Source organism: Grampus griseus (genome assembly GCF_964374135.1).
Source record: "Grampus griseus genome assembly, chromosome: 2".
NCBI classification, from domain to species: Eukaryota; Metazoa; Chordata; class Mammalia; order Artiodactyla; family Delphinidae; genus Grampus; species Grampus griseus.
This window is the reverse complement of record NC_139018.1, coordinates 12,682,215-12,754,303: the sequence shown is the minus strand read 5'-3', so window position 1 is coordinate 12,754,303 and position 72,089 is coordinate 12,682,215. Positions and strand designations below refer to the sequence as shown.

The 72,089-nt window shown below is 38.1% G+C and overlaps 1 protein-coding gene across 2 annotated transcripts; it reads right to left on the bottom strand.

The window, feature by feature from the left end:
• Window positions 1-28,589: 28,589 nt before the first annotated feature.
• Window positions 28,590-66,539, bottom strand: PPP4R3A (protein phosphatase 4 regulatory subunit 3A). 2 transcript variants are annotated; one of them, XM_082648640.1, is made up of 15 exons: window positions 66,326-66,539; window positions 54,374-54,429; window positions 51,250-51,348; window positions 46,676-47,293; window positions 43,426-43,503; window positions 43,228-43,344; window positions 42,627-42,782; window positions 40,403-40,534; window positions 40,199-40,301; window positions 38,725-38,883; window positions 33,398-33,567; window positions 32,398-32,540; window positions 31,530-31,720; window positions 30,865-31,091; window positions 28,590-29,837 (listed from the first exon to the last, which is right to left on the bottom strand). In XM_082648640.1, the coding sequence occupies exons 1-15, from the start codon at window positions 66,465-66,467 to the stop codon at window positions 29,727-29,729; spliced, it is 2,502 nt and encodes an 833-aa protein (XP_082504766.1). In that variant the 5' UTR covers window positions 66,468-66,539; the 3' UTR covers window positions 28,590-29,726. The 2 variants fall into 2 exon arrangements, with proteins under 2 accessions (XP_082504766.1, XP_082504767.1); XM_082648641.1 differs by having other exon boundaries at window positions 42,666-42,782.
• Between the last annotated feature and the right edge of the window lie 5,550 nt (window positions 66,540-72,089).

The window sequence follows — 72,089 nt, the reverse complement described above, 5'->3', positions numbered from 1 at the left end:
TGTAGATTGCTTTCGATAATACAGTTGACCCTTGAACAACAGGAGGGTTAGGGATGCCACCCCCCCAACATAGTCGAAAATTCACATACAACTTTATAGTCAGCCCTCTGTAATCAAGGCTCCACATTTACAGTTTCAACCAACTTCATATCATGTAGTACTGTAATACATATTTATTGAAAAAAAAATCTGCATGTAAGCGGACCCATGCAATTCAAACCCATGTTGCTCAAGGGTCAGTTCTATTGACATTTTCCAAGTCTTGCCAATGCATGAACATGGGATGTGTTTCCATTCATTTATGTCTCCTTTAACTTTTTTCAGCAATGTTTTGTAGTTTCCATTATACAAGTCTTTCACTTCCTTGGTTAATTCCTAAGTATTTATTCTTTTTGAAGCTACTGAAAATGGAATTGTTTTCCTGATTTCTTTTTCTGATTATTCATTGTTAGTGCATAGAAACACAAGATTCTTGAGTTTTAATTTTATATTCTGTTATTTTGTTGAATTCATTTATTTTTTTTTTGCAGAATCTTTATGGTTTTCTACATTTAAGATAATATCGTCTGCAAACATAAATAATTGTATTTTATCCTTCTCAATTTGAATGTATTTTATTTCTTTTTCTTGCTGAATTGCTCTTGTTAGAACTTCCAGTACTATGTTGAATAGAAGTGGTGAAAGCAGACATCCTTGCCTTGTTACTGATCTTAGAGGAAAAGCTTAAAAATATTTTTAAAAAGTCAAACCTACATAAGAAAACTTGACCTTAAAAAATAAGTTGAGTGGATATTGATGCCTGCAGGGTTTGTCACAACTGTCCAGTAAGTGGTCAGTTCTCAGTTGAATTCATTTAACTTTGATATTTCATTTTTCATTTTAAAGGTTTGATTTAAATACAACTTTTTCAGAATAATTTCTGCATAAACCAGTGTAAAATAAATGAAATATAAGCATATAGAATAAAAAGTCATCTTCTATAATAGTTCTATATTCTGTCACAGATCTGACATTTTGGAAATTCTTGCAGTATTGAAATAAGTGGAATTATAGAGGAGAGCAGCTAAGATGGTGGAGTAGAGAGACCCTGAGCTCACCTCCTCTCATGAGCACACCAAAATCTGCAGAACAACCATTGATTTAAAAGAACCAAAACCTACCAGGAAAGATCTACAACTAAAGATATAAAGAAGGAACACAACAAGATGGATAGGAGGAGCAGACTCACAATATAATCAAATCCCATACTCCCCAGGTATGCAAATGACAAACTGGAGAATAATTATATTTCAGAGGTTCTCCCACAGGAGTGAGAGTTCTGAGCTCCACATCAGGCTTCCCATTCCAGGTGTCCAGCCCTGGGAAGACAAGTCTTCAGAGCATTTGACTTTAAAGGCCAGCCGGGCTTAACTGCGGGAGTCCTACACGACTGAGGGAAATAGAGACTTCAGTCTTGAAGTGCACACACAGAATTTCACACGTGCTGGGGCCCAGGGCAGAAGCAGATTTCATATTAGCTTCGGCCAGGCATACTTACTGGTCCCGGAGAGTCTCCTGGAGAAGAGAGGGGCAGCTGTGACTCATGCTGGGAACATAGACACTTGTGAATATTGGGGAAAATTTAGCTGTGTGAACACTCCTGGTAGCTGACATATTGGATTTTTAGGTTGCCTAAAGACTAAAGAGCCCATAGCCACCTTTAGACATGGCCTAGCGCACCAGAGGGCCAACACCGAACTCCACCCACCAGTGAACAGGCACAGGCCCCTCCTGCCAGGAGGCCTGCAGAAGCCTCTAGACCAGCCTCATCCGCCAGGGGGCGGACACCAGAAGCAAGAAAACTGTGACCCCACAAAGCAGACCCGACCTTACCCTGAGCCCATCTGGGCCTTGGCCCTGCTGACTAGCAGGCCAGTTGCAACCTTCAGGACACCCCAGACCCCACACCCAGTTGTGTCAGGAACCAGCCCCACTCCACCAGTGATTTAAAATGAGCTCTGGAATCCCTGGGCCCTGCAGCCAGATTCCAGGAACCAGCTCTGCCTGCCAGTAGTCTGGCATTAACCCCAGGATCTGACTTCACGTGCCAGGGAGTGGGCAGCAGCCCCAGAGTCTTCAGGACCAGGACCTTGACTCCACCCACCAGTGAGCCAACACTAGCCCTGGGGCCACCTAGGGTTCTGCAGCCAGCCACCTTGAGACCAGGCCCCACTCAACAGCAGCAGTTGCATCTATACAAGGCAGGGCCTGGCACCCTATTCAGACTAGGGGCCAACCAGGCCTACCAGACCACCCTCATAGTTAGCCTGCCACAACAGAAGGACGCATGCAGCTCTCTTAGGGGGAACCCCTAGAGCATATAGCTTGGGTGATGCAAGAGGAGTGCTCTGCTGGGATGCACAGGACGCCTCCTACAGAGGGCCAAGAAGAAGAACTAAGTGAAGTGGAGATAGGCAGTCTACCCAAGAAAGAGTTCAGAGTAATGGTCGTAAAGATGATCAAAGAATTCGGGAGGAGAATGGAGATACAGAGTGAGAAGTTAGAAGTTTTTAACAAAGAGTTAGAAAGTATAAAGAATGAAACAGAGATGAAGAATGCAATAACTGAAATGAAAAATACACTAGAAGGAATCAATAGTAGACTAAATGAGGCAGAAGAATGGATCAGTGAGCTGGAAGACAGAGTGGTGGAAATCATTGCTGCTAAACAGAAGAAAGAATGAAAAGAAATGAGGAGTGTTTAAGAGACCTCTGGGACAACATCAAATACACTGATACTCGCGTTAAAGGGGTCCCAGAAGGAGGAGAGAGAGAGAAAGGGCCCAAGAAAATATTTGAAGAGATAATAGCTGAAAACCTTCCTAACCTGGGAAAGGAAATAGTTACCCAAGTACCCAAGTCCAGTGAAGCACAGAGAGTCTTATACAGCATTAACCCAAAGAGGAACATGCCAAGACACTGTAATTAAAATGACAAAACTTAAAGAGAGAATATTAAAAACAGCAAAGGAAAAGCAACAAATAATATACAAGGGAACTCTTATAAGGCTATCAGCTGATTTTTCAGCAGAAACTCTGCAGACCAGAAGGGAATGGCATGATATATTTAAAGTGATGAAAGGGAAAAACCTACAACCAAGAATACTCTACCCAGCAAGGCCCTCATTCAGATTTGATGGAGAAATCAAAAGCTTTACAGACAAGCAAAAGCAAAATGAATTCAGCACCACCAAATCATCTTTACGTCAACTGTTAAAGGAACTTCTCTAGGTGAAAAAGAAAAGGCCACAACAAGAAACAAGAAACAAAAAAATTATGGAATTAAAAAGCTCACCAGTAAAGGCAGACATATAGTAAAGGCAGGAAATCATCCACACACAAAGTCAGTAGGGAGGTTAAAGACAAAAGCAGTAAAATCATCTGTATCCATAATAAGCAGTTAAGGGATACACAAAACAATTAGATGTGAAATATGATGTGAAAAACAGTAATCATGAGGGGAGGAGAGTACAAATGCAGGGTATTTAAAATGCATTTGAAATAAAGAGATCAGCAACTTAAAACAATCATGCATATAATATACATAGACTGCTATTCAAAAACCTCATGGTAACCACAAGCCAAAAATCTATAAGAGACATACACACAAAAAGATAAAGGAATCCAAATATACCACTGAAGATGGTCATCAAATCACAAGAGAAGAGAACAAAACTAGAAAGGGGAAAAAAGACCTACAAAAACAAATCCAGGGGCTTCCCTGGTGGTCCAGTGGCTAAGATTCCATCCTCGCAATGCAGGGGGCCTGTGTTCGATCCCTGGTCAGGGAACTAGATCCCACATGCCACAACTAAGAGTTTGCACACCACATCTAAAAGACCCCACGTGCCACAGCTAAAAAAATCCCTCATGCCACAATGAAGATCCTGCATGTGGCAACGAAGATCCTGCGTGCCACAACTAAGACCTGGCACAGCCAAATAAATAATTTTTAAAAATCCAAAACAATTAACAAAATGGCATACATATTGATAATTACCTTAAATGTAAATGGACTAAATACTCCAACTGAAAGACACAGAATGGATGAATGGATACAAACAAGATCAGTATATATGCCTCCTACAAAAGACTCACTTCAGATCTAGAGACACATATGTACTGAAAGTGAGGGGATGGAAACAGGTATCTACGCAAATGGAAATCCAGAGAAAGCCAGAGTAGCAATACTTATGTCAGACAAAACAGACTTTAAAATAAAGATTGTGGGCTTCTCTGGTGGTGCAGTGGTTAAGAATCTGCCTGCCAATGCAGGGGACATGGGTTCAAGCCCTGGTCCAGGAAGATCCCACATGCCGCAGAGCAACTAAGCCCGTGCACCACAACTACTGAGCCTGTGCTCTAGAGCCCGCAAGCCACAACTACTGAGACCATGTGCCATAACTACTGAAGCCCATGCACCTAGAGCACATGTTCTGCATCAAGAGAAGCCACCACAATGAGAAGCCTGCCCACCACAATGAAGAGCAGCCCCTGCTTGCCTCAACTAGAGAAAAGCCAGTGTGCAGCAACAAAGACCCAGTGCAGCCATAAATAAATAAATAAATAAATTTTTTTAAAAAAGTAAAATAAAGATTGTTACAAGAGACAAAGGACACTACATAATGATCAAGGGATCAATACAAGAAGAAAATATAACAATTGTAAATATATATACACCCAACATAGGAGCACCACAGTATATAAGGCAGATATTAACAGACATAAAAGGAGAAATCAACAGTAACACAACAATAGTAGGAAACTTTAACACCCCACTTACATCAATGGACAGATCATCCAGACAGAAAATCAATAAGGAAACACAGGCCTTAAATAACACATTAGACCACAAGGACTCAATTTATATTTATAGAGGATTCCATCCAAAAGCAAAATACATAATCTTTTCAAGTACACAAGGAACATTCTCCAGGATAGATCACATGCTGGGCCACAAAACAAGCCTCTGTAAATGTAAGAAAATTGAAATCATATCAAACATCTTTTCCAACCACAATGCTATAACACTAGAAGTCAACTACACGAAAAAAACTGCAAAAAACACAAAACACGTGGAGGCTTAAAAAAATGCTACTAAACAATCAATGGATCACTGAAGAAATCAAAGCAGAAATCAGAAAATACCTAGAGACAAATTAAAATGAAAACACAATGATCCAAAACCTATGGGAGGCAGCAAAAGCAGGTGTAAGAGGGAGGTTTATAGCAATACAGGCTTACCTCAGGAAACAAGAAAATCTCATATAAACAACCTAACACAACTAGAGCAACTACAGAAAGAAGAACAAGCAAAACCCAAAGAATGTAGAAGGAAAGAAATCATAAAGATCAGAAGGAAAGAAATAAATGAAATAGAATGAAGAAAACAATAACAAAGATCAATGAAACTTAAAGCTGGTTCTTTGAAAAGTTAAACAAAACTGATAAACCTTTAGCCAGACTAATCAAGAAAAAAAGGGAGAGGGCCCAAATCAATAAAATCAGAGATGAAAAAGGAGAAGCTACAACCAACACCACAGAAATACAAAGGATTATAAGAGACTACTGGAAGCAATGATATGTCAATAAAATGGGCAACCTAGAAGAAATGGACAAATTCTTAGATACAATCTCCCAAGACTGAACCAGGAAGACATAGAAAATATGAACAGACGGATTACCAGTACTGTAATTGAATTGGTAATTTAAAAACTCCCAACAAGCAAAAGTCCAGGACCAGATGGCTTCACAAGTGAATTCTACAAAACATTTAGAGACGAGTTAACACCTATCCTTCTGAAACTATTCCAAAAGACTGCAGAGGAAGGAATGCTTCCAAACCCATTCTGTGAGGCCACCATCACCCTGATACCAAAGCCAGGCAAAGATATCACAAAAAAAGAAAATTACAGGCCGATATCACTGATGAACATAGATACAAAAATCCTCAACAAAATACTAACAAACTGAAACCAACAATACATTAAAAGGATCATACACCATTATCAAGTGGGATTTATTCCAGGGATGCAAGGATTTTTCAATATTCGCAAATCAATCAGTGTGATACACCACATTAACACACTGAAGAATAAAAACCATAAGATCATCTCAATAGATGCAGAAAAAGCTTTTGATATGATTCAACATCCATTTATGATAAGAACTCTCCAGAAAGTGAGCATAGAGGGAACCTACCTCAACATAATAAAGGCCATATATGACAAATCCACAGCTAACATCATAGTCAACAGTGAAAACCTGAAAACATTCCCTTTAAGATCAGGAACAAGACAAGGGTACCCACTCTCCCCACTTTTATTTCACATGGTTTGGGAAGTCTTAGCCACAACAATCAGAGAAGAAAAACAAATAAAAGGAATCCAAATTGGAAAGGAAGAAGTAAAACTGTCACCGTTTGCAGATGACATGATACCATACATAGAAAATCCTAAAGATGCTACCAGAAAACTCCTGGAGCTCATCAATGAATTCGGTAAAGTTGCAGAATACAGAATTAATGTACAGAGATCTGTTGTGTTTCTATACATTAACAAAGAACTATCAGGGACTTCCCTGGTGGCGCAGTGGATAAGACTCCATGCTCCCAATGCAGGGGGCCTGGGTTTGATCCCTGGTCAGGGAACTAGATCCCACATGCATGCCTCAACTAAGAGTTCGTATGCCACAACTAAGGAGCTGGCGAGCCGCAACTATGGAGCCTGTGAGCCATAACTAAGGAGCCCACCTGCCACAACTAAGGAACCCATGTGCTGCAGTTAAGGAACCAGTGAGATGCAACTATGGAACCCACGAGCTGCAACTAAGGAGCCCATGAGCCGGCAACTAAGGAGACTGCCTGCCACAACTGAGACTCAGTGCAACCAAATAAATAAATAAATATTTTTTAAAAAATGAACTATCAGAAAAAGAAAAAGGAAACAATCACACTTACCATAGCATCAAAAAGAATAAAATACCTAGAAATAAACCTACCTAAGGAGGAAAAAGACCTGTACTTTGAAAACTATAAGACACTGATGAAAGAAATTGAAGATGACACAAACAGATGGAAAGATATACCATGTCCTTGGGTTGGAAGAATCAATATTGTTAAAATTACCATATTACCCAAGGCAATCTATAGATTCAGTGCAATTCTTGTCAAATTACCAATGGCATTTTTCACAGAACTAGAACAAAAAATATTTTAATTTATATGGAAACACAAAAGACCCCAAATAGCCAAAACAATTCTGAGAAAGAAGAACGGAGCTGGAGGTATCATGATCCCTGGCTTCAGATTATACTATTGAATATAAATCTACAGTAATCAAAACAACATGGTACAGGCACAAAAACAGACACGTACGTCAGTGGAACAGGATAGAAAGCCCAGAAATAAATGTACATACTCAACGGTCCACACTTATGGTCAATTAATCTATGACAAAGGAGGTAAGAATATACAATGGAGAAAAGACAGTCCCTTCAATAAGTGGTGCTGGGAAAACTGAACAGCTACATGTAAAGAATAAAATTAGAACATTCTCTAACATCATACACAAAAATAAACTCAAAATGGATTAAGACCTAAATATAAGACTGGACACTATAAAACTCCTGGAGGAAAGCAAAAAACAAAAGCAAAAGTAAACAAATGGTACCTAATTAAACTTAAAGGCTTTTGCACAGCAAAGGAAACCATGAATGAAATGAAAAGGTAACCTACAGAATGGGAAAAATATTTGCAAACGATGCAACTGATGAGTGGTTAACATCCAAAATATGTGAACAACTCAATATCTTTTTTTTTTTTTTTTTTTTTTTTTGCGGCACGCGGGCCTCTCACTGCTGTGGCCTCTCCCTTTGCGGAGCACAGGCTCCGGACACGAAGGCCCAGCGGCCATGGCTCACGGGCCTGGCCGCTCCGCAGCATGTGGGATCCTCCCGGTCCGGGGCACGAACCCGCGTCCCCTGCATCGGCAGGCGGACTCTCAACCACTGTGCCATCAGGGAAGCTCAACTCAATATCTTAAAGAAACAAACAAACCCAATCAAAAAATGGGCAGAAAGCCTAAATAGACACTTCTCCAAAGAAGACATACAGATGGCCAAAAAGCACATGAAAAGATGTCCAGCATCGATAATTATTAGAGAAATGCAAATCAAAACTACCATGAGGTATCACTTCACACTAGTCATGTGGGAAGCTACCGTCAAGATGTCTACAAATAATAAATGCTGGAGAGGGGGTGGAGAAAAGGCAACCCTCCTACACTGTTGGTGGGAATGTAAATCGGTGCAGCCACTATGGAAAACAGTATGGGGGTTCCTTAAAAAACTAAAAATAGAGTTATAATCCAGCAATCCCACTCTTGGGCACATATCTGGAAAAGACAAAAACTCTTAATTCAAAAAGCTACGTGCACCTCAGTGTTCATAGCAGCACTATTTACAATAGCCAAGATATGGAAACAACCTAAATGTCCATTGACAGATGAATGAATAAAGAATATGTGGTATATATAGATATAGATACAGACAGACAGACAGACAGACACACACACACACACACACACACACACACAGTGGAATATTAGTAAGCCATAAAAAAGAATGAAATAATGCCATTTGCAGCAACATGTATGGACCTAGAGATTGTCATACTAAGTGAAGTAAGAAAGAGAAAGACAAGTATATCACTCATGTGGAATCTAAAATATGACACAAATTAACTTATTTACAAAGCAGAAATCGACTCACAGACATAGAAAACAAACTTATGGTTACCAAAGGGGGAAGTGGGGGCAGGGATTAATTAGGAGTTTGGAATTAACCAAAACACACTACTGTGTATGTAATAGATAAACAACAAGGACCTACTGTATAGCACAGAGAACTATATTCAGTATCTTGTAATAACCTATAATGGAAAAGAATCTGAAAAGTGTATATATATATTGGGTGAGCCAAAAAGTGCCTTCGGTTTTTTAAGTAAAAATAAAAGACATTTTTCGTCTTCACCAAGAACTTTACTGAACAACGTACTCACTCTTTTATTCCACTACCTTCTGCCATTTTTCAGGCAACTTCATAATTGCATCTTCCCAAAACTTTTTATCTTTTTGAGCAAAGAACTGTTCCAGGTGCCTTTTACAGTCTTCCAGGGAATCGAAATTTTTTCCATTAAGAGAATTTTGTAAAGACTGAAATAAATGAAAATCCGAAGGTGCAATGTCTGGTGAATACGGCGGATGAATCAGAACTTCGCAGCCAAGGTGTAACAGTTTTTGCCTGGTCATCAAAGAAACTTATACGGCAGATGAATCAGAACTTTGCAGCCAAGGTGTAACAGTTGTTGCCTGGTCATCAAAGAAACTTGCGGTCTTGCGTTATCCTGATGGCAGATTATGCGTTTTCTGTTGACTAACTCTGGACGTTTTTTGTCGAGTGCCCCTTTCAGTTGGTCTCATCGGGAGCAGTACTTGTTGGAATTAATCATTTGGTTTTCTGGAAGGAGCTCATAATAGAGGACTCCCTTCCAATCCCAGCGTATACACAACATCACCTTCTTTGGATGAAGACTGGCCTTTGGTGTGGTTTGTGGTGGTTCATTTTGCTCGCCCCACGATCTCTTCCATTCCACATTATTGTACAGTATCCACTTCTCATCGCCCGTCACAATTTGTTTTAAAAACGGAACATTTTCATTACACTTCAGTGAAGAATCGTATGGGGAAATATGGTCAAGAAGGTTTTTTTCACTTATGTGGAACCCAGTCAAAGTGATTCCCATAACCAAGCTGGTGCAAATGATTTTCAGTGCTGGATTTGGGTATATTGAGTATGTCCGCTGTCTCCCACACGGTGTCACGTTGCTTGTTCTCAATTATTGTTTCGATTTGATTGCTGTCAACTTCAACTGGTTTACCCAACCGTGGAGCATTGTGCAGCAAGAAATCTCCAGCACGATACTTCGCAAACCACTTTGACACGTTCGATCAGTCACCTTCTGCATACACTGCACAAATCTTTTTGTGTGTCTCAGTTGCGTTTTTACCTTCCTTGAAATAATAAAGCATAATATATCAAAAATGTGGCTTCTTTTCTTCCATCTTCAGTATTAACATGGCTACACAAAAATTCACCAATTTTGATAAGTCTTTTTTTAAATGCACCCTGATATGACAGCTGTCACATACAATCTAGCAAAATTGTTTTGAATGAATGGCTCTGAGTGCTACTAGAGCCATCTTATGGAAAACACTGAATGAACCTTTTGGCCCACCCTATATATATATATAAATAACTTATAATGGGGACTTCCCTGGTGGTTAAGAATCCGCCTGACAATGCAGGGGACACGGGTTCGAGCCCTGGTCCGGGAAGATCCCACATGCCACGGAGCAACTAAGCCCGTGCACCACAACTACTGAGCCTGCACTCTAGAGCCCGTGAGACACAACTACTGAGCCCGTGTGCCACAACTACTGAAGCCCATGTCCCTAGAGCCTGTGCTCCCAACAAGAGAAGCCACTGTGACGAGAAGCCCGTGCACCGCAACAAAGAGTAGCCCCCGCTCACCGCGACTAGAGAAAGCCCGCGTGCAGCAACGAAGACCCAACACAGCCAAAAATAAATAAATAAATTTATATTTAAAAAAAAAAAGACAGGAACCTTTTCTCAACAGGGAGTAAGAAATGAACACAGGTCAAGTTAAATCTTTAGTGTTTTTTAAAGCTGCATTGAGGCCAATAAAAATAAAAGTTGTCATTTGTTATGAAGCTGGATTATTAAATGAGGCAATATACCTTTATGTATTGAGAAAACCTTACATGAAACCTGACTAGAAAATGTGTGCATTTGGGGCCAACAAAGATTTGGGTTTGAGTCCTGGCTCTTCCACATCCTAGTGGTGTCAGTTTAAATGAGCTTCTTACCTTTTCTTAACTGTGGTTTACCTGTTCGCACAATGGGCTCCTACCACCTTCCTCACACAGATGTTGTGAGGGTTGGGAGCATCACTGTGAAGTGCTTGGCATACCAAAGGGGACCAATGAGAAGTGACTGTTTTAATTGGTAAAATTATTACAGCACTTGCTATCTTTCAAAGCATTCTCACTTACGTCGTCATTTATCATCGCATCTCAGTGGAGGAGTTAGGTTAAGTGATCTGCCTAAACATGCCGGGCATTGGCAGATCCGCATCTGAGAGCCAGGCCTCCAGAATGAGTCCCATGCGCTCTCATCCTGATTCCATGGAAGACGTGTGCCAGATCGCAAAGCTGTGTGTCCGCTCAGAACTCTGTGCTCAATGAGAACACAGTGAAGACTAACACGTGGTTCTTGACCTTGGGAGCATTATGGTGCATAGCAGGGGGGAGCAGTGTGTGAATCAAGTACTTTAAAAGAACATCTTGGAAAGCCTGTATAAGGTATAGAAATAGTACAGAGGAGAATGTGGTTAACCCTTGGCTTTGTTGAGAATGTGATCTCTGACCAGAGTTTTCAAGGGTGAACAAGAGTTCGTCTTGCAGAGAGGTGGGCACTCCTTGTGCAGGGCATGTGGAGGGAACTGCAGGTAACCCCACATGGCACAGACATAAAGGGAGGTGATGCTGGCGGGGCTGGCAGGGGCCAGCTTGTGAGCGGCCTGAGGGGGCCCAGTTAAGGAGTTTAGACGTTATCTTAAGGAAGAGAAGGAGTCATCAGAAGGGCTGAAGCAGGGTGGGACTTGGTTAGGCTGGCGTTTTAGAAAGATCGTCTCTGTGCAGTCTCAAAGAATGGATCAAAGAGGGGAAAAGGCAGGTAAATCGGGGGATTTTTGCAGTCATCCACCTGAAGGATGATTAGGGTCCAAACTAGAGCAGAAGAGGTGGAGAGAAGAGTTGTTGATTCCCTGAATGTTGGGGTAGGGAGGAAGACTGCGTTATGCCGCCATCCCTGGGAGCCCTACCCAAACGCCTTGCACAGCCTGTTGCTTCGCAAGGCCTGGCCTGTGAATCAGTGTCACCGGGGAGCTTAGTAGGGGTGCAAAACCTTAGAACCCTCTCAAGATCAACTTGAATCAGAATCTGCATTTTAACAAGATCTCTGATTGATTCTTGTGCACTTGAAAGTTGGAGAAGCAAGGGTCTAGAATGTACTGCTTCCATTCACCCTTTCATTGCCAGCTGGCCTCTAGCATGAGCCACCATTTTGGCAAAGGTAGATTTACTGTAAAGATGCAGGATTAAACGACACGTCACAGTATAAACATGTTCAGTTGTGTCTGGCATCAGAAGTATGTGGGTAGTGGAGGAGAAACAAGGTTTGAAATGTACAGGCCTACCCAAGTGTCACAGAGTGAGGAGAGAGACGGCAGGAAGAAGCAAAGAGGGCAGTTCTCTGAGTCCCAGACTGGGCTGGTTCACTTCAAAACTCCAGACTTGTAGTATGTTTTCATTTGGAACAGTCTATAGGTGAGACTGGTGTCTGTTGTTCAACACTTTAGAGTGAGCATATCTTCAACAAAGCCTTACTTGTTTAAGGAGATTTTTTAAAAATCAACAGGAAATTGACTTCTCCTGGTCGTTGGAAAAGTTACCTGAAAATCTCTGCTCATACGGCCAAGGCAGAACAGGACAAAGCGTTTTTAGAGCCTGTTGCAGGCTCTGACTAGTGTCCTAACTCTTGGGGTCTGAAAGCACCGTTTTATGATCAGATGTTCAGACCTAGGTACCTGTTTGCACCACCACGCCACCAGTAAAGGGTGTTGTCAAGCTTTTGCGCCTTTGCAGTCCCATCAGAAAGAAATGGAATCTCAGTGTAGTTTGCATTTGCATTTCTCTAATTGTGAGTGAACTTGAACATCATATTCATAGGCTACCTTTGAATCTCGATTTGTGAATTACCTGTTTAAAAATCTTTTGTCCATTTTTTCTATAAGATTATTGGATGTCTAAAAAAATTTTTAAAGGTTCTTCGTATAAGATTGTTTTGCCCCTTTATCTGTGATATATGTTGTACTATTTTCTGCCAGTTTATCATTTATCTTTTGACTTTGCTTATGGTGTTTGTTTTTGCCATGAAAAAATTACGTATTGTTAGATAGTCACATTTATCAATATAGTAGGTTACATTAATTGATTTTCAAATGCTTCACCAGCCCTGCTTTCCTGGGATAAACCTTAGTTGGCCATGATGATTGGTTATTTTTATGTGTTCTTAGATTCAATTTGCTAGTAGTTTGTTGAGAATTTTCACATCTGTATTTATGAGGGATTCTGATCTGGAGTTTTCTTCTTCTGTAATGTCTTCGTCTGATTTTGGTGTCAAGTAATGCTGACCTCATAAAATGAATTAGAACATGTTCTCTCCTCTGTGTATCCTCCAAGAGGTGTACAGTTGGCATTATTCTTGCTAAATATTTGGTAGAATTTGCCAGTGAAGACATCTTGGCCTGGAGTTCTAATCGCTGGAAGGTTTTAAACTACAAATTTAATTTCTATAATAGATATAAACTATTCAAGTTATCTATTTCTTCTTGATTAAATTTTGGTAGTTTGTGTCTTTTAAGGAATTTTTCTGTTTCATCTAAATTGTCAAGTTTAGGGCAAAAAGCTGTTCATACTATTCTCTTATTATCCTTTTAATGTCTAGAGCGTCTGTATTGATGTTCCTTTCGGCTTTCAGTTTTGCTGTTTGTTATTTGTATCTTCTCTTTTTTCTCCCTTGATAATTCTAGGTAGATGTTTATCAACTTTGATTTTTTTTCGAAAGGAAAATAATTTGTCTGTTTTTCTATTCTCAATTTAGTTGATTTCTATTCTTTATTTTCTTCTTGATTTGGGTCTCATTTCCTCTTTTTTTTTTTTTCTAGCTTCTTAGAGTGGAAACTAGATCGTTGTTTTGAGACCCTTTTTTCTTTTTAAAAATAGCTTTATTGAGATAATTCACATACTGTACAATTTACCCATTCGAAGTGTACAACTCAGTGTATTCCTAGATATTGCAATAATCACCACAGTCAATTTTAGAACATTTTCATCACCTCAAAAAGAAACCCTATATCCTTTAGCTGTCACATTCTTTTTCCCCCCTTCCTCTGCCCTAAGTAACCACTAATCTACTTTCTGTCTCTATAGATTTGCCTATTCTGGACATTTCATATAAATGGATTCATATAGTATGTAGTCTTTTGTTACTGGCTTCTTTCACTTTGCAAATATTTTCAAAGTTCCTTCATGTGCTAATATGTATTAGTAATTTATTCCTTGTTTTGGTTGAATTTTCCATTGTATGGACATACCACATTTTTTTAATCCATTAATCAGTTGATGGACATTTGTGTTGTTTTCCACCTTTTGACTCTTAATGAATAATGCTCCTATAAACATTTCTGTATGTTTTTGTTCTCTAAGGTATATACCTAGGAGTGGAATTGCTAGTTCATGTCTTTCATTAATTTTAGAAGCTGCCAGACTGTCTTCCAAAGTGCATCATTTTACATTCCCACCAGTTATGTATGAGGGTTATGATTTCTCTACATCCTTGCCAACACTTGTTATTATTCGACTTTTTCATTCTAGCCATCCTAGTGGGTGTGAAGTATCATCTCATTTTGGTTTTGATTTGCATTTCCCTGATGGCTAATACTGTATAGCGTCTTTTCATGGCATTGGCCATTTGTATATCTCTCTTGGAGAAATGTCTATTCAGATCCTTTGCCATTTTTTTAGTTGAGTTATTTGTCTTCATTTTTGAGTTGCAGGAGTTCTTAATATATTCTAGATACAAGTCTCTTTTCAGGTATATGACTTGAATATTTTTTTCCCATTCTGTGTGTGGTCTTTTCACCCTCTTGAGTATCCTTTGACGTACAAAAGTTTTAAACATTGATTAAATTTCAAGTCTAATTTATCTGTTTTGTCTTTTGTTGCTCATGTTTTTGGTGTCATATCTAAGAATCCATTGCCAAATCCAAGATCAAAAATTTCTACCCCGATGTTTCCTTGTGAGAATTCCATGGTTTTAGCTCTTACACTTAAGGCTTTGATCCATTATGAGTTAATTTTTGTATGAGTTTCATTCTTTTGCATGTGGCTATCTATCATTTCAGCACCATTTGTTGAAAAGACTATCCTTTCCCCATTGAGTGATCTAGGTATCTGTATTAATCAAGGTTCTTCAGAGAAGCAAACCAATAAAATGTGTGTGTATCTGTACTTATGTCTATCTATAATATATAGAGAGAGACGGTAGGGAGAGAGAGAGAGAAAGAGTTATTTTTATTTTTATTTTTATTTTGCGGTATGCGGGCCTCTCACTGTTGTGGCCTCTCCCGTTGCGGAGCACAGGCCCCGGACGCGCAGGCTCAGCGGCCATGGCTCACGGGCCCAGCCGCTCCGCGGCACGTGGGATCTTCCCGGACCGGGGCACGAACCCGCGTCCCCTGCATCGGCAGGCGGACTCTCCACCGCTGCGCCACCAGGGAAGCCCCAGAACATGAGGTTTTAGGGACAAGAAGCAAAATTTTGCTGGTGGGTCACTAGGGGTAATAGTGGTGCCATGCCCATTTCCAGCCCTTGATCGCTGGAGCCTTGAATCCTGGCTGTTGGAGAAACAGCCAGCATTCAGATTCAGAGCATATGTAGCCTGCTAGAGAACCTTGCCCCATCCCTACATGGTACTGCTACCTAGCTGGTGCTATAACTGAGTCTTCCAAAGGCCATTCCAACATCTTCTGTCAAGCCAGCTGCTTCAGGATGGTGGGGCACATGGTCAGGCCATGGAGTTCCATGACCACGAGCCCATGCATTTACTTCATTTGCTGTGAAGTGAGTTCCTTGATCAGAAGTAATGCTGTGTAAGGTCCCATGGTAGTTGACGAGGCATTCTACAAGACCACAGTTGGCAATTTTGGCAGATGCATTATGTGCAGGGAGGCAAATCTGTATCCAGAGTAAACGTCCATTCCAGCAGGAACAAAACATCGCCCCTTCCATGGTGGAAGCTGTGCAGTATAATTAACCTACTACCAAGTAGGTAGCTGGCTGGTCATTCCAGAGAATGGTGTCATATCGGGGACTCTGTATCAGTCTCTGATGCTGGCAGATTGGACACTTAGCAGTGGCTGTAGCCAGGTTGACCTTGGTGAGTAGAAGTCCATGTTGCTGAGCCTGTGCATCACCTCCATCCCTGCCACCATAGCCACTTCGCTCATGAGCGCACTGGGTGATGACAGGTTTGACTGGGGAAAGAAGCTGACCGGTATCCACAGAATGGGTCATCCTGTTCCCTTGATTAAAATCTCCCTCTGCCAAGGTCGCTCTTGGTGAGCGTTCACGGGGGAAACAAATATCTTTGTGGCTTTTGCCCATTCATAGAGGTCTGCCCACATACCTCCTCCCAGACTTCCTTGTTACCAGTGCTCCAATCACATTCCTTCTGAGTCCCTAACCATCCAGCCACACAACTGGTTACAGCTCATGAACTGGTATATAATCACACAGCTGGCCATTTCTCCTCCCAAGCAAAATGGACAGCTAGGTGCACTGCTCGAAGGTCTGTCCACTGTGGGCATTTCCCTTCACGTGCTGTGTGTTGGCCCCTGCCCCCCAGATCCAGTCACCCCTGTTGCACCTAGATTGCCCAATTTAATTGCAGCAGCTCCCACCGAAACTCCTGACCTACAGAAGAGAATGGTGGACCACGCAGCTCTTCCAGGTGGCTGGGACTCAGCTCACAGATTCCTTGGGTGTAGTGAAAGGTGTATCGTATCCACCCAGGATGGGTTAGCAGATCTCCAAGTGACAAATGTCCCTAACATTCCCGTCTCCCTAAGCCTTCGGATCCTTCCCTCTGTAGTATGCCAAGGCAGGCCTGGCATTTCAGCTTCGCTTTTACTGTAGTCACCTTTTGGTTCGGGTTTCAGCCAGCCAAACTGTTAGAACCCTGTTTAACCCCCTAAAGTACAACATTAAATACAGAATCTCTGCCTAGTGGCGCCCTATAAATAAATTCGGCTTGACCCACCTTCTTGTTCCTTCCACCATTGTCTCATACTCTAATATCCATTCCCACACACATTCCCCGGATTTCTATATTAATTGGAAATTTTATGTGGTCCTTTTTGGAATAGTGCATCTCCTCATAGGTCACACTTTTTTTTTTTTTTTTTTTTTTGGTGGTGCGCGGGCCTCTCACTGTTGTGGCCTCTCCCGTTGCGGAGCACAGGCTCCGGATGCACAGGCTCAGCGGCCATGGCTCACGGGCCCAGCCGCTCCGCGGCATGTGGGATCTTCCCGGACCGGGGCACGAACCCGCGTCCCCTGCATTGGCAGGCGGACTCTCAACCACTGTGCCACCAGGGAAGCCCAGGTCACACTTTTTACCCCACCTTGAGGAGCCTGAAGGGACTTGAGTCTAGTTATAGATGTAGAAGCAAAGGGGAGGTGGGTTGTGGGCACCGAGGTGAGGCCGCAGGGTCTGGCAAGGCAGCTACCGCAAGGGGGACCATTACAGTTTTCTCAGGCAAAGCAGGGTAATCTCCTTGGATAGGCTGGCAAAGAAGACTTATCGGAACTAAGGGGTTCTCCGCTCCCAGATTCGTCAGGATCTCTGCATATATCCCCATTCCAACTGTTGATGAAAATAATCAATAAACAGTCTATAATAGGAAGGGAAACGAGTTTCATCTGAGCCAAACTGAGGACTGTAGCCTGGAAGACAGCCTCTCGGATAACTGTGAGGAACTGCTCTGGAGAAGCATGGCTTTCAGCACAGTTTTATGTCTTGTCAGAATAAAGAACATCAGACAGGTCAGGGATGCCTTCCTTCAAGGTTTCAGAGAAAAACGGCTCAGCACGTACACAGAGAGTCAATATGGCCTTGGCACCTGGGAAGGGAGTCATCCTGGACAGGGGACCAGCAGGGGCATCCCAGGAAGGGAGGCATTTAATCTTTATTTTTAACATGGACATTCTTTACTTCTGGTCAGTGCGCCCTTTTCTTTAATAATTAAAGCAGATGTACAATGTATGCTCGATAGGCCACAAACAGGCTGTTTTCGTTATAGCATAAAATTCAAGTTAACTCATGTATAAGCTAGAATGACTTCCCCAGACCTCGCTATGTGAAAATATCTTTTATTACAACTTTCAGGATCACATTGCTCCCCAATTGTATTAGTCTCTGCTCGGGCCCACGTAACAAAACGCCACAGACTGGGTAGCTTAAATAGCAGAAATGTATTTTCTCACAGTTCTGGAGACTAGAAGTCCAAGATCAGGATGCCAGCAAATTTGATTTCGGGTGAGGGCTGTCTTCCTGGCTTAACGGGCGGCCGCCTTCTGCTGTGGCCTCACATGGCCTTGCGTCTGCACAAGTGCAGAGAGAGCTTCAGTGTTTCTTCTTATAAAGACCAGCCCTATGAGATTAAGGACCTCCCCTTATGACCTCATTTAAGGTTAATTACCTCCCTAGCTCCAAATACAGTCACACTGGGGGTTAGGGCTTTAACGTGTGAATTGTGAGGGGACACAATCTAGTCTACAACACCGGTCAATGCTCAAGCTTTAACAGTATATACCCTGTGAGGTTCAGAATGCAATCTGCATCGTAATTCAGCCACTCACAGCATGAAGTTCTGGGTTTTATTTTCTGCAATGCTTGCTTTACAGCTATAGGAGGTAAGGATCTCTTTCAGGCAGACACAGAAGTATCTGAGTCATTTATGTGCGGTTTGAACTGGAAATTTGAATCCCTGAGCTCATCCTTCTCTTTCCCTACTTTGTTCAGTGAAACTAGGAACAACCAGCCAATCTCATTACACTTGTTAGTTTGACCAAAAATGTTCCATGGTATCATATACATGATTGCCCAGAACCTTGCCTCTTACAAGTATTTGATTAGAAGGGTCCACTGGTGATATTTTGAATATCTCCATGCCACATCACACCATGGACTATTTGTGCTTTCTTTACTTCTGGAAATGGAGTCATTAGTGCCTTTAAATCTAATCAGATTAGAGAACCAATTCCAGAAATCTCAGAACAAGTTAGAAAATTTATCCTTAAGATTCTGTTCTCTCGAACGACTCTTAGTACCAAAACCTTTATTAGCTAGGTCTGCCTGTGGTAATGAAGTATCACAAATTAGGTGGCTTAAACACCAGAAATTTATTTTCTCACAGTCCTGGAGGCTAGGTCCAAGATCATGGTGTTGGCAGGGTTGGTTTCTTCTGAGGCCTCTCTCCTTGGCTTAAAGATTGTTATCTTCCCTCTGTGTGTATCTGTGTCCTAGTTTCCTCTTCTTATGAGGACACCAGTCATGTTGGATTTGGACTCACCCTAAAGCCTCATTTTAATTTAGTTACCTTTTGAAAGACCTAGACAGACACAATCTGAGGTACTAGGGGTTAAGACTCTAACATATAGGTTTTGGGGGAACATAGTTCAGCCAATAACAGTATCCTTGTTGAAAGTCAGTTGACCACAGAGATGTGGTTTTACTCCTGAACTCTCAACTCTATTTCATTGATCTGTATTTCTATATATTAGTACCACACTCTTTTTTTAAAAAAATAAATTTATTTATTTATTTATTTTGGCTGTGTTGGGTCTTTGTTGCTGCGTGCGGGCTTTCTCTAGTTGTGGCGTGTGGGGGCTCCTCTTTGTTGCACTGCGTGGGCTTCTCATTGTGGTGGCTTCTCTTGTTGCGGAGCACAGGCTCTAGGCACGCGGGCTTCAGTGGTTGTGGCACGGGGCTCAGTAGTTGTGGCTCACGGGCTCTAGAGCGCAGGCTCAGTAATTGTGGTGCACGGGCTTAGTTGCTCCACGGCATGTGGGATCTTCCTGGACCAGGGCTCGAACCTGTGTCCCCTGCATTGGCAGGAGGATTCTTAACCACTGTGCCACCAGGGAAGTCCCAGTACCACACTCTCTTGATTATTGTTGCTTTCTAGTAAATTTTGAAATTTGGAAGTGTGTGTCCTCCTACTTTTCCTTTTTGAAGATTGTTTTAGCTATTTTGTGTCCCCTGCAATTCCATATACATTTTACAAGCTTTTCAGTTTGTACAAACAAGTCAGGTGGGGATTCAGACAGGGATTGCATTGAATCTGTAGATCAGTTTGAAGAGCATTGCTATCTTAACAATAGTGTCTTCCAGTCCATAAGTGCAGGAGGTTTCTCCATTTATTTAGATCTTCTTTCTTTCTACAGTGTTTTATAGTTTTCAGGTTATAAACTCTGCTTTTCTTTTGTTAAATTTGTTCCTAATTTCACACGCTATTGTAAATGGAATTGTTTCGTTTCATTTTTGTATTCATTGAAAATGTATAGAAATACTATTGATTTTTGTTTATTGATTTTGTATCCTGAGACTTTGCTGAACCCATTGATTAGTTCTAATAGTTTTATAGTGTATTTCTTAGCATTTTCTGTATGTAATATTGTGTCATCTACAAATAGGTTTACTTTTTTCCTTACCAATCTGGATACTTTTATTTACTTGCCTAATTGCCCTGGCTAGAACCTCCAGTACAATGTTGAATAGAAGTAACAAAAGCAGATATCCATGTCTTGTTTTTGATCTTGGGTGGAAAACATTCTTTCATCATTAAATACAATGTTAGCCGTAGGTTTTTTGTAGATGTCCTTTATCAGGTTGAGGAAGTTCCCTCTCCCCAGAGTGTTGAGTGTTTTATCATGAAAGAGGGTTGACTTTTGTCAAATGCTTTCTTCTGCATCTGTGATGATGATCATATAGGTTTTGTATTTTTTCTTTTGATATGGTGTATTACATTGATTCTTCAGATGGTAAACAACCACGCATTCCTGGGATAAATCCCATTTAGTCATGGTGTCTAATTCTTTTTATTTGTTGCTAGATTCATTCCTTAGTATTTTGTTGAGAATTTTTATGACCATATGTGTAAGATACTGCTTTGTAGTTTTCTGGTGATGTCTTTGTCTGGATTTGGTATCAGGGAATAATGACCTCACAGAATGAGTCCTCTTCTGTTTTTTGGAAGAATTTGTAAAAACTTAGAGAATTCAGTTTTGAAACCATTTGGGCCATATGGCTTCTTTTTAATGGGTAGCTTTTTGATCACTAATACAATCTCTTCATGTATTATATAGATCTGTTCAAATTGTCTAGTTCTTCTTTATTGATATAATTGACATATGACATTATATTAGTTTCAGGTGTAAAATATAATTATTCAATATTTGTATATATTGCAAAATGATCACCACAATAAGTCTAGTGAATATCCATCACCCCACAGTTACAATTTTTTTTTCTTGTGATAGGAACTTTGGAAGTTGCTAAGAGAGTAGATCTTAAAGTATAATACAGTATTATTAACTATAGTCATCCTGCTGTACATTACATTCTCATGATATTTATTTTATAACTGGAAGTTCGTACCTTTTGACCCCCTTCAACTATTTGCCCACCCTCCATCCCCCACCTTTGACAATCACCCATCTGTTCTCTGTATCTATGGGTTTGGTTTGTTTTTATAAAATTCCACATAGAAGTGATATCATACTTTGGCTTTCTTTGTCTGCCTTATTTCACTTAGCATAATGCCTTCAAGGTCCATCCATATTGTTGCAAATGGCAAGATTTCCTTCTTTTTTTATGGCTGAATAATAATATCCATTGTATATATGTGCCACATTTTCTTTATCCATTCATCCATTGAAGGACACTTAGGTTGCTTCCATGTCTTGGTTATTTGTAAATAATGTTGCAGTGAATATGGAGGAGAGGGGCATATATCTTTTCAAGTTAGTGTTTGGGGTTTTTTGGATAAATACCCAGAAGTGGAATTGCTGGATCATATGGTAGTTCTATTTTTAATTTTTTGAGGAACCTTTATACAGTTTTCCATAGTGGCCACACCAGTTTACATTCTCACCAACAGTGCACAAGCGTTCCCTTTTCTCCACATCCTCGCCAACACTAGTTATCTCTTGTGCTTTTGGTAATAGCCATTCTAACATGATAATCACACTGTGGTTGTGATTTGCATTTCTCTGATGATTAGTGATGCTGACCGCCTTTTCACCTGCCTGTTGTGATCTGTATGTCTTCTTCGGAAAGATGTCTATTTAGTCTTCTGCCCATTTTTTAATTGGATTATTTGGTTTTTGCTATTGAGTTGTATGACTTCCTAATATATTTTGGATTAACCTTTTATCAGATACATGATTTGGAAATATTTTCTCCCATTTTGTTTTATTTCCTTTTCATTTTATTGATGGTTCCCTTTGCTGTGCAGAGGCTTTTTAGTTTGATGTAGTCCCACTTGTTTATTTTTGCTTTTGTTGCTTAATCCAAAAAGATCTTTGCCAAGACTGATGTCAAGGAGCTTAATATCTGTTTTCTTCTAGGAGTTCTGTGGTTTCAGATCTTATATTTAATTCTTTAATCCATTTTGAGTTTATTTTTGTGTATGGTGTAAGATAGTGGTCTAGTTTCATTCTTTTGCTGGTGGCTGTAGTTTTCCCAACACCATTTATTGAAGAGACTATTCTTTCCCCATTCATTATATATTGACTCCTTTGTCATAAATTAATTGTATATGTGTGGATTTACTTCTGGGCTCTCTGTACTATGTCATTTATCTATGTGTCTGTTTTTATGCCAATACCATACTGTTATGATCACTATAACTTTGTAATATAGTTTGAAATCAGGACATGTGATGCCTTTAGTTTTGTTCTTCTTTCTCAAGATTGCTTTGGCTATTCAGGGTCTTTGTAGTTCCATACAAATTTTAGGATTGTTTTTTCTATTTGTGAGACATGCCATTGGAATTTTGATAGGGATTACAATGAATCTGTAGATTGCTTTGGGTAGTATGGACATTTTAACAGTATTATTTATTCCAATCCATGAACATGGAATATCTTTCCATTCATTTGTGTCTTCAGTTTCTTTCATCAGTGTCTTAAAGTTTCCCATGTATAGGTCTTTTACCTCCTTGGTTAAATTTATTCCTAGATATTTTATTCTTTGTGATGCAATTGTAAATGGAATTGTTTTTTAAATTTCTCATTCTGATAATGTATTTGTATTTAGAAACACCATCAATTTCTGTATATTGATTTTGTTGCTGCAGCTTTACTCAATTCGTTTATCAGTTCTAATTATTTTCTGATGGACTCTTTAGTTTTCTCTATATAATATCATCTGCCAATAGTGACAGTTTTACTTTACTTTCCAATTTGGATGCCTTTTCTTTTTCTTGCCTAATTGTTACGGCTAAGACTCCCAATACTATGTTGAATAAAAATGGTTAGAGTGAGCATCCTTGTCCTGTTCCTGATCTTAGAAGAAAAGCTTTCAGCTTTTTATTATACCATTAGTATGAGGTTAGCTGTGGGCTTGTCATATATGGCCTTTATTATGATGAGGTACGTTCCCTCTTTACTCACTTTGTTAAGAGTTATCATAAATGGATGTTGAATTTTGTCAAATGCTTTTTCTTCATCTATTGAGATGATCATATGGTTTTTATCCTTCATTTTATTAATGGGACTTATCACATTGATTTGCAGATGTTGAACCATCCTTGCACCTCTGGAATAAATCCTATTTGACCATGGATATAATCTTTTTAATGTATTGTTGGATTTAGTTTGCTTATTATATTATTGAGGATTTTTGCATCTATGTTTATCAGGGATATGGACTATAATTTTATTTTCTTGTGGCATCCATGTCTGGTTTTGGTATCAGGGTAATGCTAGCCTCATAAAATGAATTCAGAAGTGTGCCCTCCTCTTCTAAACTTTGGACAAGTTTGAGAAGGAATGGGATTAATTTTTTTTAAATGTTTGGTAGAAGTCACTAGTGAACCCATCTGGTCCTGGACTTCTGTTTGTTGGGAGGTTCTTGATTACTGATTCAACCTCCTTACTAATAATTGGTCTGTTCAAATTTTTGTCTATTTCTTATTATTTTATATCTTGCTAGGAATTTGTCCATTTCATCTAATTTATTGGCATAGTTATTCATAGTATTCCTTTGTAATCCTTTTCATTTCTGTAACAGTGTCCCAACCAAATATCTTGCATTTCTGATATTAGTAATTTGAATCTTCTATTTTTCTTGGTCAGGCTACTGTTTCTGTGAACAACCAATTTGTGAACAACCGAGGGCATGTATTTTTTTTTCCTCCACTCGAATCAAGTCAGCCACTTCCAGTAATGAAACTGCTTGTTTTCACAGCTGTCCTGCATTGGTAGAACTACCTAGCTGGTTGAGCTGAGGGAATAGTGGAAGATGGGCATGGGAGTAACCCCAGGCCGAATGCCAGACTCTCGCTTTTTAAAAAGAAGATTCTTGAATGAACTCTTCTCAATTTGTTATATACCTTTGGCTAATGTCCAGAGTCCTGAAATGGTTGGTTTTGACAATTTTACCCAGTTTTTAAATTATTTTGTGTGGGGCAGATTTGCCAAGCTCGTCATGTTGCCAGTCCTGAATGTACTTTTAACCAATATATTGGATATCAATCCCCCACTGTATAGACTGAATTGACTCCTGAAAATGGATAGTTTTAAGTTTTAAAGACAAAATCATCATACCCATCTCTCTCCAGATTTGGACTACATTAATATATTAAATAGCTACCATCTACTGAATATATACCATTGGGATAGTTGCTTTATCTACACACACACACACACACACACACACACGTTCATTCTACAGTCCTCACACTTGTCTTGTAATGTTACTCCCGTTACAGATGGGGAAACCAAGGCTTAAGGAACTTGTCTAAGGTCTCAGTAGCAGAGTAAGAATTCAAACTCAGGACATTCTGACTATGCTGTTGCAATTACACCTTGTCTCTGTAGCTTTACACCACTTTCTCCCAGGAAATTTGTTCTTGGTATCAATTTGATTAATCAACATGTGTGGAGCACATACTGTGAGTTTCTTGAGTGCTCATTCAACCTCTTGTTCATTCCATCCCCAACCGCCACCCCCATTCTAGTCTTCCAGTGTAGGTCCAAGAAGCGCTTGAATTGGCAGGGCTTTGGGCAAAAGGTTTTCACTAATAATTCAAATCACATTCAGAGCCTTTTTGAAAGCTACCCGAGAATTCTAAAAGACAATTTCTTCTGCGCTCTTGGTTTTGTTGGGACACCTATGAGCCAGAGAACCATCTAGGAAGTTGTTAATAAAACATATCATCATTTCCTCATCTCCTTCCGGAGTAGTACTTTAGAAGGAGAAAACCTGAAGTAGCAATTCAGGTTTTGCTTTGTGCATTACACCAGCATTAAAGTAAAATTAATCAATCTGCTTCTTTTCTGCAAGACAGCAGCACCACATTCCTGTACAAGGTTATTTAATGCTAGAATGCAGTACTACAGTTTGAGTGATCACATTCTTCAGGCTCGTTATCTAAAATGTTCTTTCAGCAATGAAGAAAATGCATCCCTTTTATTATTCTTGTGAAGTATCCATTGATTCTACATAGAAAATCTATCTACCCAACCAATCTACCTATATACCTAATCATCTAAATCTGGGCCTGCCTTCTAGGAACTCACACCCCAGGAAAAAGACCAAGATATAAAAGTTTAAGAGCATGAGATTTAATAAAATAAACATCAGACTAATAGATAAGTGGTTTGTGAAATCTACAGCTATGGCTAAGTCTAGCAATAAAAGGCAGGGGTCTGTACTTACAGGTGAAGAACTGTGACCAACAGACCAGTAAGAGAGTTAAGAGTTAGAGATGCTGGAGCCCAGGATGAACAGACCAGGAAAGCTGGTCTGTTTAAGTAGAATTTTAGTGGTTGTTGAAATGACTCAAGATATGCTAATTGTATGAACCAAAAATACCCCCTTGTGTTGTTAACCTAAGGCTCAAAGGTATGAAGGACAGGACAGAGGTCTTGAGTCCTCCCTTTATATCCACAGAGGTAATTTCATGGTCAAGAATGAGTCAAACTTGACTGTGTAAGGGCATCAGCTAAAAGACTTTCCCAGTCTCTATACTGCATGCACATTACTCAGTCTTTCCTTTATTCATCCAATAAACATGTGGAGATCCATCTGTGGGCTGGGTATCATGCTAGATACTAAGGATACAAAGTTGAAAAAGATATAACCCCTTCCTTCAAGGATGGGGTCCCAAGTATCAGGGGAGCACTTCTGAATGATAAATGAGTTCATCAGCAGGCAAGGCAAGAAGAGCATTCAGAGGGGCACGTGACAGGTTAAGGCAGTCTTTTAGAGCACAGGACGATTGGAACAGGGACATTATGTGGCTGGCTGGAATTTGGGAAGATGAGTACCCAAGATGGAACCCTCGTGAATCCCAGCATTTAAGAGGTAAAGTAGGGAACTATCAAACAGTAGAAAGGTCAGTAATGTTAAAGCACATGTGAGAGAAGCCAAGAGAATAAGGTATCAAGAAGACAATGGATAGTAGCAAATGCTGCCTAAGTGTCAAGTAATATAAAGATGGAAAGGGGCCACTGAATTTGCAGGTAGCATGTGACTTACACCATGGTGGGAACATACGGAAATTAAGCCAATTTAGCATCATGTTGAAGAAATCACTATGCCCTTTGAGTCCATGGAAGAACTTACCTAGGAGAGCAGAAAGGTCAAGGAAAGTTGTGTCTCCAACTAGAGTTATTTTAAGGACCAAGACATCTGACTCCAACAGTTAGGACGTTTAATCTATTTGAAGAGAGCCTCTCTACAGTTTCCTTTCAAAAGAGCCAAGATGAAGAAGCATTAAGGCCAAAGAGGAAAATCAGACTGATTTAGCACTGAGTACAAATACTGATGATTGCCCCATTTCCTCACGTGTCAATGTCCCACTATAACGGTAGACAATAATCCATCCCGTAAAAATGTTTCTATAATTCTCTTGCTCAAAATGGATGTTACGGCAGAAAAAGTTTCCTTGTATAGAAGAATTTCGAAGGTCCTAAATTTTCCCCCAAAGGGATTTTACCATGCTGTTTAAACAAAGTTATTCATGGTGAATACTAGAAATAGGTTGATAACATAAAGTTATCCACTTAAAGAAATCTTCCAGTGTAAACTCCTTGCTGTTCTAATCTTGCAAGCTTTACAAACGCCACTGCTTAAATAAAGAATAAAAACAGAGGAATGTTCCCCCCTGCTCCATGTCTCCCCCTCAGTTCCAAATTCACAAAATTGACTTGCAGCAACATTGGTGTTCCAGAGAAAATGACAGGCAGGATCTGAGTACAATCAATCAGGCAGAGAAAACCCATCAGGCTTCATTCTACCAAAAAAATGCCAGGATAGCATTTCTGGACAAGATGGGATGTCAGGGTGTTTTCTGTAGCAATTACAGTTCTTTTTCAGAAACTGCTAGGTAATCACTCTGAGAAGTGAAATTTTTCATTTTAAAATGAGCAAAAGAACCAACAGGTATCATTAAAATACGTATTTACATTATTATATTCACATCGGTTATCAAAATAGTGTTTATACTTGAAAGTGTGGACTTGAGTCAGACGGTACTGTGTCAATTCAAGTATTGTGTTTCTAGCAATTTATTGCTAAGAGTCTTCCTCCATGAAACAAGCGGCTGTTTAGACTTTTCTCCTATTGTAGCAGCATGTGTGAAGTTCCGCTTCAGTAACCCATCTGTCCATCAATGAAAGGGCATCCCTTAAATGTTGAAGGCCAATAGTTAGTATCTTTTTTTTTTTAATATACTGGACCACAGTTCATAAAAACAAGGGTTCTTCCCACTACCCAAGAACCCCCAGAATACCAAGACAAATACATGTTCCACCAGTCAATCAGAAAGGTCAGTTTAAACTGTATGTTTAAGGCACAAACATTTCACACGGGACTTTCTAGGTAATAAAGGAAGACATAATATAATTAACTTACATCCTATTAAGTTTCTGTTCTCTTTATTTGCAAGGTAAGTTGATTAAAATGATTAATTGCCAGAACTTGTGGCCCAGAAGAAGCGCTATACTGTAGTGAAATACACTTAAACTCTTACAGTTAATAATGCACCCAAAGTTTCATTAAAAAAAAAATTAGCCAACAATGAGACTTTTCATGACTGTGGCAAGTTGTTGCTTTCTGGTTTTCTATGCAACTATTCCATATAAGCTTGTTTTTGGTATCGCAATGTACTGAGGGCTAAGCAAAAGAGGAGCTAAGGTAGAAGCACACAGTGCTTGCTAGATTATCCAGTTAAAGTGTATGATACTTAAAATAGTATCCTTTTCCTAGATATGGATTTTTATTCACATTTGCAAATACATTCTTCAGTAAGTTCTAAAATCTTCACTTTAAAAAAGTGAGGGTATGTGGAATTGAGATATTTATGTTCGTTTCCTTAAAAGAATTTTAGCACACCTAAGACAATAAAAAGAACCTATTTAAACATACTGTTTTAATGAAGTGGTATCTGATGGGCCTCTGGCCAGGTATTTATTTAGGAACCACCGCTTACAACTCCAACTGGTATTCCAAAGGGAGTAATTAAAAAAAAAGAAAAAAAAATACAACTAATACAATGTCTCTTACTCTTCACTTTTTTTATTACTCAAAAGTCAAATACGTTATTTTTAAATTATTCATCCTCAATTTTGATTTAATGTACCATCATTTTCCCAAGATATGAAATTTCAGAATCTCTTTGGAATACTAATTTTATGTTTCTAGGTTTAACAAAACTGCTGAAATTTTAAATTCCACTCTATTTCCCTGAATTCTCAAGACAGTTGCTGATGTAAATTTTAATATAAAATATTTAGTCACAAAATAGTATTGCTTTTTGTATGCACATAGTTGTAAGATTACTTTGCTTTTGTCAATAAAAACTATTCCATCTTTCATAAAACTCTAAACAAATTAAGAACTGTGATGGAGAACAAAAATTACACATGGTAAAACAGGTACCAGCACAACGTTAGGTTATATTACATCAAAAAAGTTTTTAATGGTCCCAAATATATATACTCAACAACTAAGGATACACTCAGGAGAAAAAAAAAAATCAAAAACAAAATGAAACAAAAAAAATTATGACACAAATGACCACATCTAGAATTCCACTCAATCTTTAATCAAGTAGGGACAAATCCCCACTTAAAAAAAAAATCTGCAGTTTGAAGGGCAAAGGGAACAGATAAAAAAGAGGAAACCTCATATTCGCCCCTCCCCCGAAGAGGTTTTTCCAAACCTGCTGTAGCTTGACTAAAATGTTCAGAATGTACGATTTTAAAGGCAGGTCTCTTTATACAAAGAAACTGCTGGCATTCTTAACTAGTGAAGAATTAGGGCAGAAAAGCCTATTCTTCTGAGTCTCAAACATGGTCCGAGAAAGCATATTCTGATTGTAGCAACTGACCAGTCAATCCAGAGTTCCACTTACAAAACCCCTGCCCTGTTGGCTTTTCGTTTCCATTTCCTTCCCTGAGAAAAGGGCAATGTGTGGTCCAAGCTTAGACCTCGAAGGTGTAAGTCTTCCCCCTAAATGTATAATTATCCCCTCCTCCTGCTCCACTGAATTGGCACTTGATGAGCAGAAGTCAAGTGTGCGAGCTGAGCTGTATCAGTCATTCACAAGAGGCCACTGCTCTGTTATAGATTTGTAGTGGGGAGGGGTAGAGAACCAGTTTTCTCAACAGGTACTGATCACAGGCAGCTGCCATTATGACTCAAACTTTGCTTTCTTTGACAAAGGGAGCGTGTCTTCCTTGTCTTCGTCCTCATCATCATCCTCATCATCATCAGGATAATCTACCAGACCCACGAGGCCTCCCTGTTCGGAAATAAGGATTACTTTAAGAAAACACTACATTTTCAAATACATATGTCTTAAGTCTGGTAAAGGATATACCCCCACCCCAATATACTAACTGGTTATTTCTGGGAGGTGAGATTGTATGCAGCTGAAATTCATTACATATTTCCCAAGTTTTCCATGATAAAATTTTAAGCAGTTTATGATCCTTGCAAAACACCCAGTAGATAAACACTAATTACTGAATTTAAAATTCAAAACTTAAGTTTTAAGACTTTATGCATTAAAAAAGTTTTCTTTAACAGAGTCTAAACAGCATCAAAATTAAAACCACAGAAAATAAACAGACCACTAGAAATGAGGGTAGACAGACTATCGGAGGCTAGGAAAGTGATTCTGCCCTGTCCCTTCCTCATTATTTCATCCAGGCTTCTTCCTTTTAGCCCTGCTCCTTCACCAGAAACCACTGTAGCTCACTTTAGTCTTGATGTAGATCAATGAATCCCAAATGCCAGTCTGTTAACTGCTAGTCCAGGGAAACATAAGGCAGCCAAAAGAATTGGTTTTTTCTGAGATTATGTCTTTCCTACATTTTTGGTGGTAAAATTGTGATCCTTCCTAAAGGAAATGTTAGTGATAGTAGACAGTTAATTCTTTTTTATAAACCTTGCTTGACAAAATTAAGTTAGGAGTGTCCAGATATTTAGATTATATTCTTCCTACGAAGTCTTTATCTGGGTATTAATTGGGAAAGCTGATAAAAGTAAATAATAATTTAACTTTAAAATTTCTGTAAATGTTTTGACACATACAAATGTGAACTTAAGGTGCTAAAATGCAAACAACCAAAATAAGAATATATTCAAACTTCTGAATTGGTCATAAAAACTTTCAGAAATTTCTCAACTGCTGGTGGGAGAATTATTCCCTAGTTCACAAATGTTAAAATCAGTTCCAAAAGACAGTAACCAAAGGGACTACTAGTCACAACAATTTTATTGTTGGGAAAGCTTAAATTAGGTAGGTCTGGGAGTCAAAAACATACCTTGGTAGTAATAGCTGCCGTCTGAGATGTATTTTTAGGGATGGATCCAGGAGAGCCTGGAGATCCTGGGGATCCAGGTGAGCCTGGAGAACCAGGCAGATTTGTTGCAGGTGACTGGCTGGAGAGGGTAGTCTTTGTTCCACTAGAGAGGGAAAGCTTGAAACTTGGGCTCTGCCGACCAGAAAGATTCGTTTTCAGAAGCACCTCCTTTTCCTCACTTTCTTTTACTAAAAATGAGAATACTGTCAATAATTGTCACCCATACTCATCTTTTCAAAAACCTCCAAGTGAGGTGGCACTAAAAACACAATTAACTAGCTTACTCCTTTGCCAGAGAGCGACACTGAAATTCAGTTTATGAACAAAGCTTAGCAAAATACTAAGCATCCTTATCCACAGGACTTTACTACTGAGAAGGAAGGAGACCTTCAGTATTATAGTCAGTGTTCCTACCCTTCTGAAATATCTCACTCAAGACAAATTAGGAAAATTTAGTCTATACCTTCACAACAGAGCTATTAAATTCACACTCTATAAAGCAAGAGTCTTTTAATTTTAATATCTGTTGTGACACAAAGTAGATACTAATCATTCTGTCAAGAAAAAAAGGATAAACCTAGAGTGAGAAAGCCTTCAATATTTCCTTGCCCATCTTTTCAACATACATTTCTTCCTCTCCATGAATTTACTTATTGGATCCATAATGTCATCATCACTCTTAGTTTTGTCAGATGGAGACACGACAGCTTCTCCATCTTCCATGTCATCTTCATCTGTGTTGAACCACATCTCCTCTTCATCTTCTAGTGTTCTGGCGTCTCTTCGATATCTATGATTCCTCAAAATGGAACGCATACTATGAGTAAAGAGAAGAAAGTAGAATTAATAGACTCATATAAAGACTTTTGTCTTCAAATATTATCCCAAATTACAGTCTTAATAGATAAATGGAATAATACAGATTTATACACACAGAGGTGGGGGAAAAAAAAACAGATTTTACCTAGCATATAACAAAAAACTACACTCCACCATATCTAGTGTTAAGTAGTGGAATCAAAATTCCCATTATCAAAATTGTACTGTTACAGATCAGTTATTAAACTTGCTAACACTACGAATTAACAAGTCTTAATTTATGGATTTTAAAATATACCACAAGTATGTGAACTCAGGTATTTAGAAAAAAATGTACACAATTGCATTAAAATAATTTGTAACCTTAAAGCAAAGCAAATACAATAATACTCTGATTTTACTTTGGACACAAAAGTAGCCTTATTGCCATATCAGTGTTTTGCTTTTTTTCTTTTGCATTATCTAACTTGATATATGCCTGAGAAAAGTCTACAAATCATACTGATACCCACCTAACACCGTCAGGAAAACATTTACATTGACCATTAGAGAAAACTACAACCTCCATCTGCTTATTTCCCCCTCTGCTGCCAAGCTAAATAATAAACAAGCAAAAAAGAGCTACCATCATAAACTTGTCACTGAATGAATAGGTTCAAATATGTGGTAATCTACCTGTCAAGTTTGGGATTATCTTGCCTTTCTCTTTGTTGTTCAAATCTCAGTTTCAATCCTTTAAATGTTTGTACATAATCTACATCTTCCAATGCTTTCCAGTAATTTTCAATTACATGAGCAGTTAATGATTTTATATCTTCCTATAAAAAAGAATTATAATAAAAAATGATAGGAAAAATTAGCAAAATATGAGGCTTAATTGTAGTGAACTCATAAACCCGCCCAAAATGGTTTAATTTCTTAAAATTATTATCCAATCTTAGGGACAAAAAAATGCAAATGGGCATAACAAATACTGGCTACTTCAATAGCCCCTGACTTTTGGTGTACCTCAGAATTATCCATGGCTCTTTCCAAAGTAAATGCTCAGGTCCTACCCTAGATGATTCTCATTCAGTAAGTCTGGGGTGGTGCCTAGGCATATATACAGAAAAGTGCTAGAGATGGATGGCAGTGATGATTGCACAACAATGTGAATACACTTAACGCCAGTGAACTGTACACTTTAAAAAATGGTTAAAAGGGCAAATTTTGTTATGTTTATTTTACCGAAATTTTAAAAAAGCATGCCACAGATAATTCTGAGACACACCAATGTTTGAGAACTACCAGCCTACTGTATCATTAAAGAATGAAATTTACTCTTTAGAGACATATGGAGGAATGTCAAGGAAAATTCAAAAAACCTCCAAGTTAAAAACAAAAAACACATCTGAATACTTATGCCAACTATAATTTTACTTTCTTAAAATGACTACCGTGACAGTGTTAAATCAATTTTCAAACTATCCTGAGATAGTTTGAAACTAGCTGCTGAGAGAGATTATTCTGGTTTTTGTTAGTTCAAATTGAATCTCTCATAAGCTTTTGGTAACACTGGTTTTCTTTCAAAAATTCTCTCCAAATATAATAATCTCAAATAAGCCAAAATACCAACAATGCATATTTGATTTGCTCAAACAAAACCAAAATTCTAACTAAAAAGTATAGAACCTACCACTCTAATAAATTCAAACATTTCTATTATGGCAGAGTTCATCAGATTGTAGCGGGATCCATTGTTGAGAAATGCTTTGACTACTGGTTCAAACAAAAAACTTTTCATTATATAGCGGTTGTAAAACTCATCTTTTAATCCAATAATCTTTCTCTTAAAACGAAGAGCACCTGAAACACAGAGGCATTGTTGTTCAAATTACATACCATATCTTCATATTTTAGAATTACAAAAAAACCTGTTAAATAAACATAGTTCTTCATGCAGTAATAAGTTACTGCTTCCAGAAGTATGAACCTAAAGATAAGGATTACAAAAAGGTTATCAGAAAAATGTATTCTAAAAGCAGTGTATGTCACCATAGAACACAAGTCTTAGAGAGCCAGAAGAATTCTGGAAATAAGTTACTGATTACCAAAATGTACTTTACATCTGAAATTAGAGCTAAGCTAGGGCTAATAAATGAATTAACCTATCATACTACTTAAGATGAGAAAACTCCAAATATATCCTTTTGTATATACCTTCAAAACAACAGAAAAAACATTGTTTTATTAGGGCAATCCACTCTATAATTTGATCTTCCTTATTTTTGGACACTCTTATCAGGGTTAATGGTGTTTACATTGATTTGTTTTTGGATGTGTCTGTAGAAATGCCGTAAACCCACAGAAATCTGCATGACCCAAAATTTGCCTTCCCAGAGTTTAGGAATCAGTTTAGAGGATGTTTTTAAAATGTGGTCCTCTATGCTTACTGCAGCGAGTATGCTTTTTATTTTTTTCCCCTAGTTTTCCTTTTTACAATTAATTAGGCTTTAACTTACAGATTAAAAGGTATATTTACATCTTGAGGTATGGGGAGTTACTTAAGTCACCATTCGTCAAGATCCAAATATACTCAGACAGCTAGACTTCAACAAAGCCCTCTTTACCTAAATGGAATTATCAGTAAGTTAATGCCCCAGTTATTGTAAACAGTTCAAAAAAGCATACTCACTTCATGCAGTCACATCGTCTTCGGTTGGCAAGATTAAATATTGTGTTTGTATTTTGGTTTCTTTGGAGATCATGGAAGTGGCTCGTTAAATTGCCAATTTGTTATTAATCAAGTCCTTCATGAGCAGGTAGCCAGGCAACCATGCTGACACGGTTTCTGGGTAGGAAGGCAGAGGAGTAAAGCAGCTCAATTTTTCTTTAGTTGGCAGAAAAGAGGTCCACAAGTGAATGCCCAATTAGGTACAGTTGATTATAAACTGCCTTAACAATCCAACTTATTTAACAGTGTCTCTTACTAAAGAGACACTGTGGGCAGGGAGTTCAAAATAGTTTATAGAAGAGTAATTGCATTTTATTTTTTAAACTACTGAGTATTTTCAAATACATAAGCATGGTGAAATAAGACATTTTAAACAATAAGCATCATCTTTCTTTGTGATAAGTCAAAGCCTAATAAGGGTTTATTTTCCCAAAACAATGATTTGAGAGCTTGTTTTTTGTTGTTGTTGTTGTTTTGTTTGTTTTTTAATGTTACTTGACAAAGGAACTTATTAGGCAGTTCCACTTGTTAGAATAAAAATCAATACTTTAGAGCTCATGCTAATAGGCCAAATTTTAAGCTTTTAGTAATTAAGGCAAGTGCTGTTATTTTAAAAATTGTTACTCCAACTTTGCAGGCTTTGTGAAGACTTGTGTCCTACCATAACACACACTAATTGAACCCTGTGGTCTGCATGCAGTTCCCGGGTAAGTGAAAAGAAAACTCCCTTCCTAGAACTCGCTAAGACCAGAGTATGCAGCTGGCACCACTGCCATCTCCTCAAGAGCAGTTTTGTTCAGAAACTGCCAAGGTAGACAGAAGGTAATTCTAATGGGCTTTTGTTTTGTTTTGCTCCTCATTTGCCCTCATTTATTTATATCAAGAATCGTGTCATTTCCACCCAAACCTCTCCCCAAAAAGAAACTTGCATGAAAAATGTCCAACCACTATTCTTGCTGTTGAATAAAGTTACTTTCAAAAATTTACCAGTGAGTTCTAATGAAGTCAAGTTGCTCGAAGGAGGTTAGAGAAAGCTTTTGCGATAGGTCAAGTTAGCACAAATGTAGGATTTTCAATGTAAAAGTGCACTCTGCTACCACTCACATCTCTAACCTTTATTAACATGCCAGGAATCTCTTACGCTTAGTTTCAATCATCTCTAAAACAAATAATAAATCTTTACCTTACACAACATGACATTTTATGTAAGTCTGAAACTTTTTGCTGCGTATGTAACTAATGATAGCTGAAAAAAAGCATCTACCACAAAATTCTTCTCTACTTCATTCTTCTTATAGATTTCCGTATTTTAAAAAACAGCCAGAGAACATATAGATAGGAACTAAAAAGCTACAATTTAAGATCCAAGAATCTGGTAAAGGCCAAGAATGATAAAACTGTGTATGTGTCTGTGTGTTTATACACATACATATCTAACCTATAAAGACTAAACAGGATTGTTGTTCTCACTCACAGACTTGACTACGTCGTCTTTAAATATGATACAAGTATAATAATTAAGAACCAGCAGGTATAAAAAATTCAAAGTCCCCAAACTGTGTACATTTAACCAATCTTTTGTCTTTACAAGTGGACATCTAAATCTACTTATAAAATCTCCCTTAAAAAAAAAAACTATACTTAATATTTTAATGTACTCTTTCCTAAGACTGAATAGATAGTAAATCTCTGCAAATTTATGCTTAGTTCTTTTAGAAATCCTTGATTAAAACTCCTACTGTATAGCCAGTCCTAAAGAGTGCATTCCTAATGACTGACATCTTCTTTCAGAAGCCACTCATTCTCAATCCTGGGAAGAGAGCCACACTGAGTGAGAATCATTTGAGAAAGAGTGAGGTTTAATTAATGATAACCTAACTTAGTTTGAAAAATATTAAAATAATAAAACATAACTAAGATTTTTGCTAGCATGATAATTTCCTACAATATAAACTCATTAATTTGTCATGATTCTCTTCATAGTTCTCACTGAACTGTGAGAAATTTTCTTTGCAATACTGTAAGCAAAATGAGATGAAGGACTCTTAGAAAAGGCCTTTCCCTTTTCTGCCACTCTCCCACTAGACTCATGTGTTCTACCTATACCAAACCTCTAACATACCACACTTTCACATTTGTTCATCTTAATTGTGTATTCAACCAAGAATTTCACACTCTCCCATGATCAAGACACAACTTACTTTACTTCTTTTTGCAAGGTTTTCCTGATCTGCCTCATTCAGGGAGAATAAATCATTTCCACTATACATCCAAACACACCTCGATATAGTGCTTTTGATGTTGTTTTGGTATTTACAGACTATCTCTTCCTAATGAACTCTGAGCCACTTGACAACTGACTTCAGGTCAATCATCTTTTTCCTAATACTAGGTATGCATCATACTTCATCAAATGTAAGATGCCACTGATCGCAAAAAACCTTCCTTTCTACTACTAAGAAAACAAAACAAAGAAAAAAAGCTACCAATCATAATGACATGCCATTAATTTTAAGACTCACCTTGATTTGAGATGATAAATGCATATCTTAGAATAAAACATGGTAGTAGGTGTTAAATTTATTTAAATAAAACTAATTTTTAAATTTATTCAGTTTTCCCGTTCTGTCCCATCTGCTCAAACTCCCTTTCCTACACTCAAACAAAACCTTCTATGTTGACATGAAAGAACAAATCAAAGAAGTGTTCATTATTAACTTCCTCTCAACTTGCTTTGGGACTCTCACTTTTGCTATGATAGGTTTATAAGGAAAATGAATATGAGTTTAAGAGCCCTTTATATGCAATATTCCTTTTGGCTGAAAAGCATCTGACCACATGTATTCTCAGTTCATACTGCAGTGTGTACACCAGACTGAAAAACTAATTCAACTATAACAAGTGTCACCCTAATAGGTTTCCTTCTAAGAAAAATTCATTAGACTTTCTATTTTGAATACCATTTTAAAGATAAAATGTTGACAGAATAAATCAATGTCAGAAATATCCTTATAAACAATGTTTTCATAATTTAAGGATATTTTAAAAGTCAATTAAGCAAAACATTTTTTTTGGCTGCGCTGCACAGCTTGTGGAATCTCAGTTCCCCAACCAGGTAATGAACTCAGGCCCTCGGCAATGAAAGTGCAGAGTCCTAACCACTCACTGAGGACGGCCAGGGAATTCCCAAGCAAAATGATTTAAAATGAAGTAAAAAAAGACAGCAAAAATGGATGTATATGTTCAGGCTTCTAATTACTGGATGATTATGATGCCTTTATGCAACAACAAAACCAAACCTACCCATAAAAACCAAAAGGCCAAAAAGAGTTAGTTACCAACAGACATCTCTTATTGAGCCTCTAGGGTACTCTTAAAACTGGTGTGCCAACTTACCAAAGAAGGCTGACTGCTACATGATCAAGAATATTCTGGGTTAACCTATTTCTAATTCAGAAACATGTTTTACTTCTGTAAACTAGGGTCTTCAGAATACAGTGAAAGTCAACTTTTGAAAAACATGTATAACTAAGAACAGCCTTGTTAAAAGACTATCTGTTGCTCTACGAGAGGTGACAAACCTTTCCCATAAAGGTCTACAGAATACATATTCTAGGCTTTGTGGGCCACATATGGTCTCTGTAGCTTTTTTTTTGAACAATGCTTTAAAAACACAGAAACTATTTTTCACTTTCCAGGTTGTGCAAAAACAGACCATGGACTGGATTTGGCCACAGCTGTGGTCTGTCACCCCTTCTCTGAAGTATCTGAGGTAACACAATGTCATATGTCAAATATGTCTCAGTAAAGCTGGGGGAAAAATATTTGTGGAATTAATGAACAGACCATCTGCAGGCATTTGTGCTAGGCATTCTGTAATTTAGGAAAAATGTATTTTGGAAACTCGGTGCTATTAGCTATGTTTTCCAAATTACAAATGTATTCTTCATGACTCAGTGTGAGACTCTGGTCTCACAAGAATGTCCAATTTGTGATTGTCATGCTATATAAAGTCAAAAATAAATACGGCAAATAAAATGATTTAAGGTGCCATTTTAATAATACTTTAATACATTTTGTAGGTACACTCTAACCCCTTTACTGTATATTGAGAAAGAAGAGTCAGGAAAATCACCTGATCAAAATATGGCAAAAGTACATTATCAGTGTAGTTTAGTATTAGAACCTCGGTCTCCTGCAATCAGTGATCTTTTCTTCTCAGGCAATAACACCGAAATAACAATAATAATATACAGACAATAAGTAATTCTACCAGAAGCAACACTTACATAATGCCAAGAAAGCATGCTTCGAGGCCATAAGAACTAACACTCTCCGGAGAATGTCCTTATTAATAATGTAGTTCTTTATGTGGTAGGTATGGTGCTCCACACAAAATGTTAACAATTCCAATACAAGTGCCAACAACTGGGCAGTCTGAAAATCATCTAAACAAAACAAAACACAATTATATTTAATGGCTTATATTCTTTTCCTCCCCAAATTAAGAATCCGAATTCTAATCAAGTAAAATCCCTTCTATTAACCCAAATATGTTAAAGTTAAGGAAAAGGGAACTAACATTTATTGAATGCCTACCATGTGCCAAGAACTGTGCTTTCCATTTTTTCACATTTAATTTAAATAACTCTGTGAAGAATTAGTGTCACAAGACCCAGGTGTGAAATATTAGTAAGGCAAACTGGGATACAAATCTATTAGATCTGTTTCATTCTAGAGGGCAAGAATGCTCTACCATGTCTTATGTCCCTCAACGGATATACAGATATCACAGGAGGTCCTCCTACCACACATCATCTGGCTTTGATGGAACTACTCTCTCTGCTCCTTTGACTCATGTACTTTGTGCCTCCTTTTACTAGACATAATGAGTCCACGCTGAATTATAATTACTGGCTTATCTTCCTCACCAGGCAGTAAGCCTCCAAAACTATTTTACTCACTTTTTATTTCTCCCATTTAACCCCTAAAGATTATATATATAGCACAGTGCCTTCCACACAATGGGTTCTCAATAAATGTTTGATGAATTGAACATGTGGGTTTGGAAAGAAGCCTCAAGCTTTACCTACTATGAATAAAGTAGACAAGAAAAATTAGTATCACATTTCCAAGACTTGATTCTAGAGTCATTAAAAAAGGTAAATTTAACATTTTATTCTAAGTGGTGTCATAAGTTAAATATACTATATTGATAATTCATATGACAAAATAACTTACTTATTCTCAAAGCTTCAATAAGGAATTTCCCAATGAAGACCCTAAAACTATTTTCTAAATCAAACACACACACACAAAGCTAAAGGAATAAAATGCAGAAATAATCCTACTTTGGAATAATCCTCAATGCAAAGAAAAACTGCTTAATACTAAGCACAAGCTCTGCTCTGTATCTACACACCTGGAGTACAAATAACTTAAAATGAATCTTCTAATAGCTTCTTCCTTCTATTTGTTTCATACATGTAAATGCAAACTAAATACAAATATTGCTTTAACAAAAAATATTGTTTTAAAATTCTGAAAGCAAAAAAAAAATAAATAAAATTCTGAAAGCAAAAAATTATCTCTAGTATATTCTTTCACAGTTCTACTACCTCTGATTATAGCACTTTTAAAAGAAATTTTACCTTGAAATTACCTCTTTTGAAAATATATTAGTAAACCTCTAGGTTAACACCAACTTTTTGAGTTTCAGAATTCAAGAACCAAGAACTTAACTACCAACCTGTATTACCTTACCTTTGCTAGGTTTGTCTTCTGTTGTATTTGCCAGTAAGGGAGCAGTAAGGACATGCATACAGTGCTTGTAGAAGAAACCCAGAAATTCAGTCTTTTCTGTTTTCTAAGGAATCGAAAACACTTCCATGAACTTTAACTGCATTGGTTCCTACCAGCAATAAAAATTATACTAGTATGAAAAAGAGAAAAATGCCCGTAGCTTACATTGGCAGTAGCTAACATGTTTTCTGGGTCAACTAATGTTCGAAGGAGGCCCATAAGCTGGACTGCTCCTCCAAGTTCAGGGTCTGTATCACAAATCATATGTTCTATAATGAGGTTGATGAGCAAAATATCCTGGTGAGAAAAATACACATAGTAAGGATCACTTATTATAGGAGGGAATGGAAAAAGCATATACTATGAGACATGCTACAGCATTATACCTAGCTATGGCTATCTTAACTGCAAACAAAATGAAATGCTTGACTGACTTCTTTAATGGATACAGAGCAGTTTTCCCAAAGTATGGTATTGGCACATTACACAAATAGTACCAAAAAGAATTTATCTTTAATCAAGGGGATTTATCTTTAAATCCCAATGAAAATAAAAACAAAGTTTCAGTTTGGTGCTAACAGATCTTTTACACCTCTGGATAACAAAATCTCCCTTCTGAAGAAAGCTAACGGGCTTTAACAGTAAGAATGTTTAGCTAAAATTTATAACATTGTTCTTTCACTGCATTTTTATAGACTCCTTCTATTTATGGCAGATGATAACTGTACCTATTCTCCATTTATGGAAATGATATAAAGTTTCCATTTAAAATAAATTTAAGAAAAAATTAGTTGGTACCTGAATGTCTGAAATTGGGGGAAACAAGATTACGTTATTTAGAGAGCACACAGGAGAACAAATATATTATAGATATTCCAAATGACATACAAAATTGACTTAGTTTTCCTGATGCTCTACTATGACTGGTTTTCCTGGCTGAAGAGGAAAAATTGAGAGGCATTCAGTAAGAAAAATCCCTGCTCTTGCCTATATATGCAATGGTAGGATAGACAGAGAAAATGCAGACATACATGGAAATAACGAATCAAGACTGGGAATCAAGAAGACGACTGCATATGAATGAAGTACATCAATGTATGTTCAACTAGTGGGTTACAGCGCCAACAAGAATAGCCTTTATTTTATACACACACACACACACACACACACACACACAGGCTTTCAAGATAGGACTATTTTATAAAAGCAAAATGTGACATAATATTCAACAGTTCAAACTGGCACTTCCTGCACCTACCCTGACATTACAATTTTGTAAACAAGTGTTAAATATAGAAGTTACTAGGCATTCCACTTCATTTTGACATCACAACACATTACGATCTCTTTAAAAAGTCTATTTCCTCATTTTGTAAAAATATGATAGGCTGGAATTCTACATATATTTTTTTCTAAGAGATTGTCTTTTTACCCTCTCTGTTTGAGGGCAGAATATCTTAGTTTATTCTTAAGTAAAAAGTTACTTCCAAGATTTTATGGGGGAAAGAGAAAATAAAAAATCAGGATGATTGGTTTAATTATCTGAAAAGAAAACAGAGCACAAACATTTACGGCTTCCACATAAGCCATGTACCACAGACTCTGGGAGAACCTTTCACATCACCAGGATACATTCTCTCACCGACTCTGAAATTGATGGGTAAGTGAGTGAGTGAGTGAATGTGAGTGAGTGAGTGTGTGTGTGTGTGTGTGTGTGTGTGTACACAACACAACAGCTTGTTCCCTATGGTTAGGCAGTAAAGAAAGCACCCTAAACACTTTCCAAAGGAATGTGCTTCATCATTCTTGATGATTTTGAGACTCTATCCCTAGCAAAGCCAATGTTTTCCTAGGGAAGTTATTCATAATTCCACATATAGAAGAACAATTTATTGATTAAATGATTTAAACAACACTACATAGCACATTAACTTCTGAATTAAGAAACTTAATCTCAAATTTTTTTTTTTCTTTCTTTTTGCAGTACACGGGCCTCTCACTGTGTGGCCTCTCCCGTTGCAGAGCACAGGCTCCGGACGCGCAGGCTCAGCGGCCATGGCTCACGGGCCCAGCCGCTCCGCAGCATGTGGGATCTTCCCGGACCGGGGCACGAACCCGTGTCCCCTGCACTGGCAGGCGGACTCTCAACCACTGCGCCACCAGGGAAGCCCGATCTCAAAAATTTTTAAAGAAATTTAAGTTGAGCATTAACAACTGCTGTAAGACAATTTATAAACTGAGACAGGAGCCAGTTAGGGAAGAATAAGCCATGATATTATGGCTACACTCTTCTCAAACATCAACTATTTAAATCTTTAAGAAATGAATAATAAATACAGTTATAGCTTCCCATGTATAAATACTTACTGTTAGTGCAAATAATATTTACCTTGTTGGTTATTTTTTGCTCTGTTAACTTCTTACTTACATCATCATTCTGTTGTGCCTCCTGCATGACAAACTCTCGTACCATGGATGGATTATATTCAACCAAGTATGAGAATATATCAGTAGCAGCACTTCGCACCTGTGTATCATCCATGCCCTGCAGATAAAAAGCACTTATTTCTCCTATAATAACAAAAATATGGAACTTGAAGCTATATAAATCCAAAACCTAACAAATTATAAGAGAACATTTGAATAAAAAAAAAGAGGTCAAGGAAATTCTGCTTATGTAAAATTCTTTTTCTATGGATAAAGTTATACTTTCTTTTACTCCTGTTTTTTTTTCTACTTTAACATTTCAACTAATAGGCTGCAAAGTTAACAAATTATCGATATTAAAAATATGGAAAATTCCTGTATGTGTCCTTTCAGTACTCTCTGTAAGGACTAATACTAGAATTTTATAGCTTTTTAACTTTATGTAATACACAACTGATATTAAATATTGGCTATAATCAAACAGTTGCATGCTACATAAGAAATATACTATTTTGTGGATTAAAAATATGATGGTAATTAAGTATAAGGAGAAACAAACTTACAAGGATGACTTCTAAAGCTGGTAATATACCCATGTTTGACAAAGTCTTGAAAAAAGCATCTCTGTTTTGAGGTTGTAGCGTTTGGGAGAACGCACAAAATTCTTTTAAAAAGTTAACCTGAAATTAGGAAAAAGGATAAGTGAATATAAAAGGTGTGTTGTTTTAGCTTCATGCCCTCCATAATATCAAATTTCTTACCAATTCCTGTCTTTTTTCCTCATCTGTTGCTTCATCTGTTAGCTGTGCAAACAAATCTGTCAGAAATTTTTCATCTTCCTGTGAAATCAAAGGATAAATTAATTATGCTAATAGTAACAGTGTAATATATTTTCAAAACGCTAATACAGAAGATATAAATCGCAATAACTGGAAAAGGGAAGATGGTATTGGCAATGCTGTTTTTTAAAAGAGAAGGAAAAAACTATGAAAGGATAAATTGGGGATTTGTACAAAGATTATCCTTTATATTTCGGCAAGGTTCTATTTCTTAAGTCTAGTTAAGGGCCACATTATAAACACTTTAGGCTTTGCGGACTCCACCACAGCTACTCAATTCTGCTGTTATAGTAGGAAGCAGCCACAGGCAATGTCAATGAACAAGTATGGCTCTGTTCAGATAAAACTTTATTTACAAAAACAAACATGGTCTGTAGACCCATGATTTTCATAGGGTTTCATAATCTTAACTTTAGAAGTTAAGGTTCTACAACCACTCAAATAAAGATAAAACTTCCTTCATGTTTTAAAACCAGAAATGATTCAATTATGTAAAAAGCTAAATTCAGAACTTTTAAAGAAACATCTATTATTTGAAGCTATCCACCTACAGACATATAACAATAATTATTAAATTATTCTATGTTAAATTGTATTAAATTATTTTAGAAATGATTCAAAAGATCTCTCATAGGATACTCATCTGGGCATGTAAAAGTTAGAGTATAGAACTTGGAAATAACCTCATATGTTATCTTATCTTACCTCCTTATTTTATAATTGAGACAGATTAAGAAATTTACCCAATGCCCAATCACAGTTAGCAGGTAGGTGGTAGAGCCTTCCTGACTGCCTGTTCAATTTTTTGTCACTATTTTTAGTTAAGATTTTGTTTTAATTCCATACTACCTCAGCTAGTAGAAATAAATTCAACACTACATGCCCTACAGACATGCCTAAGTCTAAATGTATATATGTATGTGTGTGTGTATATATATATATATATACATGTATACGTATGTGTACGTATGTATGTATGTGTGTATCTCCCACTAGTTTATAAACCCCTTATTCACTGCTACAGGTGCTCAAGAAACATTTTCTGTGACACCAAATTAGTTTGGCTATTCCACCTTTACTTTTTCTGCAGTGTACAAATAGGCCACACCTCAAATGGCATCCAATATCAAGATCCATCTCAGACATGATACATCCCACCAAATGGAAATCAAATGATTAAAAAAGATTCTCTGAACTTCTGTGAAGTACAGAGAATTAAGAAGGTTCAACAGTATTACAAAGAATCAGTCAACAGTAAGGGTTATGACTGTGTACAAGGTAAGAACCTGCTTTAATTACTCCTTGTCAAAAAATGTGTAAAACTCACCTTCCTTCATAGCAGCACTTTCAATATAAATGCTCAGCATCAAGAGAAACAGAAAGACCTACAGCACTGGCAGCCTGCATTTTACAGAGCGTATTGTAGGGAAACAAAGACTTAACAACTTGAAATTATTCATACTTAATGAGTAAAACTGGCATTTTACAGGTCTGAAGACCAAGAAAACAAAGAAGTGACAAATCCCTATATAACAAAATGAGAACCATGTGGAGCTGAAGAAAGGGACCAGCAGTGCTTAGGACTATCCAAGGAGACCAGAAATCAGAACTAGACCAGAACAGAGGATCTATTAGGTAGCTAGCAAAAACTAGTTCCTTAGCAAAGAACAAATGAAAATTGGTACCAGAACACCCTTCTTCTTCCATTATCAATCACAATACACTATGTCAAGGAATACTGTTGTACTTACCAGACTGTACTGCCTATGTTATTTGTCTGTCTTAAATGAATGGAAAACATGTCAAATTAATCAACGTGAACTGGACTTATCACTAGCTTCAGGAAAGCAGTTTTGGTAAAATTGACTTTTCTATCTAAATTCATATATATATATATATATATATAAATATATATATATATAAAGGTGATAAAACCAGGGTCACTGAAAATACAGCAATTTTCTAAAAAGGAATAGACAAAAATTAAATTTACTGTTTTACTCATAACATGTGCTACCAAGCAGCTCTAACTGACATTTATTTGCCTCTTTCTTAAATTCAAATCCAGGTTTCAAATAATTATTTTATTTGTAGATCTGAGGTAAGGTCTTACAATAGCTTTCAAATCATATCACACAGCTGTTATTGTTACAACATCTTGAGCATGAAGAAACAAAACACACAGGAAGTGTGCAACTCACAAATCTTTGCACTATGCAAACATATTTCAACTGGACTAGACTAATTCATGCACCATGGGATAAATTACTGAGAGATTCTCTGACTTTGGGGGTGTTACAAATGCAGATTACCGGCCAGCTCAGACATTTGGATTGTGTGCTATGTGCAGAATCCAGGATGCATCCTAGACAGTTCTGATGCAAGCACCCTAACACACCACACCCGAGAGACTGGGCATACTCTAAAAAGAAAATCTGGAGTTTAATAGGCAATTATTAATAGATACTTTAAAATAATACTCAGGAGTCTTGTATCATGTTCAGTGCTTTATAGGCATGCATCTGATCTAATCTTCAGATGACCTTATAGGGTAGGTACTAATATCACCAACCTTAAGATCAGGAAGCTGAAGCTTTAAGAGATTAAGAAAGTTGCCCAAGCCACATAGCTATTAAGTGACAGGCAGAGCTGAAACTCATACTCTAGCCTAACCTCCCCACACTCTCATCCATTACAAAAGCATGCCTCTTGGTAGGGAGACATGCAGCTATAACTTGCCAACATCTGCTGTACCTCTAATAAATAATTACCTGGGAGTTGTATAAATGCTATAGAATTTGTATTCTATATTTAATGACATATTTCTTGGCTTCTCTTTTATTTTTCTTTCCTCTTCCAATCTATTCTGTTTTATGCATAACTGATAGATTAATATCCCTAAAATTCCACATTCAAGTGTTTCATTAAGATCCTTTTCCTATTTCTTCAAGCTAGATTTTTTTTTTTAAATTACATTTATCACCCCTAATCCAACACAACCTTCTGGTCCCACAGTATTATATATTATAATCTCTTGTAATATCACCAAAATACATACCTTTAGACAAAAATTAAAAATTCAATTTGTGTGCCTAAAAGGAACAGAAAATTATTTCTGCTGAAGGCAATCAGTATCTTTTTAAGTAGGAAAAAAAAGAATGATCTAACTCACCTGTAACATACCAACAATTTCTACCTTATTGAAAAAGATAAAAGAGTGAAGTGTTGATAACATATTTTCTTCAAAGACTGAAGGGGTAGGTAGAACCATGTCTTGTATATACTGAACTCGGTATGTCTGATGAATTTTTTGTTTCAGCTCAGGATCTGATATGGGAATCACTTCTTTAAACTTGGCTGTTTTTGTTAGAAATTCCCTATGTTTTCGTGGTTGTGATAAAGCAGGATCATATTCTAAGCATCCAATGACGTCCATTATACATTCCTCAGAGAACATAACTTCAAAAAGAGCAGTTCGATTCAAGAGGAAGATGCCTTTGATAATTTCATACAAGTGGTGCAGTCCTTCAATATTTTCCAAATCCTCACACACATGAAAAAGCTCTAAGAGCTTTTTAATGTAACCCTCATTTTCCAGTGCTAGTGCAAGTTTTTCACGACGCAGGGGGGAAGGTAAAGATGATGCCACAAGTTCTGCAATTTCCTCAAGGCGACTTAATTCACAAGATGGCAATTCTAAACCTGGCGATGACATATCATCAAAACGCTCCTCTTCAGACTCATCTACAAGGTCCTGAGTGATGTCCACTGATGGGTCCTTTCCTTGAACCTAGTAAACAAGATTTATGATAGCTGACAAAGTATAATCAAAGCAAATCTAAATGGTATTCTTAGATACAAGAGATGTTATAAGAAAACTATTAATGGTAATTTTCAAGTTTAAGACTAGACAAACTTTAAGTCTTCAAACTTGACACCGGTGCTTTGTGACCACCTAGAGGGGTGGGATAGGTAGGGTGGGAGCGAGATGCAAGAGGGAGGGGATATGGGGATATATGTATAGCTGATTCACTTTGTGATACAGCAGAAACTAACACACCATTGTAAAGCAATTTATATTCCAATAAAGATGTTAAAAAAAAACAAAGCTCGACACAATTGCCTACTTTCCTGAACACATTTCTACACATTTCTACAAATAACATACACTTTCGATTTTAAGGAAGGAAGTTCAAAGTTCAGAAATGGAATAAGCTTTCTTGTAAGTACAAGGTTTGCCAGCAACGGAAACATTCTAAAGATCCACTAAACTAACTGTGACTGTGACTTACAGTGCCCTGCAGACGCATAACATATAGAGTGGTAAAACATCCACTCACGTTTTATATCCATGGCCTCTTTTCCAGCAGACCAGGGCAAATCTCAGAGACACTCCTAGCACTGTGCTCTGGTAGAGCCACAAAACTCTTCAAAGTTTAAGTAAAATTCAAACAAATACTGTGACCATAGAAAAAATATATAATTGTAAGCAATAAGAAAAATATTTAATATCAGTTAATTTAGAAACCAAGGGCCAAGAGCATTTACAAATTGGCTTTGGACCAAAGTAGGTCACTGATTTGGTATGAAAACGCTGGTTGGTAGCCCAAAATGATGATTAAGAAAAACTGAGTGGGAAACAAGTGCACCCACACAAAAATAAAACCACATAAAAAGTAACTGCAACCTATGTGTAGCAGAGCTATCCCCTAGGAATACCTGCTTAAAGTTAAGTAACCAAACCATGGAAGTTCTCCTTTCTACACACCCAAACCTATACCTCTCATGATCCCCTAGAAGCTCTAAAGTTTGTCATAAACCCCAACTGTATGTCAGTGTAGAGGCTCTAATTATAAAAAGATAACTTATACGTCTTCACAATTAAATACATTTTAAGGTAAAAGAAAATTTTTACAAAAGGTCAAAGACGTATTTTGGAATGAAATGAGTTTTGCTATCTTGGCCCTGTAATTTGAGACACTGCCACTAAACCAGCCCAAAAGGCCAAGATGAATGGCAAAGGGATGGAAAACTTAGGCCTTATATGAAATGACCAACAAACTTAAATTGCTTAGCATGGTTAAGAGATGTTGATGGATACTAGAAGGGAAGAAGTCCTGGACTAAGTCTAGAAAAATGCTGCAAGGCAATACCGTCTTGACCTTAACCCAGTGGGCAGCACCACTAAAAGGAGGCTAGGCACATTCACAGCTTTTACCTGGCATGGTCTCAAGTTGGCCCTGGATTTTTTTAAATTACGTAAGATCTCATCACAGCTTTAGACTCCTAGTATTCAAGCTATGGCTCTACCTATAGAAAAATGGTAGGGGTTTGTTTACAAAACCAATGATAAGGGATGAGAGCCCTTATTATAATGAAAAATGCCATCTTCTGGAGTTAATTTGCAAATACGAAGGCTGAACAGGTAATCAAAAAGACCTGTGTTTAGGAATTTGATCTTCTCAGGGAAACATGGTGAAACTGTAATAATCTGACAAACATGTTTCAGTCTTACTTTCAGAAGAGAAGCAATAGAAGAATGAAAATTTAAAAAGGAAAGTAGACTAAGCTAGAAGAGAGAGCTTTCCTTATGAGAAAGGATAAATCTCAGAAGTCAATCTGGACAGATATGAAGCAAAGGAGAATGTGAAGATCATAAAGATATAAAAAGGAAAAAGAGATGCACCCAGACATAACTGCTATCAAGGAGAGTACTAGATAATGTGGAGATTTTTTAGTTGTTTCTAGATAAAAAAATGATGAGTTCAAGAAATAGAGAAACATAAGATCTCAGAGAACAAAATACAGTAAATTCCCTAAAATAAGCCAGGATCCAGAAATTAATTGAGAAGTACAGCCAGGATCATAAGAGTCATTGAGAAATGACATCTTGAACATAAACTATGTAAAAGTTGGGAGGGGAAGATCAGAAAGGAACAACAAAGTAGGCAGTGATTCCCAGGAAAGTTATTGTAGAGCAAAGTATACAAGTACTACTACTTGTGCCCCAAGAGAAAATGACGGAAAAATTTATGGTGTTACAGACTAAGGAGAAGCATAATAAAGCCCCAACAATTTTAAAGGAGAGCCAGGCATGACGGTTAACAGATTGAGTCCAGGTCTGAGTTAAATATTGACCCAATAAAAGATTGTGTCCAAGGTGGGACTGTTCATCTTAGAAAGGTGAAAGAGAACAAGATTTTTCTTAATAACGGGTGCTTTCAGCACCACCCTGAGCTCATTAATCTCTTCTCTTTCTATGGAAGAACTCCACATGACAAAAATCTAGAGGAACATGCTGTAAAAACAACTGTATGAGACGGAAAGCAAAGAAAACATGAAGAAAGCATAAAAACATGTTAGCTTTTCACATGTTAAGAGAAGGAAAGGGACAGCTTAACAGGCAGGTTAATTTATGAAAAACACAGCTAAGTAGAATTATATAGCAGAAATAAATCCTGCAAGTTAAGGAGAAACTGTGCCTCAAGAGCACTGTGGCTTCTCCTAAGTCAGTGGCTCTTAAACTTCAGGCTGCATCAGAATCACCTGAAGCAGGCGTTGACAAACGAGCCAAACCTGGACCACCACTTGTTTTTGTAAATAAAATTTTACTGGAAGAGAACGATGTCCATTTATTTATGTGTTATCTATAGCTACTTTCACAGTACAACAGCAGAACAGAATAGCTGTTAAACTGTATGGTCCACAAACCCTAAAATATTTACCATCTTGCCCTTTACAGAGAAAATCTGACTTAGAGGGCTTGTTAAAATAGAATTACTGGTACCTACTCATAGTTTCTGATTCAGCAGATCTGGGATGGGGGTCTCAGAATTTGCATTTCTAACAGATCCCAGGTCATGCTCATCCTGCTGGTCTGAGGACCACACCTTGAGAACCAATGAATTAAAGAATCTCCTGAAAGTTATTTATTCTCCAGATAAAATAAACATGAAGATAGAGAAAGCATCCTTAGGATGTAATGGTCTAAATAAGTCCATAACAAGAACCAGTGGCTTTAGCCATCAGAGCGCATAAAAAATGACCATTCTCAAAAGACTGTGGAGATTTTATCACTAGACTGAGGTACTAGAACCATTAAGGAATTCCAGAATCAATTGAGAACATGCATGATGACACTGAAGAGACAGTCAAGAGCCATAAGAAGTTACTGAACAAGGGGTAACACGATCAGACTTGCATTTTTAAAAAGATCACTCCAGCTGTGGTACAGATTTGGGAATGAAAGCAATGAACCAGGCAAGCAATGATGGTGGCTTAGTAAACTAACAGCAATGAAAATGAAGATAAGTGAATGCATTTAAGACTTACAATTGAGGGACTGAATGGATATAGAAGATGAAGGAAGGATAAACACGTTTCTGGCTTCAGCAACTGGGTGGCATTTACTGAGATGAGAGAGATAGCTAGGAGAATGAACAAATCTCGGTGAGATTACGTTCAGTCTTAGACTATTAAATTTGAGATGCTAGTTAGCACTCATGGAGGAGCTCTCAAAAGCAGCTGGATATAAAACTCTGGAGTTCAGAAAAGGTCTGGGCTGGGTAGATTAATGTCAATAAACTGTACTTTCCTATAAATCAAGCTTTTTCACAGACAGCAGTGAATTTAGAAGATCTATATGAAATGTGTCTCTATTTAAAATTTGGGGCATTAGCATAAAGCACAGCAAAAAACAAAATGCTTAAAAAGAAAGCATGTTGATTTTCTGATTTTTAAAATTACCTGACATATTTTCTCCCAAATTTCATCACATCCAGCTTTTTCTTGAAAGCTAAGGGCCAAGTCATAATTTTCTGCTTCAGACCACACAATCAAAGTGTCCTTGAGAGAAAAGAAGTCTGAATGATTAACATATATTATCACAAACTACTTCAAAGTATAAGGCAAATGAACAAAGCAATAGGGAATTGAGAACGGTACTCATTTTTACTTTTTGTAACACTGATGTCTGTAATTTCCAATGCCTTTTTGCACTTCACTTTATCCAATCTATAAAATGAAAACATTCTCCTTAAGGAGAAGTTGAACCAATATATGAAAAGCACTACAAATTGAGCACATAATCTAAATATATCAAAAGATACAAACTAAACATTATATCAATCCTTTGCTTGCACATTAAGTTACATTTTATGCTCTAGTCAAAACGCTCAAAGAGGAAGTCCTGAGTATTCAGTAGCAAGGGCATGTCAGGAGGATGTGATTAATAAACATAGCTGCTCCTCCTCCTCTCTAACTTTCAGTATCAGGTGTTCTTTACCTGGGGCACTTGAGGCCCATGACGCCCTTGAAATTATTGGCTAAATTTGTAACGTGAGCATTTACCTGGACAGAGGTTTTTTAACTTTCACCAAAGTTCAAGAAGCAAGATGCTCCTACCACCTACCACCCTTTTATTCATTTCATACCAATTTTTGTTTTTTTAATGATAGTTTAATAAACAGTTCAACAGTTTTTACTAAGATGTAATCTCAGCAAGACACTACAATTATAATACCGAGACCACTTTATATTTCCTGTAGTACAAATAGTCTGTATTCTACAATATGCATGGTATATTTATAGGGTCTAAGGTATCTTTTTGAAATTACTGACTATAAATAAACACATACACTGTTTCACAGCAATTAACCATTTCAAAAAAGAGCCTTCCAGAGGGATCTATGAATCACATTAAGAATTTGTGAATGGCACTAGGGAGAGTTACATTTGAAAACGAAGCCTAATGTAACAGCTACCATGTAGCCTTTTTCAAACTGGTCCAAAGAGACGAATTAGGAGTAGAAATTAGATGTGAACACAATATAAAGAAAAATAATTTAATCTAATAAGTAACTGAAAGGAGCCAAGCCAAGGCTGGCTGAGCATCTACTGAAATGATAAAAGCTCCTGTATTGAGGAGGAAACATGACTATATTTTAAGGTATCTTAAAAGATCTATGTAATTTCTAATACTTTTCAGTACCTCGTAAGGACACCACTTATTGTACACAAATGGATCCCATGTTTAAAAATTTGTCTGCTAAATTGCATATTTACTCTGTTCAATTATTTAACTGTCAATCATGAGACCAATAGTCTCTTACTGAACTAAAGTGATGCCAGCCAGAAGTAAATAAACAATCCTCTGATTAGGCTGTGCAGCATTACTAAGAGGATAAATCCGCAAATCTTACTCAGAATTCTAAAAAAGAGCTCAAAGACCCCTTTTTATTATCTTCAAGAACTTCAAGAGATCATAGATCCCAGGCAAGCAATCTGTTCCAGTGACTGAGTAGCTGTTCCAGCTCAAAATAATTTACATTAACATTGTAAGATCAACATGTCAGAAATTAGTCAGTTGGCCTCAGTTTCGTCTTTAAATAAATGGGATCATACTGTTTTGAAAACCAGTAATAAGGTAAGATCTATTGGAAGAAGTCTAAAACCACTATCACATAAGGTAAGTTTAAGACAATTGTAAGCAACAACTCTGTTACAATGTATATTCAGAATCATTTGGAGGCTTAAATCAGGGCACAGATAGAAATACGCTCTTAGTTATCCATTTGACAAATTCATAAGTTTGAAAATTTTTAGGAATTACTCTTCTGTTTTCCTTGAAGAGCCTAATTTTCACCAAATCATCCTGCTTGCTTATCATCCAACAGCCTATAGGTTAAGACATATAGATTTGTTCATTCATCCTCAAAAGAGACTTGATCTTTTCTTTTTCTTAGGATGTGCTTTTACTCTTCAGCTGACTGAAAACTCAAAACGTTAATTTATGTATAGAATATCAAAACCAAATACTCTAGTCTCCAGCCATTGCAATCTAACCTGAGGGTTTTCTTAAGAACACCAAATGCAACAAAGTGTATTTAACAGACCACTGAACCATCAAGAAAATATTTCATATTGTACCAATACCTGTTGGACAAATAAATCACCGTTATATAAATTTAGGAGTAAATATCCGATTTCCTAGGTACTATCTGTGTGACCTCAAGCAAGCCACAATCTTTAGGCATCATCTTATGTGCAAAATAAAACTAACTTGCCTCTAGTAGTATTTTAATAGTCAATGATGAAGCAAAGCACTTTATAATTTATAAAGTTATATATTTATATATTTATAAAGTAATATAAATGTGTTGGTAGTGTATTTTAAGTTATTTTATATCTGCATCTTCAGGGCAGTGAGGGAACTGATACTGATTTCATTGGCTTTGTAAAGCACTCAGTATTATCTACATGGGTATATTCTGAAATAAATACCAATTTTGATGACAGTGCTTGCAAGTATTAAGTGAGAGATTTACTTTCAGATATCTCTTGCATCAGAAGGGTACAAGAAAGAGAGTGTACTCAAATTGAAAGTTCTTAAAAAACTTACATCATTATAAGGTCCCAGTCAGGCTATATAAGAAATCAGATTCGTATTTATACTGAGTTGCTGTATAGAGATATGAATGTTCCTCCTGCACTAGCATTTACAACAGTGAAGGAAGGAGTTTCTACCATTTAGTTGTGTTAGTAGCTGATTATTCCATCAGTGGTCACTTTTTAAATTCTCTTTAGGTAGAAACAAGGAAACTGTGTCGTTTTAGGTTTTAACTTTTGAGAATAAGGCTCAGTTAGTCAAATATCTAGAACTTAGCTTAACTTGAAGCAAGTTTTTCTTTAATTTAAAATGACTGCTTTATATATACAGAGATTGGTAGAACTGGATTTTAGAATTAGACTGGCAAAGCATCTTATAATCTACTCCAAAATTTTCATTGTAAGGAATCAGATGGCAAATTTTCATTTAATCACCAAATCGAGAGGATAATATGCAAGATAAAGAACATCTTCAAAATTTTACCTGTTGTTTCTGGTATGCAGTATTAGGATTTATTTTGGACTCTAAAAGTAGAGAACCTAGGAAAGAGGAAAAAGAAAAAACAAACACATTCCATTATGTAACTGTAAAGCAGCAAAATTATATTCCCTTACATACACACACATTTCCTTTTTTGAAGGACTGATGCACATACAACTTCAGTTGAGGAAACATTATTTTAAAACAATACAAATTTAAATATAATAGCCTGTAACCTAAGAAATGCTTGCTTTATACATGTTTACTTTTAACAAAACAGACACGATCATCTAAAGAGCGAGCACTAGATGGTAAGAGAAATCTAACAACTCCTGGGCAGCAGAAGGTAGTGAAACAGCACAGTGTGAAGCCAGATGATCTGGGATTAAATCTCTAATATACAGTATTATTAGAGAAATAACTTAAAACATGCAAATAAGCATTATAAATAAAATCTGGTCTCTCTCAAGACTGAAAATAAGAATTCACTGGTAAAAGTCTGAAAACATCAAGGATATGATCCATTGCCCAAGTACATCCCCACATTATGATTCACCTTCAGAAAGTCTTATATTTCTGTTTAATACAGAAATCACACTTCTCCACCTTCAAATTATCAATTTACTTCTCAGAATAAGCTAATTTGCACATTTCTGTTTTTCCCCGGCAGTATCGTAAGACTCAAGGTATTAGAAAATAACTACTGCTTTGTGACAAAGAGCAAAATAATAATAAAAAATTTTATTTAAGTATAGTTGATTTACAATGTTGTGTTAAATTTCTACTGTACAACCAAGTGATTCAGTTATACATATATATATATATATATACACACACACACACACACATTTTTCATATTCTTTTCCATTATGGTTTAATCACAGGATACTGAATATAGTTCCCTGTGCTATACAGTAGGACCTTGTTGTTTATCCATTCTGTATGTAATAGTTTGTACCTGCTAACCCCAAACTCCCAATCCATTCCCGCATTCCCTCCCCTACCCCATCTCCCCCTTGGCAACCACAAGTCTGTTCTCTATATCTGTTAGTCTGTTTGTTTCATAGATAAGTTCATTTGTGTCATATTTTAGATTCCACATATAAGTGATATCATATGGTATTTGTCTTTCTCTGTCGGACTTACTTCACTTAGTATGATAATCTCTAGGTCAATCCATGTTGCTGCAAATGGCATTGTTTCACTCTTTTTTTTACAGCTGAGTAGTATTCCATTGTACACAGGTACCACATCTTTATACATTCACCGGTCGATGGACAGGTTGTTTCCATGTCTTGGCTATTGTAAACAGTGCTGCTATGCACACTGGGGGGCATGTATCCTTTCAAATTAGTTTTCTGCAGCTATATGCCCAGGAGTGGGATTGCAGGATCATATGGCAACTCTGTTTTTAGTTTTTTAAGGAACCTCCATACTGTCTTCCATAGTGGCTGTATCAATTTACATTCCCACCAACAGTGCAGGAGGGTTCCCTTTTCTCCACATCCTCTCCAGCATTTGTTATTTGTAGACTTTTTAATCATGGCCATTCTGACTGCTGTGAGGTGGTACCTCATTGTAGTTTTTATTTGCATTTCTCTAATAATTAGCAATGTTGAGCATCTTTTCATGTGCCTGTTGGCCATCTGTATGTCTCCACAAAAAGCAAATTTTAAGACTAAATGTATACCTCTCCCCTCCTCAACCAATTCCAGTTTAAAGCCAAGTTCTGACCCAAAATACTTGAGAAAAAGCATTTCCTCTGCAGCTGTCTCTCATCCAAAGCTTTCAACTCTTCTCATATTACATTAAACAGTTGCTTTATCCATTCCAAATAGTGGCTAGACACTTGAGAAAAGGGCACTCTTAACATTTCCAAATTTGACTAGTTTTGCCTTTATGTTAAAATTTGTTTACTAAGTTTATGATACTGCCCCGTGTTAGTAATTTACTGATCATTCACTACCATGGGCTGGTAATGATGCTCAGTGATATTGAATATATATAGTAAAATACCAGCATTTGCCAAGCTGCAGTGACTTAATTTGCAAACACCTTGTGCACAAGAAAGCTTCCCACTTTACTTGAATCTTTCCAGTGTATAGCACAGGTGAACTGCTTAACCCAAAATCTGTCTCTTACCCTTTCTGTACTTAAGGTAACTAAACAGTCTCCCTATTTTCTCCACCTGTACTCCCAACACCCCATTTCTTTAAGCTCTTTTCTTTTTACTATTTTTGGCTCACTGAGGTTCAGACAAATATTCTCACATTCTGGAGGAAGCCTGATTACTCTTCTTCCCATTTTTCCAACTTTTGCCACAATAATCAAAATAAATTTTCCAGTGCCCCTTAATTTTCTTTATGCACAATCAACGAATTTTTATTTCGGTAATTACTAAGAGCTGTCTAGTGATATATTTATAAGAAGAAAAAGCAGCAAGCAAACGAACTCAATGTCTAGAGTCCCTTAAAAGTATTAAAATTTCCAACTATCTCTGTAAATATTCTTTCACTGTTTGTTGTTTAATTACTAGAACAAAAATTGCACCCTATTATTTCCCAATGAAATCACAAAGTATGTCAAGTACATTATGGATCAAACTTTTAAAAGATGAGTCATGGCATATAATCATATTCAAAACATGTTTCTATGAGAAAATACATTCCAAAAACCCTACTTTGAAATATATCATGTCCTCAAAAAACAATCAATCCGCAGAAAACTACATAAATAATAGAGTGAAACAAATGGATTACTTTATAACATATTTCAGAAGATGCAAGAGATCTAATGTCATAGAACCAAACTAAGTAAGTAATGCCACCTTAAAAGTCAAACTGCACAAAAGCACAAAGGAAAAAAATCAGACATCATTGATAAATGATGGTAACTGGACATAATCAAAATTAAAAACAAAAATAAAAAATGCTACAAACAATACCATTAAGAATGTGAAAAGAACCCACAGAATGTGCAAAATTATTTGGAAATCATATATCTGATAAGGGACTTGCATCCAGAACTCTTACAACTCAATAATAAAAAGATAACCCAATTTAAAAATGGGCAATGGATCCGAGTAGATATTTCTCCAAAGAAGATATACAAATGGAAAATAAACATGAAAAGAAGCTCACCACCTTTAGTCATTAGGGAAATGCGAACCAAAACCACAAAAAGATAACCATTTTACACCAGCTAGGAAGCCTATAATCGAAGACACACAATGACGTGAGCTGGCAACCATGTGGAGAAATTGGAACCCTCATACATTTTTCTTGTAGGTATATAAAAAGGCATCCACTTTGGAAAAATTTGGCAGTTCCTCAAAAAGAGAGTTACGGGCAATTCCACTCCTAGGTACATACAAGAGAAACAAAAACATTTGCCCACACAAATTTGTGTACACACAGCAAAAAAGTGGAAACAATCCAAATGTCCAAAAACTGATGAATGGGTAAATAAAACGAAAGACTATTCGGCTATACAAAGATATGAAGTTCTGATCCATGCTGTAACTGAACCTTGAAAACGTAAGTTAAAGAAGCCAGTTACAAAGAACCACATGTTTTAGGACTGCATTTATATGAATGGTCCAGAATTTGCAAATTTAGAGGATTTGTAGATTAGTGGCTGTTTAGGACTGCGAGGAAGGGGGAACAAATGGGTAGTGATTGCTAATGGGTACACGATTTCTTTTAGAGGACAAAATGGTCTCTCATTGTGGTGATGGTTGCATAACGCTGTGAATATACTAGACAATACGGAACTATATACACTTTGAATGAGATGGCATGTGAATTCTGTTAAAAAAAAGCTAAAGTGTAAATATTCATACAATGGAATATCATACAGCAATGTTAATGCATGAACCAAATATATGTAAATGCAAAAATGTATATGAACCTTACAAACATAAATGAAAGAAGCCTCAGACAAAAGTATATACCATAAGTCCATTTACATGAAGTTCAAAAAGTGGCAAAAATTAATCTATGGTGTTAGAAGTTAGGTTGTTGAGGGGAAGGGGAGAGATAGTGACTGAAGAGAGACGTGAAGCAGGTTTCCGGAGTGCTGGTTATGTTGTTTCTTCGTCTTTGTGCTGGTTATTTTGTGAAAAATTCATGAAGCTGAATACTTAAGATTTGTGTACCTTTTTGATGTATTATACTTTAAAAGTTTTTTTTTTTTTTTTTTTTAAGTTTAAGAGAAGGGGTAAAATGACACACAGCATAGGGGCTGGAGCTATCACTTCAAGTTGTGATTTCAAGAAACACACACCTGGGACTTCCCTGGTGGTGCAGTGGTTAAGAATCTGCCTGCCAATGCAGGTGATACAGGTTCAATTCCTGGCCCGGGAAGATCCCACATGCTGCAGAGCAACTAAGCCCGTGCGCCACAACTACTGAGCCTGCGCTCTAGAGCCCGTGCTCTGCAACAAGAGAAGCCATGGCAATAAGAAGCACGCACACTCCAACGAAGACCCAACACAGCCAAAAATAAATAATTTAAAAATAAAACAAAAAACCCCACACACCTGACTTGGCAACTGCTAAAACAAAACACCAACACCAACTATTATTTTTTGAGTACAAGTTTTTTTGCCTTTTTTTTTTTTTGCATTTGTTTCAAAACTCGGTAGTGTTACAGTGTTAGGATGACTAAAAAGGAAAAATCAATCACAAATTCAAAGTATGAAGTGTTCCCTTCCGAAATGCTGGTGAAAACAAGAATAAGCACATACTAGAAGCTTCTGGTAAGTTTTTCTTTTTCCTGGGCCATTCAAGATGTCAGGGGGAAGCATCTCTCCTGAAACCATTTCAGCCATATCCAATGGTTTTAGTCTAAGATATAACTTTAGGAAGTCCAGCTCTGGTCCCCAAATACCATGTTCCCCAAGATGTCAGTAGGCTGTAGAGGCTGGAATATGGGAAACAGCCTTTTAACTGGGGGGCTAAGTAAGATAATAATGAAAAGACACATTTCTAGTTTTATTCCTAGTCCATCTATTAGGTTCCCCACTCCCATCTCATAGTTTCTACTGAATAAAATTATAAGCACTTATCCAATCAACTGAAAAAGATCCAGCTGAGTGTTAATATGCATTTACACAATCCTTCCCCCCAACAAGTTTATTTGTTATCAATTGCTACAGCTACAGTACTGGGAACAGTAGTTCCATCCCAGTAATAAGTGGGTATGGAAGGGGATGTAGAGTTCAACTATAGGTGTGAGGCATTTATCATGGTAGCAGAGATAACAAGGGGAGAAATGAGGAAAATGTTCCTTAATAGGAGACCTTAAATGACATCAAGGGAGGTAAAGTTCTCATTAAGGGGAACACAATGCTTTTGATAATGGGTAGACCCAGTATATCTTAGTAACTGAAACACATACGTAAAACAGCCCCCCACCCCAATTTATTTGAGGAACACATTCATCCTATCCAATGAAATAGATGCCTTTAACCTCCAAGAGGAATTCATTCTCACCCCCACCCCCCACCATGACACCATCTCCTCACACATCTGAGAAAGACACTCACACAGACAAGAGAAAGACAAGCCTACATAGCAAACCCCAACATCAAGACTTGAGAAAGGTCTTCCCACTTCCCACCTGAATGACTGGGAAGGAAATATGGAAACACAAAAATCGAGAGATTGATGTAGCTAAGGGGAATGCATCAATACATGTAATTAAGTTTGTCACTGCAGAATCTATCATTCAGACCACTAGCAAAATCAGCCACGCTCAGGTGAACTAAATACTCCTGCACAGCAAATGCTTGTCAGAGTCCATCCCCAAGATTCTGACAGGCGTGCAAGGCCATATTTGCACATATACTTCTTCAAAAAATAAAGAGGGTCCTTAATTCTCATTTACTATTACCCAAACTGAACATCAGCACAACCCTTTTGGAGGGTCATTTGCCTTTATCTACAAAGCTTCTAAACACATACTACTCTTTGGTCCAACAATCCTAGGAAATTATCCTACACTCTCATACAGGTGCCAAGTATATGAATACAGATGTCATTAGCAGTGTTTGTAAAGGCAAAAAAAAACTAGAAACAATGTATGAGCCAGCTGGAGAGTGTGGGGATCTCAAGAGGCCTAGAAAAATCAAAACTATTTTCATAATATTACTAAGAGATTATTTGCCATTTTCATTCTTATTTTTCTCACAGTGTCTACACTGATAGTGCAACAGATTGAATGCAGAAGCAGAAAAGAACACTTAAAAAAAAATTGAACCAGACATTATAAAGAGATTTGTAAAACTGTAAAACAGTGACATTCTTGTCACTGAATTCTTGCTTTAGAAAAGATTTTTAAAGTCTTGTTTTAATTTCTAATATGCTAAATATCAAAAGATATTTTTTATTTAAACATAAACAAAAGCTATTAGGGATCCTCAATTTTAGTACTATAAAGGTATCCTGAGGGAAAAAATCTGAGAAATGTTACTCTATGCCACCAACACTGTACTGTGTGAATTCAATATATACAGTGGAATACTACGCTAGTTTTAGATGAGATAGATCTGTATATCCTGACACAAACAGAGGCCCCAAATATACTGATAACAAGGAGATCTGTACACTCAGGAAATGGGGGGACAATGGTAAAGAAGGGGAAATGCCACTCATAACATCACCAAGACAACTACAGGTAAAGCTGTCATAGACTGATAGCAAGAAAAAGTGACAATAAAACAAACAGTACAATTATGGGTATAAACAATTAGGTCATTAAAAACGTTCCCTCCCTACTACTTCACATCTTGGTTCCTCTTGAACTTTTCTAGTATCCTGCTGCAAACCCCCAATACACCCCTATCAAAACAAAACAAACACCTCCAGGGATGGGGGAGGGTAGTTAGTACATGCAGAATGAAGTCTCATCTGAAGAGTTGAAATCGGAGAACTTAAAACTAGTGCCTGTAGTATAGATCCAGCCAGCAGACAGCTTGTTTGATTCCTAGTTCTAACAAACATACTCATACACTAAATTCATGCAAATCTTTTATAATGGAAAGATTTTACATTGGAAAAAAAAAAAAGTCTAGATTTCTGGCTGGGTACAGGAAAAAAAGACCCCAGAACTATCCAATCAAAGAATCAATGCACCAAGACTTATGGTTAGAAAAAAATAATACCTCTTAGGGTTGCTTTTGAATATTAACTGAAATTTTATATTAAAGCGCCTACCCCAGAACCTACCACATAACCAGCACTCAATACTTTTCTTTAACAGCATGATCAGAATATCATTTCCCTGGCATCACTATAATCTTGAATAGTAGAAAAATTAGTACTGATAACAATGATCCAGAAACACATTACAAATAAAAGGCTAACCAACACAGGCTCATTAGACTGCCTAAGAAAAACCTTCTAATATATAGTATTTAGGAAATATTCCATGAAAATTGTTGAGATTTTTTAACCTTGTTTACACAGTTTAATTTAGCTGGAAAATTCACTTGTTCAGAAGATATCAATTCCCTTCACTGGAGAAATGATAATACTATAGTTTCTATAATTTTATGGCTTTATTTTCAATACCAACCAATCAATCAGATTCGGGTAATACGGGAGTATCTGGTTTGCAGTTAAGAAACTTAGATCCTGACCTCAGTTCAGATTTGGATAAATACTTAAGGATTTCAGAATGAAGAGCTTCCAGGTCTGCTGCTCTTAAGTAAACAGTTCAATCTTACTGGCAATATACTGGCTTTTCCAGTATATTGAGATTATCAACGGTCAAAGCTAAGGGCAAGAGCTTAGGTACTATGCTTCCTTAGGAGAAAGAAAACACCATCAAAATGAATTAATGGAAGTCCAAAATCTCATGATGATAAGAGACTAGTGTATGTTTCAAACCTATAGCAGGTCTGTGTTCCAGGTCCCTCCCTCCCAATTTTGTGGACCACAGATTACACATGGCATTTAAAACCTAAAATGAAGGCTTGGGGAAAAAAAAAACTTGGTAGCATTATGTTAAAAGGTCCCACCCCTGTGTCAAGCCTTCACTACACTCCAACCCCATCAGGTATACCCAGTGTAGCCAATGGCCCTCAAACTTTCAAAAGCTATCACATGCAACAGATGAAAATAAGGGTTTGGTTATCCTAAGCCTATTAATTTTCCACAAAGTAGGTCTACACAGGAGAAAAAAAGCACATTTATATCAACTTTTCAAAGTGAAATATTTCTCCCAGTACTGACACTGGGTTCTTCTTGGTAGCTAAATTTGGAGTGCTTACTATATGCAAGATTATATACTACTTACTGATTTATAAGAATAACATAAAAAATGCTGATGCTATCTGTTTATTTCTCACCACCGCAGCCAAAACAAAACAAAACAGACTCTCCTACCCAAACTGTTGACCTCCTTTTCTATTTATAGTAGGAGTAGAGGCAGATCTACCTACAACCAAGTTCTACCAAGAGGAAGAAGCACAGGATTCCAGTTTTTACCATTAGCTAGCAGCACTACCTTAAACAAAACATTTCCTCATGTCTCATTTCTTCATGCCTCAAATAACAATGAAAATGAAATCTTTTTAACTTTGACTAGACAAGTCAGAATTAAAATCATTATGAAACGTAAAATATACTTCATAAAACTTAAAGTGAAAACCAAATATAAGAACACTATTCTTTTTTTTTTGGCGGTACGCGGGCCTCTCACTGTTGTGGCCTCTCCCGTTGCGGAGCACAGGCTCTGGACGCGCAGGCTCAGCGGCCATGGCTCACAGGCCCAGCCGCTCCGGGGCACGAACCCATGTCCCCTGCATCAGCAGGTGGACTCTCAACCACTACGCCACCAGGGAAGCCCCAAGAACACTATTCTTGATGATTGGCAAAGTAATCCAGAATAAAGAGTATAGACGTGATTTTATGTTCAAAGACATCCTTCAGTGTGTGGAGAAATTCCAATTTCTTTACTTTATCAATTCTAAAATTGGCAGGTGGAGGTGGTAAAAATAATAACGGAGAAAACAAGTACAATGATTTGAACATAAAGTGAGAGAGTAAGTAAAGGATGACATCATTACCCTCACTTCACCAACCTAACAGGGACAGCATAAACTGGGAGAAGAAAAAAAACAATACTAAGTAATCTTTATTGGAGGATGGAACTTTGCAGGTACATGGCTATGAGGTAACGAGGTAATCTACCTTCGTTTTTAAAAAAAGATATGTTCCTACAACATATCTGCCAGTAGGAACCTACTGAATAAGCATGCAATCCAGAAAATGGGCTCAGTAACTTAGTGGGACATCTCTCCTCCACGGCTAGGAGAGCTACAGATTTGCCAAGCACTCAGCTCCAGAGGGGAAGGGCATACTTACCCAGACAGCTATGCCCTGTAACAGGGAAGACACAAATACTTCCATTCAGAAATTTCGTTCCTGATTTTTAGATAAGTGTATATGCTCCTCTAACAAGATAAATGACTCATTTTATGGAAAACCAGAAACAACTTTCCATTTTGCTCATCGCAATAAAAAGAAAATTCTCAATTATCCTGTAGTGGAAAATGAGGGAAGCACACAATAATGGATAATCCAAGCTAGCAGCCAATACAAAACTCCCACATGTGGCTTGGAGATAAACTATAATTTTAAATATCTTTAGGCTAAAAATTGTTTTCATTTTCTTTGAAATGAACCTTGAATCTAAGTATAAAGCAGCAAATACAAGTAGACAATAATATGGGGGTTTAAAACACACTATTAACAGTTAATGATGTTAATTAAGTAATTCATAATACTAGTTTCAAGTCATAGTCTAGAAGTCTTATTCAATCCCTGACACCTCTCCCCCACCTCAGTTCGAACACTGATCTTCCTTGCTTTTTAACCTAGCTATGTGATTTTAAGTTATTTAGCTTCTTTGAGCCTCAGTTTCCTGATCTATAAATATGGCTAATAACAGTACCTACACCAAGAGGACACCAGAGGATACAAGTGAAGAATCTCCGGCACACAGTAGACACTCAATAAATTTTGACTATTATTCCTATTTGGAGTTTTCCTGTTAGGAAAAAAACCCCCATAAATCGTCAAATTAAAGATTATTTACAAAGTATTTCACAAGTATCCTGGAATTTTCTAAGCCTACTCTTTGGATTTAGTTTTCCTAACAACTTATAAATTTAACAAGGGGACAGTCAGTTTATTTCAGCTTTCCCTATTAGATAAAAATGGGAAAAACCCGGATTCCTATATTATTGTGTTAGAAGAGTATGATTCCCTATGACAATATGACGTTAAGACTTAATGCTTAAAAATACTTTAAACAAAGGACTTTGTATAATGAGTCCAATTAAACACGTGATGTGAAGGTATGTCTTATTTCAAATTATTATGAGGTTTCAAAGAATTCATCTCACATCTACACGATTAACCGAACCTATAAAGCCTATACTTTCCAAGTCACTATGTAAAAAGTTTTCCAAACAAGCAAAAACATAGAAGTTAGAATAGTTGGTTACTATATGATAGTCATACAGAAAAGTACACTAACACTTCACATTCAAACTTGTATTTTAAGAGACAAATAATATAGGCCTCAGAAAAATTTACCCAATGTGTTCAAAACCCTTTAAATGCCTCCAAGGAAAAATAATTTTTCTCCAGTTTTAAGTTATTTTGGGGAGGCTTATAAAGTAATCTGTGGGCAATATACTCCAAGTTACCATTTTTCTTTCAATTCAAATTGAAAAGCAATGTCCCTACAGTCTTCAATTACAGAATGGTGAGTCTTATTTGTTTTCCGTGGAATTGGAGTTCTGGGTAGGAAGTCCAATTAAAGGTCCTTGAAATGAGTTTGTAGTAATTTAGATACAGACCTACAATCGTAATAAACTCAGTTAGCTACCATAAAATTATAGGCTATCGTTACAAGGCAGATTTTCAAATTCAGAAGGAACTATTTTGAAAAAAGTTTTACTTGATGTGAACATTTTAAGGGAAATTCATAGTACGCCACCGGAGGAAGTGGCAATCCCTAAACTGCGTTAAGTCTTTAAAAATGTGAAACACTTATCTTCAATCAACGTGGTCTTTGAACTTGAAGGGCTGTTTCAAAATATGTGAAACACATGCATCCCTAGGGCAGATTCGAAAGGTTTTAAAGGTTTCTGCCAACTTCTCCCCACCTGTTAGCTGAACCAAATTATGAATATACATTTAAGCAACGGATAAAATGCTCGGATAAAATGATTCCAAACTTGCAGGGCGTTTACCCAGTGAAACTACACACAAAGTTCTGCACTTCTAATGAAAAAGACAACTAACGCTGCGGGAACACAAATCTCTCTTCCCACGGCAAAGAAGCACTTCCTCTGCCGAGTGCAGAGTTGCCAGATCCAGAACCAGGGTTGCCAACCTACAACAGGATCGGAAAGATGCAGCAATGATACGTTAAAAAACAAAAAAAAAAGAAGAAGAAAAGCACAACAAAATGTTTATGCTCCAAAAAGTTAAACAGCTAAGAACTTTCTCAGCTCCGAGAAAAGTTTCATGGCTGCTTTACAGACGCTTGAACTAAGGCAGAAGATCGGTTTGATCAGTAGCTTTCTCAAGGTCACTCTTGTGCAAAGTAACTGCACGGTCCGGGCTCCCGCTCCCAGGCCCCCGACCTCTGCACACGCCCCGGCGGCACCGCTCAGACGCGCCTGGCTCCGCCCGTGCCCGCACAAGTGCGACGGGGCACTCAGAGAAAGAAACACTTGGAGCGCTCTCCGGGCAGCTCCGGGAGGACAGGGGGGCCGGGGGCCCGTCCTCCCCCGAGGCGGCGGCCGCCGCGGCCCAAGCCGCCGCCTCCGTTCCCTCCGTCTTCTCAGGCAGAGGACCGCTAGCCCCACAGGACCGGGCAGGTGGCCCAGGGGCGCGGGCGAGGCGAGGGTCCCGCCGCGAGGGGTTCACTCACCGTCACTCTCGGCCCTGACAAGCAGGGACATGCCCTTCAGCCGCTCCACGTAGCCGGACGACACATGCCCGGTGCCCCGGTCGTCCCACTGCCGGTCCTCGTTGAGTGTGTAAACCTTCACCCGCCGCCGGGTGTCGGTCATCGTGCCGCCCGGGGGCCGGGGCAAAGGCCCCGCCGGAGTCGCCCGGGAAGGGGGTCCGGGGAAGGCGGGAGCCGAGGCGAGAGGACGCCCACGAGCGGAGGGCTCCCCGGCCTCACTGCCGCCGCTGGCCGCCCCGGGGCCGCGCTGCCGCCCTCATGGCCCGCCGCCGGGCCTGAGCTCTGGCCCCCGCCTTTCCTCGCCTCCGGCTCCTCGGCGCTATTGTCCAGGCCCGGCGAGGCCGGCCGCCCCGAGGGGGCCACGCAGCGCTTCGCAGCCTCCCGCCCCGCCGCGCTAGGAACTCGCGGCGCCGTTCACTGCCCTGCTCCCGCCTCCGCCATGATCTCCGTGAAGCTGCTTCCCGCGCCGCCGCCGCCTCCTCAGGCCGCCGCCGCCATGTTTTCCTTCCTTATACCTGGCCCTGCCACCGCAGCCGGGGACTGCGCTCCGCTCCCCTGCTTCAAATGTCCGAAGCCGACCGGCGCCTGGTCCTGCTGCAGCTGCCACCACTACGCGGGAGACTCCGAGAGCCCCCTGGCGCACGAGCGCTCTTGGCTACTGGGAGTCCTTTTCCCTCCGCCGCTGCCGCCGCCGCCGCCTCTTCCGCTGCCGCCGCCGCCTCTTCCGTCGCCTCTTCCGTCTTCCTCACAGAGCCAAAGCCGCCGCCATCTTGGTTCGCCCCTCAATAGCGGCGCGCGGGGCCACCCCGGTAGCAGCTGCAGGGGCGGCCCATTGGCCCCACCATTTAAAGAGACAGGAGGGAAGCCGCGAGCCTCGCAGCGGCGGAGGCCTCGGACGGAGGCGGTAGGCGGGTGTCGGGTTGCCGAAGTGGCGGGAGCGCAGGGAGTGGAGGACGCGAAACGCTGGTCGCGCCGGTGACGGACCGAGGCTCCCTCCCGCTCCCTGCACGGTACTGTCGTGCGAGCGCGGGGCGTGTGTACGTCCGTCGCTCCCTGTGTTCGTCATCAGCTCCGTTCGGGATTCGAAAGGGGAGTGGAGCCCGCCTCCGGCTGCTGATCCCTGAGCTGGTCTCTGCGCGCCGGGCGCTTGGCGTCTCCGGCTCTGGGTCCGCCCGCCGCCTACCCGGGTGGCTCGCTGTCCAGCCGCCGCTCCCTGCAGGCGTCGGGCGGCATCGGCCTGGGGCTTTCCTGCGGCGCGCCCGCCTCCGCGAGTGTGCTGTTCGAGCCGCCTTTGGGGCTGGACTGGGCACCCGGAGCGCGGAGGTCGGTGGCGCCGGAGCCTCGCAGACTCAGGCCTTTCTCCTTTGGGAAGAAATTGAGAAGTTTTCGGGAAAGACCGCAGGTTTGGCCGCAGGTCCTGGGAGCTGCCATAGGGCACGCACCGAGATGGGAGTCTGGAAACTTGGCACAGTTTTCTATTTCTGAGCGTGGTACCAAGCCTGAAGTGACGAATCTAAAACCTCTCCTTAAAATAGCTGCTACCTCTTTTTTCTCCAGAATTGTGATTTTCTAGCTCTTCATGTTGCAAAAAGAACTTGAGGGGCTTACAAAAACCAACGGGGTACTGTATAAATTCTCAACGTTCACTGTTAAGCACTGTTAATCTTCACAGAGGAATGTCGTTCCCATTCCTATCACACAAATGATAGCCACCATTTGGGGGGCTTTTACTCTTTGCCACGCCGTCTAGGTCATTGCTGGCCACTGGAAACAAAATGTGAGCCGCGTATGTAATTTTACATTTATGGTAGCCGCTTCTTTAAAATGTTTGAAGAAATTGCTGAAATTTGTTTTTATAATGTATTTTGTTGTGTTTAGAAAAAAATGTTGCCTGCCATTCCACTTCTACAAGATTCCAGCCATTAGCCACTGCAGTGGCTCACGGACAGTGCACCCTGAGGGGAATTCAGGAAGGAGAAAAACAGGAAGCATTCTGTACTTTGGATAAACTGACCCCTGGAAAAATAAGAAACATAGCTAAGGAAAAATTTCAGTGACCCCGAGATTCTAACATCTTCCCAAACGTAGAAAAGCACTAAAATCATTGAGATGTCTGTTCTTTGTGATTAGCAGTAACCTTTTCATGCTTGACTACAAATGTTTTTCACAGCAAAAAAGTTCGTATATATTCCTGGCTCCTCCCTGACCTCTATGGAGCAGTTCCTCAGAGCTATCCGAGAGGCTGTCTCCTAGGCTATAGCCCTCAGTAAGGTCCCAGAACAGAACTTAACTCACAACTTTTACATTTTGCCTCTTTATTTCAGTTGACAGTTTAATGCGATATCTTCAATATAAAATGAATGAGATATTTTGAATTACTTTTTTTTCATACTAAATTCAAACTGTGATGTGTATTTTACCTATAGTGTAAATTTCTATTTGGATGCTGAATTTTCATTGGAAATACCTGATGCGTATTTAGGTTTCACTAAATTTACACTTGAAAAAGTAGATTCACATATTAAAGTTACTTGAAATATACTTACCTTTTTTCCAAAAATAAACTTTAATTAAACTTTAATTAAAATTAAGTAAGGTTTAAAATTCAGTTCCTCAGTCCCACTAGCCACATTTCCAGGCCTTAGTACTGAAACCGAGCAGGACCCTATGGGGCTCCTGGCCACAGAAGCCTTTCTGTGTCCCCCGTTCCTTGTTTGTAAGGAACAGACCCCAGGTTCTATGATCTTCCCTGAGTCCCAAAGGGCAGATTCAAACAGTTGCTAATCAGGGAAGGGAGGGGATGCAGAGACAAGGGAAGAACCGCCGAGAAAGAATAGTGCAGCCTTGGGGCAGGATCCTGGTTCTTCAAGGGATGCACATAACAATATCTTTAAGCTCTTTATAGATCTAAAACCCCTAACAAATGGAAGATGTCAGGATTCTTCATTCCACGGAAGACCACCTGAGGCCAGATTAAAGGAACCAGAAAAGTTCATCAAGAGATTACCTGAGACCAGATGAAAGGAGTGCAGTTCCTGCACACACCCTAATCTTATCAGCAACCCCATCTTTGAACCATTGCTATAAAACTCCTCACCAAATCCTCCCGGGTTGGGACACACAGTTTTCGAGGGGAGGAGCCTACTGTGTCCCCTTTTGCCTGGCAAAAACAACAAAGCTATCCTTTTCTACTTCACTCAAAACTCTGTCTCTGAAATTTGATTCGGCACCAGTGCACAGAGACTGAGTTTTTGGCATCATTACCCACATGTGGCTACTGGCTACCATTTTGGCAGGTTCACGTGCTTAATATTATCAGAAATCTTGCCAAACCTGCAATGTACAGTATTTTGAATTATACCCATCTATTCAGACAGAAGTTGGAACCTTCCTCCCCTACCACGTCAAATACAAAGAAGTGCTTACAAAGAACAGCCTGAGGCGTTCATCATTTACAAAAAAAACTGGAAAATTATAAAAACAGAGTAATTGTTTTTTTCTAAAAAGTAAGATGCAATAATTTCAAGCATATGGGCATGACAGCAATTATGTCTACTTTTGACACAGACATCTTTAAATGTATTCACATGTTATTACTTATTCGATCCCCAAACCAAACATGAAGTAATTTGTGGGGGGAAAAAAACATACTTTATTTTATAATATCTTTTTAAGGTAAATTAAACAGCAGGGTTTATTAAATGGCAAAAAATTTAAATTATATATACAACTAATAATAATTATGTTTAAATGAACTTTTTAATATAATCTTAAGTAACAGTTGAGTTGTATTAGGGTTCTACCAGAGAAACAACCAGTAGGATACATCTACAGGGAGAAAGAGATTTCGAGGAATTTGCTTATATGGTGGTGGGATCTGGTTAGGCAAGTCTGGAGGTATGTAGGGCAGGTCAGCAGCAGGCTGGAAGCTCTTGGGCAGGAGCTGACAAGTGCAAACCACAGAATTTCTTCCTCAGGGAACCCTCAGTTTTGGTGTTAAGGCCTTTCCACTGATTTGGATGAGGCTCACCCAGATTACTGAGGATAATCTCTTTTACTTAAAGTCAACTAATTGTAGATGTTAATCACTCTAAAAAGTACCCTCACAGCAACACCTAGATGAGTGTTTGACTGAATAACTGGGTACCATAGCCTAGCCAAATTGACAGCAAAACTAACCATCACAGTAATAAATAAATACCTTAATTTATAATCACTTAATCATATGCCATGTGCAAATGGTGATACAATTTAAGAAAATTCCTAATGGGAGGTTGCAAATCACAAAAGGTTGAGATACATTATAGTGGTCAAGGATGTGGGTGTTGGATTGTGAGTCCAGGTCCTGCCTGTTAGTAGCAATGTGATATTTGCAAGTTTCTAAACCTCTCTACCTCCTTTGCTTCACCTGTAAAATAGGAATAATAATAGCTTCTAAGGTTGTTGTATGGATTAAATAAGATACTGACTCCTCCTGTGCTCTAAATGTAAAGCTTTTCCCCTGAACCCTGTACCTTCACCTACATACATAACATAAATTTATAAAATACGCAGTGGAGTCTATTCATTGCACAATATTTATACCTACTCTATGTTACTTACCTTTATCCATGTCACAGTCATTAGTTTTATAGTGTTACCTCCTTTAAACTAAAAACCCTGGAGAGAACGGACAAGGATGCTGGATTATGCACTGCCCAACTCCAGAATGCTCCATCCCTATAGATGACCCCCATGTTAGGCCATGAAGATAATGGTGTCTGTGTGGGGGGAAGGGCACAGCACCAATGCTGGAATTGTTGAACCCTAATTGTGGTTCAGCCAATAAACTGGTGGCCTAGGATAAGACACTTAACCTCCTTGGGCCTCAGTTTTCTAATTCCGATGAGAAGATCTTTAAGGATACTTCTAGCTTTCAAATTCCATAAGTGTGGAGCAATGATGGTAAGAATAATAGAAATTATTAAATTCTCCCCATAAAGGCAATAAGAAGATGTGGGGGGTGTGTGTGTATGTGTATGTGTGTGTATATATATATATATGTGTGTATATATATATATATATATATATATATATATATATATATAGTGGAATACTACTCAGCCATAAAAAAGAATGAAATAATGTCATTTGCAGCAACTTGGATGGACCTAGAGATTATCATACTAAACGAAGTAAGTCAGAAAGAGAAAGACAAATACCATATGATATTTATATGTGTAATCTAAAATATGACACAAATGAACTTACCTATGAAACAGAAACCAACTCAGATATAGAGAACAGACTTGTGTTCACCAAGGGGGGGTGGGAGAGGGATGGACTGGGAGTCTGGGATTAGCAGGTGCAAACTATTATGTATAGAATGGATAAAGAACAAGGTCCTACTGTATAACACAAGGGAACTATATTCAATATCCTGTACTAAACCATAATGGAAAGGAATACAAAAAATTATATATAACTGAATCACTTTGCTGTACAGTAGAAATTAATACAATATATAAATCAACTATACTTCAATAAATTTTTAAAAAAATTCTCCCCATAAATGCAGATGCTCATATGAGCATACATAAGCATTTTCATGACATTCATGAGCATTTTATTACTAGCACCATGTAATATAAACAGCTGAAAATAATCAGAAAAAACACTCAGCAGAAAAATGTTCCATCAGTCATCCATTTTGTTCTAAACTATTTTCATAAGTTAGATAAATATT

Coding starts and splice junctions, on each gene's coding strand:
- PPP4R3A (XM_082648640.1), bottom strand. CDS start 66,467: ATGACCGACACCCGGCGGCGGGTGAAGGTTTACACACTCAACGAGGAC. Junction 51,349..54,373: donor CTGCATACCAGAAACAACAG/GTAAAATTTTGA, acceptor TTTTCTCTCAAG/GACACTTTGATTGTGTGGTC. Junction 40,535..42,626: donor AGCAAAAAATAACCAACAAG/GTAAATATTATT, acceptor TTTTCTCACCAG/GATATTTTGCTCATCAACCT.